Source organism: Adiantum capillus-veneris, chromosome 24, assembly GCF_014529385.1.
Source record: "Adiantum capillus-veneris isolate H3 chromosome 24, ASM1452938v2, whole genome shotgun sequence".
In the NCBI taxonomy this organism is placed as follows: Eukaryota; Viridiplantae; Streptophyta; class Polypodiopsida; order Polypodiales; family Pteridaceae; genus Adiantum; species Adiantum capillus-veneris.
This window is the reverse complement of record NC_140954.1, coordinates 66074281-66135228: the sequence shown is the minus strand read 5'-3', so window position 1 is coordinate 66135228 and position 60948 is coordinate 66074281. Positions and strand designations below refer to the sequence as shown.

The 60948-nt window shown below is 44.0% G+C and overlaps 2 protein-coding genes and 1 long non-coding RNA gene across 3 annotated transcripts in view; all 3 read right to left on the bottom strand.

Moving 5' to 3' along the window:
• Positions 1 to 6826: 6826 nt before the first annotated feature.
• LOC147426505 (Josephin family protein) lies at positions 6827 to 29608 on the bottom strand. Its single transcript, XM_086497882.1, has 2 exons — positions 29172 to 29608; positions 6827 to 7450 (listed from the first exon to the last, which is right to left on the bottom strand). Exons 1-2 carry the CDS (start codon positions 29421 to 29423, stop codon positions 6899 to 6901), a joined length of 804 nt encoding a protein of 267 aa, XP_086354008.1. The 5' UTR covers positions 29424 to 29608; the 3' UTR covers positions 6827 to 6898.
• A 9798-nt stretch (positions 29609 to 39406) lies between these two features.
• Positions 39407 to 40613, bottom strand: LOC147426504 (uncharacterized). The gene is given in 2 exon segments (XM_086498211.1): positions 39407 to 39697; positions 40023 to 40613. Coding segments are annotated over 2 exon segments (882 nt in total).
• A 19921-nt stretch (positions 40614 to 60534) lies between these two features.
• The window catches only part of LOC147426503 (uncharacterized), a 455-nt gene continuing 41 nt past the window's right edge, over positions 60535 to 60948 (bottom strand). Inside the window, exons 1-2 of the long non-coding RNA XR_015186245.1 lie at positions 60894 to 60948; positions 60535 to 60792 (exon numbers count right to left, since the gene is read on the bottom strand). The exon at positions 60894 to 60948 is cut by the window's right edge and continues 41 nt beyond it. This is a non-coding gene — a long non-coding RNA (uncharacterized LOC147426503). The remainder of the gene's footprint in view (positions 60793 to 60893) is intronic.

Genomic DNA, 60948 nt, shown 5'->3' with positions numbered 1-60948 from the left:
TCGCCTAATAGGCACTCTGTCTGTAAGTTTCTGGAAACTTGGAGAAATTGTGTGGAAACGGACTGCCCCATGTAACCTGCATGTCGGTGTCAATATAGGAAAGTCGGTGCCGATTTCCGTTGTCAAACAAAAATGTGCGAGTCGAGTAGCCGCCAAGAGAGTCGTAGCCAAAAACTATGCCGTAGAGAAAACTTGCTGCGCTCAATGCCAATGCTAAGTGTCACTCCTTTATGGTAGAGGCACCTCATCCATGTGCATCGCAAGCATAGCCGTCACAGGAAAACATCGTCTATGAAAAAATCGGCGCCGGGTTGGATGTCAAAAATCCGGTGTGTCGTGCATCGAATAATGCCAAACCGATGCGATGTCAAGGACTAGCCGAGAGCTAGTTGATCTGCTCTCACTGATGTCGATGCCGGTGCAGAGCAGTGAGTCGTCGATGCCGAGGTCGCCTCCCGCCATCGGACGGGAGTCTCCAATGCCGACGTATCGAGGTCAAAATCACAAATCCCTGCTCTCTCTCACACACACATGCTCGTTCTCTCTCTTTCAAGCTCTCTTCTCTCACTCGCTATTTCTCCACAACTTGCTCTCTTACGGTGAGAATCTCTCTCTCACAACTCTCAAGATTTCGGCGGAGAGTTGGGGCCGGATGATCAAGGGCTTGGGGTGTTGCGAGGGCTAATGGTGGGATTAGGGGCTTGCACATAATAAGGTGTGAGTCAAAAGATTAAAAAAAATCAAATTTTCTGCTCTCTGTCGAAAGCCTGCTTGCACGGTCGAATGTGTGTGTGGGAGGGGAGAGCGATGAGGTGGAAGGAGTTAATGGCTGCTGATTTTGCTTGGATCATGAGCTCACTCTCTTGCAAATGCCTTTGACTGCACGCTCTGCAGCTCGATGGTCTTGATGCAGGCCTTCACAATGCTACACTGACATAGCCGATTAGACCCCCTTCGTCTTCCTCACTCCATTCACCCACTCCTACTGCATCTCGCTATCCGGATCTCCTCTTGCTTCTATGCTCAAGATTGCAATGCTTTTTTGTTGCCGTTAAATCGATTCAAACCACATTTGCAGTGGCTCGATCGCGTCCAAAGCTTTGCCCCATTATTGTTGCTTATAGGTTTGCTTGGCTTTCCTTGCTTGAATTCTTCAAGCCTTTGTTGCTCACCTGCACCGCTCGATAGTTGCAGTCCAGAACTCCCTCCCAAATCGGATGCCAAATTCCCTGTGTAGAGCTTCCAAAGGTTCCCTTGATTCCAAGGGCCGTTGCACACGCGAGGGGGGGGGGGCGGGGGGCGTGGGGATGTCAGGCTGCCTCTTGTGCTCTAATACCACTTGTAGGAATGGCGGTGAGTGCACGAGAAGGAAGCAGAGAAGGGGGGAAGGAGCTGAAGCACAACACAGCAAGGTTTGGGTTGGTGGAGTAGGAAGTGAGAGTTGTATTACTCTCACTTTCTCTCTCTATATTTATTATGAAGAAAAGTCAAATAGGGGGGTGGTTCCCATGGTCACTTGCCTACACCCCAACATGATAGAGTGTGATTGCATTAGCAAAGAACCCCGTGTTTTGCTCCAAGTCAAAACACATAGAAGTCTGTTATTATGTGATATGGGACATATTGGCTAGCAAGCACATTGAGCTAGTCAAGATCCATACGGATGACAACCCTCCATATGCTCTCATGAAAATCCTATCCTTAGAGAGGTTTGCACATTGCATGGAGATGATGAGTATAAAGTGAAGCCACTTGCATGCTTCACAATTGTATAGGTTATACATACATAGGCCACTTGGGCCACATTGGCCTTCAAGTGGGAGATTATTAAGGTTCAGGCCAACTAGCCAAACACTTATCATACTAGCTATACTAACATTATTCTTTGGTAATATGAATATGAATTAAAATGGCACCCAAGGGCTAGTTAATTTGGAGAGCCTTGAGTGAAAAAAGGGTAATGGCGTGGAAAAAAAAACGAGCAAGAGAATGAGGACGAGCATAGGTAGAGAGAGAAAAGCTCGCTCTAGGCGCTCCAATGCCAAGACGGCGACGGGCATGAAGATGAAATTTCTCACCTTGCCTTGGCGTTCCTTTTTGGCACCACTTTTGATACAAGAGGTGAGGGGTCTATTCTCACTCTGAGCTCTATCAGCACTTCGTGTTTGCTATGTTGGTCTAGTAATTGTGTCTAACCATATTTGTTAATATATACACACCACTGGTTTTAGTGGGAGTTTTGCATGGTAAAAGGTGGCTAAAATAGGCATGCAATTCCTATATATATCGTGTTTAAGTTTTTTTGATTATCAATCAAAAGGATAACATGTTTCTCTCTCTCTCTCTCTCTCTCTCTCTCTCTCTCTCTCTCTCTCTTTTGTGGTTGATATCTGCTGCACGTCCTCCAACTTCCAAGGCTCCTCGATGGCACCCTCCATAGGTGTTGTCCCTAACAGTGGTATCAGAGTCCCAGGCAGTTGTATTGGCGGCATAACAAATCATCATTTGTTTTTGTGTGTGGCGAGCTTGATAAAGCCTAGACGGTGCACCAAGCAACCAAGAAGGCCTTAACATCTCTACAAGTAGCATCTTAGAATGCCATCACTTTTTGTCACGCTAAGCAAGATGGTGGCAGTAAGGTTAAGTACAAAAAAAGCATATTAAAACATTGTCTTCATAAGAGTGTTTTTCAAGAGCATATAAAAAAGCTACAATAGCTCAAGGCATTGGCAATTCTACTAGAAGGTGCTGTTATCTCTAGCAGCATTTTGAAACGCTCAAAATTAGCATTGGTGGTTACAGTCACGATCAAAAGTTGTAGCACTTATTTGGATGAGCTTGTTGACACTTTTGAGAGCTTCTCAAAACAATGTTGCCATTGTTCCGCACCCCTCAATCTGGAAGGAGTCAATGATGCATGAGCTTGTTGTCGTTTCCAACTTTTGGTCTAGAAGGAGTCGTGACTCTTGGGAATTACTTTGTACTCATCTTCATGGATGATGTCATCCTTGGCAAAGGTAGAAGAGATATATTCAAGGACAAGCTAGTGGATTGTGTAGAAGATTCTTATGAGATATCATGTGAATGTCTTATGGACAAGACAAATATGTTTGACATTAAGAGTAAGAAAAGTAGCATCCATGATTATTTGTGCCATGTCATGCCAATAAAGAAAATGGTTCTGGACCAAGAAGAATACCCAATCTTCTACACAAATACATATGCCATATCTATTGATTAATGATATTTCTTGACGATCGGCTAGTGATAATGTAGCTAATACAAAACTCAAAGATTTGCTTCAAGAACATTAGTATAAGACTTCAAAAGTATTTTTTCTTGTCCCATGTCATAGATAATTGTTGGGTTTCAAGCCTTGGTCTAGTCATTGTGTCTAACCTATGTGGGGAACTTACCCTATTAGTTAACAAGTGCACACCACTGGTTTTAGCGGCGGGAGTTTTGCATGGTGAAAGGGTCAAAAAAATAGGCATGCAATTTCTATTTATATATCATGTATAAGGTTTTTCAATTGTCTTAGTCGACTCCTCTCTCTCTCTCTCTCTCTCTCTCTCTCTCTCTCTCTTCATTGGTATCTACTACATGCCCTCCAACTTCCATGGCTTCATGGTGGCACTCTTCATAGGCGTCATTCCTAATATGTTATCCTTCTCTCTCGCACTTTGCATGCACCGCACACACACTCACAATGAGTCTACTCATCCATTGTATAGTTGTCTGCAACAAAGACATTGATACGAGAATGTAAAATGCATTCATAGTGGATGTTCCTATTTTAGGTATCAATTATTGAAGCCATGGGTATCATGTTATGTAATGGAAATGGCCTATGAACTTTGAGAGTAGCGGAATTAGAAAATTAGATGAAGCACTTTTGTGAGTTTGCTTTGTGAGCATAGTGGGTGAACTTAATTGATGGTAGCAACATAAACATGGTACTTAGTTAACTTGGCATGAACAATACTTTTGCAAGAGGAAGATGGAGAAGATGGCAAGCTTAAGCATTGAAGCATGGCTCTTGGTTAGATTTGTATTCCATAGCCAAGAGTGTTGGTGTAGGCTCTTACTTCTCACAATCTTGGAGAAGGAGGTGGAGTTCTTCTACTTTCACCAAGTGAGAATGATCCACAAAATGAGTGTGTGTGTGTGTGTGGTGACCTATTTGCACTTGTTGAAGAGTGCATGAAGCGTGCGGAGTGAGAGGGAGAAGAAGAGCAGAAATAGAGTGTTGGTGAAGCTCTCAGTGAGGATTCAGAATTCCTCACTACTCCTTATTGTTCTATATGAACAAAACAATATATAGGTTAGACGGTTAGTGTGATGGATGTCCAACCAATTGACCTGAACCCTAAAAATCTCCCACTAGAAGGCCAGCGTGGCCCAAGTGGCCTATGTATGCATATATGTACACCTGTGAAGAATCCAAGTGGCTTCACCCTACACCTATCATCTCTATGCAATGTGCAAACCGCTCTGAGGCTAGGCTCTTGGTGAGAGTATTTGCTGCAGAGTTATCATCCATATGAGCCTTGACTAGCTCAATGCGCTTGCTAGCCACCAATATGTCTTGTAGCACATGATAACGGACTTCTATCTATTTTGACTTGGAGTGAAACATAGGTTCTTTGCTAAAGCAATCTCACTCTGACTATGACAATGCAAAAATGGACTTTGAGTCATGTCAATATCTCCTACTAGGCGAGCTAACCATACAACTTCCTTTTAACATAAGAAACAGCCACATACTCTGTCTTTGAGGTGGAAGACGACGTACAATTTAGGAAACATAATCTCCATGACACGGCTGCTCCAACAAATTGAAAAACATAGCCAGATGTGGATCTTCAACTATCCACACAACCTACATAATCTGAAGTGTGCGAGCGAGAGAGCATGTGGATGCGTGCACGTGCATAGAAATGAAGAAGAGAGAAGAATAGAGGAAATACCTCATATAACCAAGCCGGCTATGCCACAACTCAATAGAAGGCATCTTGGCTACATAAATAGAGTTCTCTTTCATAGAGGAGACATACAAGGAATATAATGAGCCAAACTTTTGACATTTGAGCATGAGCAAGTTACCTCTTCTAATTATCCAAGAACCATTGCCAAACAATATAGTGTATCCAAGATCATCAAGCTGTCGTGCTAAAACCAAATTTTTGGTTATCTTGACACATGTCTAACACCTCGAAGCATGAACTCAGTACCATTTTGCATACACAACTTCACATCTCTAATGCCATATATCTCAAGCTGATGAAAACCACCCAGCTTAAGTGAATCATGTGTGGAAGTGTAACAAGAGAACCACTCCTTGTGAGAAGCAACATGAAAATTGGCACCTGAATCAATAATCCAATTTTGCGTTAGCACTCATCAAGAGCTAACAGAGCCTCTGCACTTAAGTTAGAAGTAAAGACTAAAACATCTAATGTCTATTTCACGTCATAAACAACTTTTATATGTAAAGACTCAACAACATTTAGCTCCTCTATCTTCACACTGCCCTTTGGAGGCACATAACTTACAACAATGGCTTTATCCTTCTCTCTTTGTAGCAAATGACAATCCTTTTGAATGTATCATTTCTTATGACAATAAAAGCATTCAATGTTCCTTGTGTCACGTCCATGACTCTTGCTACGTGTATTTTTGTGATCTTGAGAACGATCGCAACTACAACTACGACTTCTTTGCCATTGATGGTTTTTTTGGTTACTTCCACTAGCCATATATGTATCACCATGCCCACTAGTGTCAAGATATTGACGTCAAATCTCTTCTGTGAGAAAAAAACTAGTAACATCACTGAAAATAAGCTTACTATGAGGGACAGAGTTACTAATGGCAATGCTAAACGTATCCCATGATGCACGCAAAAAACATAGCAAGAAAATGGCTTTCATTTCATCATCGAAATTCAACCCTTAAAAAGTCAACTACGTGAAAACACTATTGAACTCATTCAAGAAAACTCACACTACTAACCTCTTTTATATTTAAGTGCATAAGCTTCTTCATAAAAAACAACTTTTTTGATGCACTCTTACCATCCCAAGTTGAGCATAATGACTCCCATATTTCCTTTGTAGTAGACTTGTCGATAATTGTAAAGAAAATGGACTCACCAAGGTGTAGGCGAATGGCCATAGCATGAGCATCAAGCTCCTCCCACTCATCATCAATGTAAACACCCTCTTTACGCTCTTTCAATGGCGTTACAAGGCCCTTATTGACCAAGACATCAAACATACACTACTTCCCTATCATAAAGTTTGTGCCATCAAATTTCTTGATATAATAGCCTTTTCTCAAAATTTCCAACCATGAATGACAAGAGCAAATGCAAGAGAATGAGACTAGAAATTTATGGAAAAAAAATTGCAAAAATTCTGACAATCTCCTCTTATTAGAGATCAAAATCTCAATAAAAAACTCAACAAAATCACTACAATGTCGAGCAAAAGAGTGCGGTAAGCAAACTAGAAGTCTCACTGGAAAATTCCAACAAAGCCTCCTCGGTACAAAGATTAAAATCTCAAGAGAAATTGAGCCAAAAAATGTGCATAAACTAACAAAGAGTGTTGATTTGGCGTAAACTCGCATATATTGCTCAAAGAAACTGTCAAATGACTTCCAGCTTGGTGTCGAAGCACCTATCCCCGTCTATATCATTCCCTCTCACAACATTCTACCATAGCATGCATACAGACATTTACTCAACAAGTCTTAGGAAATAACATCATTATGCTGAGGCTGGGAAAGCACAAAGAAAAAAAGCACCGCCGACAGACCGAAATAAGCTTGAATGACATATTATATTTCATGGTAAAGATACAAGATCTCAAGTCACCCAAAATGAGCACGCCTCTCATGTTCTTTTCTCATCGGCGCCAGGAACACGAATATTGGCCAAGCTGGCAGCCATTGCTGCAGCAATTGAATTAACATTTTGATTGTTGGGTACCTGGTTGTGACGTGTGGAGTCCTCTTCCAAGCTGGCCTTGATAGCAGCCAAGAGCATGGGATCTTGGTCCTCTGACATCTTCCCTGAAGCTTTTGACGACTTCGATATACGCTCCGCATCGTCTGGTGTGAGCCATTGACCATAGCCACTTCCACTATCCGAGGTGAATGCACCTTCTGCAGGGAAATTCCCTCTCACAACAAAAATGCTCCATCCTTCACTTTGAAGGGAACTAAGAAAGGCAGAGAGATAAAAATTGGACAAATGCTCTGGCGCTGGGTATAGGCTATTGAAGTTGTACCATTGGTCGCCGACCTTTCGGATAGTGAACCAGTGATCATGAAGGTGACAAATAAAGGCCACTTCCTGCTGAGGATTCGCCTTCGCAGCTTCTACCTCCCGGGCATCCAACGACGTAACCTTCAGATCCCACACCTCAAGGGCTTTTTCCAAGACCTGTTTAAAGAAGAAAACACCCGAGTGTTCAGTGAAACAGCTCAATAGGATAGAGTACCTGGCCTCAAGCCAGGAGGTTCAAGGTTCAAATCCCCTTCGGTGCCAATGAACAAAGAAACATACAGTTTTGTCAACTAATCCTACAGAACACAGTTTTTTGACTTATGAAAATTTGTAGAGCATGTGTGTGTTCTTGAGTTGCAGAGAACAATCCGAACTGAAGCCATCCTTGTACGAGCCTGCCATTATCATCACAGGAGATGAACCTCAATATTGCTCAATATTCCAAAACCATGGTCACATGCATATAACCAGCTTAGATCATACATGCTGCCTCCATGCAAGCAAAAAAATGGCTCACACCCAACCAAAAGCCACGCTTCAAATTTGAGTAGCAATTACATTTCCTCTCTAAAGAGCAGTCCATTACCAAAATTATCCATATGAATGTAATGGTACACCTATTATCTACCCAGTTCGTGTGAGTGCGCATGTGCAGAAGCGAGAGAGAGAGAGAGAGAGAGAGAGAGAGAGAGAGAGACCACAAACGCTAGATGTAGGAAGAGGGGGCGATCAGCCCCCCATGACTACCATGAGCAGAAGACCCAACAATGATCAGATGATCTTTGTGTGATGAGATCATCTGATCATTGTTGGGTCTCCTGCTCATGGTAGTCATGGGAGGCTGATCGTCCTACATCTAGCGTTTGTGGTCACCTCTCTCTCTCTCTCTCTCTCTCTCTCTCTCTCTCTCTCTCTCTCTCTTCCGCACACGCACACTCTCACATGGTATCAGTCGCCAGCGTTGAGGGCACATCATCCGCATTAGGTTTCCTCCCAAGGGATCAGCACAATCAGCGTTTTCTAAAAATCTGCCAGCGTTTTGCAAAAAGGCAGGCAAGTGACGAAATCTGGAGTTTTTCATCGCGGAGGACCCCCCTCCACCTGCGTTTTTGCAGATCAGGCCAGCGTTTCTTCTTCTGGCTACCAGCGCTACCTCTGTTGGGCACTTTCATCGCCGGAACACCCCTCCCTCTATCTGCGTTTTTGGCAATCAGCAGCGTTTTCAGCAGGGGGGGCAGCGCTCAGCTTTGCTCTATTGGATCTTGCCCTCACCCAACCGGTTCGGCATCCGGTGCCTTACTGGCGACAAATCCTCTTCATCTGCTAAGAATTTCAGCCATACATACCGCTGTTTTCTCTGTTTCTCCCTACACCCTCTGCACCGCTCTGGACCCTGCCAAGAGCGTACAAGCACGCTGAAAATCGTTGGACAGCGGCGTTTTCATCACCTCGCAGTTGCGTTTTTGGGTGGACAGCAGCCACTTGGCTTGTGTTTTTCATAGAGGATGAAGTTACCTCCTGCCAGGACACCATCTGGTCGTGGTCCATGCGGTCTCTCAGTTACTGCAATACACGATATCTTCGACATCAGCTTGATCATCTACGGGCATACGATCCTTGGGAGATCCATTCATTCCAACCATCATTCGGCGGTTGCGCACTTCAGAGGGGGTGGTGACTTGTGGTTTGCTATGGACACACCTATGCACTCATCAGAGGAGTTCACAGGAGATATGGCCATGCTCATGGCATATGGGATCACGACATTCCCAGAGAGGACACCACCATCTTGGGTGACACACTTACCACTTGACCTCCACATGTTAGATCACTTGCTTACACAGGAGCATCTACACGACGACGATGCGCTGAAAACACAGATGCTGAAATCTGCAGACAGCGGGCTGACCCTGAAACGCTGGCTGATCTGGCCGTACAGCGAATATCTGCTACGGGAAGTGAGATCTGCACGGTAGGGGTTGTACCTGCGGAGTGCTGAAATCTGGAAACGCTGATGCTAGGGACTGATTTGTCTCGCCGAGAATCTGCAAAACGCTAAGTGTCTACAAGATGCAAAAATGCTAGCCCTGATCTGTTGAAGAAACGTTGGGCTGAAAATGCTGAAAAACGCTAGGCTAGTCCTGTTGTAGAAAACACTAGGCTGATCTGCAACCAAACGCTATATGATCCTGTTGGCTAGAAAACGCTAGGTTATCTTGCTGGTCTTGTTGAGAAGGTGCACTGTAAGTTGGTGAACTCCTGCTGCCTCTACTGCCAAAAAGTGCTAGCGCTAGGTTTCTTTTAAAGAGACTAGCAAATTTGCCCTACTCACTTTCCCAACAAAGTCACTAATTAATAATAAGTGAAAAATGGCTAAAAATAGGGGAAATGGATTCTGGGCACTGTAAAATGCTCATGATGGCTATTGATGTAATGCTGATGATCATGTTGTGTGCAACCAGAGGATATGCAACTACTCTTAAGTGCCTGGACATGCACGGCCAGCGCACAGGCTCACAAAGGTGCCAAAACACTTCCGAAGTTGACATGAACCCTAGACCTGAAGTAGCTTGTCCACATGCACATAGGGTTAGATGTGCCCTCCTTTTTAAAGTGAGATACTGGTACTGAACTGTATGGCGTCGAGGGAGATCGCCAACAACGTCTGGAATCCTGGGAAGGACTCTTCGCCGGCCCACTCTGATGCGTGGGTCGTGCGATACTTGGAACTTCATAAAGGTATGCAATGCTTGCTTCTTTGGACCGCGCCGAAAGCGACACAAAGTGATCTGTGGCTGCTTCAATGCTCCTACTGCATCTATGGACGTAGGTCCATCTTCATCAAGAATCTTCAAGGAGAAAAATTTCTAAAAACCAAAAATCATGAACATACCCATTCCATGTAGAGTGACTGGAAAAATACTATGCTTCCGAAATGACTATGCATGCAATGGAGATGGACGAAGTGACAGAGTGTCAAACCGTTCATCAAACACACGCAAAAAGTGAGATCGAATCTTGACTTTTTGATCTAAACCAATCAACTGTGGCAAATCACAATGAAATGCCGATGCTTGATGGTCAATCTTTCATGTGCTCGTTCTGAGACTGTGTCATGCCAAGGAAGAGACACGGAATGTAAATTCCTTGAATTCAAACATTTCTTCTTTTCGAGAGAAATCCACATATATCCGTCTTCATTCATGAGTGAATCATATGCATCGTATAATATGGCATGCCTCTGGAAAGGGAACACATAAAGACGGTGACTAAAATACAAGAAATCGTCACGACTGAAACACTCAAACAATGCGTGCTGACTAATCATGCGAACACACAATACTTCCTAAGTGGGTTCCTTCGATCTCGACTCGAGAGCCAAGATCGGTTCTTCGTAATTGATCGTATCTGCAACGAGGTTAGCTTCACTAGAAAAAGCATCAACTAAACCATCATCCTTGTGAACAATCACATATTTATCATGCAAATCATCATCCTTGTGAATAATCACATCTATATCATGCAAAACATGTGTGTTGTGCTTGGAGAAGAAAAGACTGAGAGAGTCTCCTTCTCCCTTTTCTTTTCAAACTTCGCCTACACATTAGGAATGAGAGGTAAAGAATGAACAACTTCCTCCACACGAATGACAATGGGAGAGTCACTTTTGGCATTGAAAGTGAGAGTATTGTCCGCCCAATCAATGAGAGGGTTATGCTCACGAAACTATCGAATGCCTAGAATCATATCACATCCTAAAAGAGGAGACACTACAAATTTTCTGCGGAAGGACGCTTGTTGAACAATGAATAGAAGTAGATATCTATGATAAGCGCCTTGAACCAGAATATGCCAATCTAAATATCATCCGTATGCCTCACATATCTTCGAACATATCTCTTTTAGCCAAGTACGGTGTCATTTGCTCTCAACTATTTAGATTTTCTCGTCTTTGTTGTAACATACTTGAACACTCCAAGTCAAGAATCTACCACGACAGCACCAAATAACCACTTCAAAACAGTTCACACTTCACAATTTTATTCGACACTGGCCGGACGGAGTTCCGTGCCTAGAGATATTGGCCCCAAAGACTGGCCCCCTCTCGGTATTTCTTTTTATATTAATCTGAGTTCAAAGTACAGAGTGCGGACAGGCGCTCACACTCAGACTCTGCGTCCAGATGAGAGGCCTGCTCACATAATGTAAGTACAAGGGTTGCTAAAAGCAAAGCCCCAAAAGCTGAAATCAAAAGCTTTGAAAATAAAGCAAAAGTTCTTCCTCTCTTTTTCTTTTAATAAATAAAGCAGAGAGGCTCTCTCTCTCTCTCTCTCTCTCTCTCTCTAAAATAAAGCAAAGAGGATTCTCTCTCTCTCTCTTTCTCAACAATTTGCGTAGAAAAAGCAATGCCAAAAAGTTGCCAGCTTTCCGTAAATCACGCTGATGTCCGTACAACAAGCCACGTGTTAGCCCGCCAACTTAGCAAATCAAAGTTAGGGTTAAGGTTAGTGTTAGGGCAGAATCAGGGTTTTTGATTTTAGGGTTAAAGTTTCAACAAAATAGGGTTTTTTATTTTAGGGTTAGGGTTTCAACAGAATTAGGGTTTTTGGTTTTAGAGTTAGAATTTCAACAGAATTAGGGTTTCTGGCAACCACGTCATCACTTCGTGACATTTGTTCTAGTAAAAATCTGCTTTTGTTGTTCAATCTTGCCATCTTATTTTTTTACTAGTTGAAAAAGGATACTCATTCAAAAGAATCATGAAAAACATTCACTTATTTTTGCATCGTAGTAAGTTTATTTTTAATGTTTCTTCCTTTGGAATGTTCAAGATAATCGTAGTAAATTCAATAGAAGTGGGGACTTATTGTTTGACTTAATAACACCTTATGTTGTTGTTTTGATCTCTAGCGCTTCTAGTATCTTTACGATAGCTTGACAAATGCTAGCCTTTATCACGGCTGAGTATGCCCATCACCTCCGGATGGTGAAACTTAGCTCGTTGGTTTTGTAGAGTACGTTCAAAGCATAAATGACCTTTATACAAACCTACACCTACTCTTGGGTATGTCATAGTTGTTGTGTAAGCTATGCATGATAAAAGTGATAATCTTATTCTTCCTGTTTAGACAAGCAACGAAGTTGAGGTCACATATTGTCAAGTTTGTTTCTTGCTCTTCGTAGGTTTGTAGTAGTATTCATTTTTCGATTTCGTATTTAGCTAACCTGAGGACTTAAGAATGTGTTACTTTAGAAGTTGTTGTGTGAATTTTGATTTCTAGGATTAAGTTTTTAAGATGTCTTATCCTTTTTGCTTAAAGTTAGTACTTATTTTAAGCCAAGTAAGTTGCGTCAACTTATTTTACACATGTCTTTTCTAGAAACTTTTTTAAGTTGATAATGTTTTGTTTTATCTAGTTTTGTTTCGTAGCAAACAAAATGATTTAGTTAGTTTGTTTGTTTGTTTTTGTTTTTTCTCTTTCTTTTCTTGTGTCCCTTGCTTTTATAGTTTTATGAGTGCTTTATTCCCTCTTATAATTCGTGAGTTCAGACTATTCTTAACTTATGAAGGTATATATAATGAATAACACATCAAGGCACTCTCATGTAATGAGAGAGTCCATACCGGGAGCGAAGCCCGAACCTCGAGAGGAGATATCTTGCTAACCTCCAAGCGGGCTCTTTCAACAAGAGAGTCACCAATCACATCATGCATACTACCAGAATCAAACAAGACCACCATGTGTTGACCATTCACATGACCATAACACTTCATGAGAGATTCATCAATGAGAGGATCATGAGAAACTTGCGACACACTAGTGTGCTCATTTATGGCATTAACAGAGGATGTGGGTTATGTGGGTTCGTTAGATTCGTTAGATTCAATCTTAGGACATGTTTTCTTTATATGACCCTTGACGTGACAATGATAACATCGACCTTCCTTAGAATAAATGACTTATTCTTCTGCCCTGATGTATCCTCCTAAAATTCCTTGTGCGGCTCTTTCATGTGGGGTTAGCTTAGGTTTAGCAAGTGTCTTAGCTTTACCCTTAGATTCATTTTGAGTGTTCTTTTCTGAAAGACTAAGAGGAAGATTGGCTAGAAGAGTCACCATTCTTACCGTTCTGTGGGTTCTGTGGAGTTTGAGAGGTACTCTGAGACGACTTGTTCTCATAAGGCTTTCCCTTATTATGCTTCATCTCTTGTGCAAGAGCAATCGCTGTCACCAGCGTGTGACTACTATCTATCCTTTTTGTTGATTTCTTTCTTATTATTTATTTACTTTCACTTTTTGGAAACACCCCTCGGGAAATCTAACTGCCCTGCATTGCATAGCTAGTGTGGAACTGTCCAGAGGGAGTCCAGGCCTGAGGGCAAGAGAGCACTAAGGTTGGACAAAGACTATGGTTAGCCAAAGTGGGGTCATTGACTAGCCAAAGTGGAATCCTTTGCTACAGAGGCTACATTTCAGTTTTGGGTGTGGCTGCAGTGTACAAAGGGGGTCTTATGACCTAGAAAGATACAATGGCAGCATCTCCTAAAATTTAGGGAACTGCTATTTTGGGACCTGAAAATGTGTTTGCGTCATTACCTCCGGAATGACAAGGGGAACATTTTCTTACTCTGCCGTGAAGTCAACTGGGCAACCGGTTGGGAGATTTTTAGGCGGAAACCCTAAAACGGGAAATGCTTGTAAATGTGCCAAGTGGCACCTTCTGGTGCACTTTCCTCATGCATGGAGAAGTGGCACTGAATTTGAAGGAGGAAAGGCCTCATTTGCAGATTTTGTCACAGGTTAAGAGATATGGAGTGCTTCCTTTCCCTCCTATGTATAGTGCGGTGCCAGGAGTGATGCCCTGCACGCTACGCATTGCACTCTCTCTCCCCCATGGCAGTATGTTATGCCCTTCTAGTGGGCTTTTCAATTGACCAATGTACAGTTGTGTGGGTTCATGCGCGATTGCCGAGGCAAGAGCCTCTTGCACATGTACTGGATTAGCTAGCAGCTAATCCCCCGAAGGTACAGGTGAATTCGGAGAGGTTTCACGCCAGAAATCTCGTCCGATTCAAAGGGCAAGTAGCCCTACAGGTGCAGGAGCTCGAGGACTTGCTAAGGATGCGACCGGCACGCGAAACGGAGCCCGAAACAGTAAATTACAGCCTGCTGTGTATTTTTGCAGGTTTAGGGTTTTGGCCCTAAACGGTCCCTAATACCCCCAGGAGGTTCGGGGACGCGAGGGGACCGCTTTACAGGTGATCTGGCGCATTTTCGGGGCTGAAAACAGAGAATTCAACGTGCTGCAGATTCTCGCCAGATTTTGCAAAGTGCCCGTATGCGTCGGGAAAGTCGTTCAATGCGTGGGAATACTGACTGTGAAGGGTCCTAGTACAGTTATGCTGCCGAAATCGGGCCGGAACAGTTGAAATTCAGCCAAGCTTGTGCGGGGCAGCTTATAGGGAACCACAGCGTTTATTCCCTCTTTTAAGCAATAAAGAAATACCAAAAGGGTCGCCTAAGTTAGGGGCCAATCTGGTGTCGGTCTTCTCATACAGGTGCAATCTAGCAGCCTGCATCCCTTTCCCCTTTGTTGTGTCTTAAAAGTACAGGTAGAATAGACGACTAATAATGGGTGAAAGCTAAATCAAGGTTTGAAGTAAAGTCTACCGCCCTTTTTGAAGTTAACAGGCCGGTTTCAATCACTACCGCCTTGTTGAGATCGATTGGATCGAGTACCTCGACATCATACTTGATGTACTCGTCCAATCCATAAAGGAATGCCTTCTTGTGCTCATCATCCGATTAGCGAGGGTGCCGAGCTGCAAAACACAATAGAGAAAAACCTAACTGGCATACCATTTTGCTTGAGACTGCGCCAATCGTCCTTCAACCGTGCTAGGTACTGGGGTGGCATAAACCGCGCCTTGAGCTTGTCTTGGAAGTCGGCCCAATTGAAGGAAAGGGGCGCGCCTTCTTCGGCTTCCTCTAGGTGTGCGGTCAACTATGCCTCTTGCCATGCGTGGTACCAATTAATGGCATCACCGGCAAGGTACATGGCTGCCGTCAAAACCTTGCTATTTCTTGTCTTCTTAGTTGTCGCAAAATAAGCACTAAATTGATGCAACCAAGAATGAATAACACTAGCATCCATCTTACCATCATACTTACTGAACGACAAGTTCTTCGTGACTGGATTGTTGGAGTCCGAATCTCTACTTGTGCTAACCGATGATTCTTTCAGTGGCTCAGACTTCGAGGTGAGTACCTGTAGGACCAACTCTTGCATGCGTTGGTCTCTCTGCGTCTCACGCTCTAACTCCAAGGCCGCTCGTCTGTCTTCGGCCGCTATGTGTTGGGCTTCGCGTTCTTGCTCAGGCTCAAGCTCAATAGCAGCCTTTCTTTCTTTGGTTGCCAAGCGCGCTTGCTCAAGCTCACGCTCCAAGGCTACCCTTCTTTCTTCGACCGCTACGCGCGCTTCTCACGCTCACGCTCTAAGACTGCCGTTCTTTCTTCACGGTCGCGATCCAAGGGGGCGCGTTGCGCCTCTTGTCATCATGTCCATCATCGACTTGACCAAAGCCTCCATAGGATTTGGTGCAAACCGTGGCGTGAATGGGGAAGAGGGAGGGTCGGAAAAACCTCCTGGTGGGGAAAATTCTTCGCTGCCACCTCCATGCTCATCACCTTCACGCAAAGTATCCATTCCGCTTCGGGTGATGAACCATACACTGAGATCTTGGGTACTTAAGTCCACGAGAAACTTGGGCTCTTGTGGTTCTTGGTTCTTGAGTCCTTTAGGTTCTTGAGTTCTTGAGGTTCTTCTTTAGCTTGCAGTCTGTGTTAGAGAAGGATCTTCTCTTACCCTAGCTCTACTCTTTTTTGCGGGCGCCCCCTTGGCGGCCTTGCGCTCACACCAAGGTTGCTTTTTCCCACCTCACGTCGATTGGCTGGCTGCTAAGTGCACGGTCCGCTCTCAATGAGTGAAAAGAGGAACCACGAAAGGCCGGACAAGCCATAGTTACCAGGAACGGGAAACCGGAACGGGAACGCGGAACGGGAATGCCGAACAAAATGCCATTCCCTGTTACGAGTACTCACGTTTGAAACATGGAACAGGGATTCGGAACGGGACCTTGGAAAGGGAACGGGAAACGGAGACCTGAAAACGGCCATTCCTTGTTACTATGGGACAAGCCCTTCTTTCTTAGGTTACCTGTCACTCTTCAAAAACACGATTAGGAATCGACACGCCCAAGTGGACTTGGGTAACGTGCGACCGCGACGAGCAAAAGAAAAATTATGTGGTTCTTTCCTAGAACACTGTCAAAGCTCTAATAACAATGTGTGTCAAAGCTCTAATAACAATGTAAGGTCCAGCGGAAGTGAATGTTGAACTTTGCTCAAGATGAGTCCTCCCAACTGTGCTCAAGGGTTCCTTTTACTTACGGAAGGGAGAGCCTTCCGTTCCTTTAGTGAGAGAGTGCAAATGATCACAAACAAAGTGAATGACACTGTGAATGAAGGTACTGAGACTGAGAGATAGAGAGAGAAGAATACGACACCAGAATGTTGTCAAACCCTCCTCCAAGCTCCCCACTCTCTATGGCGAGAGAGGTCTATGCTATTGATTGCACAAATCTGGTACAATGGTCTAGATGCAATGGACTTGCCGACGATGTTGACGACAATGATGACAACGACGAGACGGGCTGAAATCTGAAAACGCTAGGGGCTGAAATTTGCAAATCTGCTAACTGCTGAATTCAGACACTGTGTCGGCCAGGACAGCGATGGCGACGACGTGACGATGATGCGCTGAAAACACAAATGCTGAAATCTGCGGACAGCGGGCTGAAACTGAAAACGCTGGCTGATCTGGCCGTACGGCAAGCTCTGCTGCGGGAAGGTGAGATCTACAAGGTAGGGGTTATACCTACGGAGTTTAAGTGCTGAAATCTGGAAACGCTGATGCTGGGGACTGATCTGTCACCGAAATCTGCAAAACGCTAGGTGTCTGCAAGATGCAAAAACGCTAGCCCTGATCTGCTGAAGAAACGTTGGGCTGAAACTGCTGAAAAACGCTAGGCTGATCTGCAACCAAACACTATCTGATCCTGTTGGCTGGAAAACGCTAGGTTATCCTGCCGGTCTTGTTGAGAAGGTGCACTGTAAGTTGGTGAACTCATGCTACCTCTTCTGCTAGAAAGTGCTAGCGCTAGGTTTCTTTTAAAGAGACTAGCAAATTTGCCCTACTCACTTTCCCAACAAAGTCACTTATTAATAATAAGTGAAAAATGGCTAAAAATAGAGGAAATGGATTCTGTGCATTGTAAAATGCTCATGATGGCTATTGATTGTAATGCTGATGATCATGCTATGTGCAACCAAAGGATATGCAACTACTCTTAAGTGCATGGACATGCACGGCCTGCGCACAAGCTCACAAAGGTGCCAAAACACTTCCGAAGTTGACCTGAACCCTAGACCTGAAGTAGCTTGTCCACATGCCCATAGGGTTAGATGTGCACGTGACATCCTCTCTCTCTCTATCCCAGCTAGCTGCTTAGTTCACACCTAGCAGTTTAGGATTCCATAGTATTTTATTTTGTCATCTTGTTACTTTGACTTTGTATTAGATCCACCACATTGTAACTTTCTGGTCTCATAGGTCACTTTGGCCTTTTGAAGACGTTAATATAACATTTCATTTCATTTCTCTCACACACACATTTTGGGGTGGTATTCCGCCACTCTGTGTCACGTGTGCTCTCTCTCTCTCTCTCTTTTTCAATTCAGTTGTTAATGAAGAGTTAAAAGTCTGTTGTTTTCTATTTGCATGTGGTGCCTATTTTGTGACAACGTACTCAAGGTCATAAGAGAGGTGCGGTAGACTAGAGAAAGAAGAGAGGTACTCTGAGTGAAGGTTCTTTGCGTGAGAGAGAGAGAGAGAGAGAGAGAGAGAGAGAGAGAGAGAGAGAGAGAAGACTAAGTTCTAACACCACATGGGGTCCTAGACCCCCCTCCAAGGGCCACCCTCTCTATTGGTAGAGAGGTATTTGCTTTAGATTGCACAAATGCTGATACAATAGATTTAGATGTTGGGATGATGATGGGATCTTGCAATAGATGCTTGGGGTTGCGAGGCTAAGGGCTGAAAATGCAAAACGTTAGGGATGCTGATGGGAATCTGCAAACTCGACCAGGCTATGGGCTGATTTGGTATGGCCGATGTCGAGGATGGGCTGAGAACTGAAATCGATGGCTGATCTCATGGCTAAATCTGAAAACATTGGTACTATGACCGGAGAGGTAGCGCTGGGGCTGATCTACTAAACAAAGGTGTATCTGCTCCCAAAACGCTGATGGCAGAATGTGAGGATGCAAAAACGTTATGGTTGTATGGGTGTTGAAGAAACACCAAGCATGCTGAGGTATGCCAAAACGCTAAGGTGCTGGTCCTGAGGGTACTTGATATTGAACTTATATCCTATGGAGTGACCCTTGGGGTTGCTTATAAGCTAGCTGCAAGTGAAGTTGAGCAGTGCACAAACGGCCCCCACGACTTATATATGCAGATCTCGTTTATAAATAATGTCCGCATTACTTAACTAAGAGATGGTTCACATGCAGATTACTTCCTAGGCCAAATACTCAGAGTTACCCGGAACGGGAACGGCGACGGGGACCCTCGCGGAACGGGGGAACGGCGCGGAACGGGAGGCATAAAAAACACCCAAATAATGCTTGAGAAGGGAATGGGTGTGAGGGGGTGCATTTTAATTTTTGAGTCCTTGCACACTAAAAAAACACCTAATGTTCATTGCAAATTTGCAAAAAACTGCCTATTTCTTCCCATTTTTGAGAGTTGGCCATTCCGGGCCGTTCCGAGGCCGTTCCGGACCGTTCCCGGCCGTTCCGGTATCAGGTGGTCACCCGGAACGGCAAAACGTTCCGGGGCGTTCCAGCTTGGCAGAGGGGGAGGGAACGGCGTTCCGGCCTTCTAGGGCCTGTGGAACACGTTCCCCGGTAACTATGCAAATACTACTAGTTGAGAATGGGAACACTCCCTAGTGCCTACACCTAGCAGACATTGGCTATGCTCATGTGCAATCAAAGAATATGCAGCTACTCTAAAGTGTTTGGACATGCACGTCCTATGTGTAGGCTCACAAGGATGCCAAAACACTTCCTAGGCTATCCTGAACTCTAAAAGTAGGAGTTACAACTTGTCCACGGCACATACGGTTAGATATGCATGTGACATGTCCTCTCTATCGAATTCACTGTTGGAACCCATGTGTGTTGCAAAAAAACGAACCAGATCCTTTGTAGAAGAAGAATCGTTTGAGCTCTAATACACTATAGCAGGCTTGGACACCCAAGCGAGAAATCAATAGCAACACGAACAAAAACTACAACAATTGAACCGAAATAGAGATAAACAAAGAGAGAGAGAGACACAGAGAGAGAGAGAGAGACGTGAGACAGTAGACTTCCGCGTCGAGATGCACTAGCCCCAAAGACGGGTGCCCCTTTCGACTCTTCTTTCTTTATTGATGATTCACAAAGTACAAAGGCCAAGAGGGTGTTCTCTGCATCGGTTTCCAAGCAGATCTGCCCGAGTCACACCCTCCAAGCAACCTTTTAAAAGGTTACGAGGGCCCCAAAATCTACTTTTCAGATGCCAAGCATCCCCATGCGAAAAGCTCTGCCAAATTTGTCGTACACGATCCCTACGAACTGCCACATGGCAACCCGTAAATCACAACACATTTTGCGCTACCTGCGTCAACTCTTTCTGCATGAGAGTTTAATGCTCCTCGTGTCACAAGACGCAGACCACGTGCCAATAGAAAAGAACAGGCTAAACAAACTTTTAGCACTTCGTTAACAAACAGAAGTGAGAGAGAGAGAGAGACAACACGCGACACGGAGTGGCGGAATTCCACCCCAGAGAGTATTGGCCCCAAACCTTGGCGCCCCTTTCAGTATTTCTTTATATTGCATCAACAAAGTACAAGCCGGTACTCCAGACTCTGCACCTTCGCAAGCAAGCATGCCAGAGAATGAGCCCTAACCTCATATTTGAAGGCCCTTGGCCTAAAAAGCAATTACAGTGAAAAGCCTTCAAACTCAAAAGCATCTGGTTCAAAAGAAAAGCCAAAAAGCCGCCAACGTAAATCATGGAAATCCGTACAGCAGTCAACGCAAAACACGGAAATCCGTACAACCTGCCACATCATCATGTCAGCGCAATTTTCGGAAATTTGCCACGTCATCAGTTTGTGTGTGTGTGTGCAGGTCCTGCTTTATTTTAATCCTTTATGTCACTAGGGGCCCCATCGGACAGGTCCCCATAAGTTGGTAGGACTTCTTCTTCTGTTACTTGTTCTTCTTATGGTTAATGCCCCTCAAGCACCATATACAAGTTGGCTCCATTCTTTAGGGCTTTGACACGTCAGCAGTTTGTTACATCTCCCCTTCTTGAAAGAGAGTAATCGTCCGCGATTATAGCATATCTGCAAAACAACTCAAGTTAGCTCAAAAAAAATTCCGAGGGACAATCAGTTTGTTCTTTTTGTTAAGGAGTTAGCTTCTCCTTTCGGCTGTCTTGATCAAGGAATTAGCTTCTCCTTTCGGCTCTTTTGATCAAGGAGCTAGCTTCTCCTCTCGTCCAGATCGGAACTTTTGATATTCCGACGTAGTAAAATTAGCCATCACACCCAGACCGTACTAATCTTCCACGGGTGTCTTGATGCACTAAAATTACATACCCAGGCCATCTCATCCAATCAGGAATATTCAATAGTTAGCATATCACAATGCAACACAAATGCTCACATATGCATGTTACAGGTCAAAGAAACATAAAGTCGCCGATGAACACTCCTCTCGCATAACCTAACAAGGTCCGGGCCGGGAGATTTTCAACGACTCCCTCATCACTCCTCCCGCATAACCTAGAAAGGTCCGGGTCGAGAGATATAGAGGCCTTTTACAACCAAACGCCCCCTAGACCGCAGCCTGCGTCGTTTGGAGGTACTGACAGTAACGACTACTCAAACTTCTTAATACTCCTCCCGCATAACCATCCAGGTCCGGGCCGAGAGTCACAACAACAATTATTTTACAAGCATACAACCAAACGTTCCCCAAGCATCGGCCTACGTCGCTCGAAGGTTTTCTAGCATACAACGAAACGCTCCCCAGGCATCGGCCTGCGTTGTTCCGAGGTTCAAACAATACCAAATCAGTATTTCTCACTTCTCCACCAGGGAGTAAAACCATCAATCAATGAAACCAATATTAAAACCAGAGTCAAACATTTCAAATCGGCACCAAGACAGGTTCAAAACAGATACCATCCATTTCAAACCAATTCCGAACAGGATATACCTTCATAAGTTCAGAATAGTCTGAACTCACGAATTATAAGAGGGAATAAAGCACTCATAAAACTATAAAAGCAAGGGACACACGAAAAGAAAAGAAAAACAAAAACAAACAAACTAACTAACTAAATCACTTTGTTTGCTACGAAACAAAACTAGATAAAACAAAACATTATTAACTTAAAAATGTTTTTAGAAAAGGCATGTGTAAAAATAAGTTGACGCAACTTACTTGGCTTAAAACAAGTACTCAACTTTAAGCAAAAATAGGATAAGACACCTTAAAAACTTAATCCTAGAAATCAAACTTCACACAACTTATAACGGAACCCATTCTTAAGTCCTCAGGTAAGCTAAATATGAAATCGAAAAATGAATACTACTACATACCTACGAAGAGCAAAGAACCAAACTTGACAATATGTGATCTCAACTTCACTGCTTGTCCAAACAGGAAGAATAAGATTATCACCTTAATCATGCATAGCTTGGACAACAACTATGACATCCCTACTCACGTCGTCAGTGCCCAAGAGTAGGTGCAGGTTTATATAGAGGCCATTCATGCTTTGAACGTACTCTACAAAACCAACGAGCTGAGTTTCTATCACCCTCCGGAGGTGATAAAATTCCGAACAGGATCACCAAACAAGTTCTCAAACAAATTCTCAGACAAAATTCAAAACTTAAAAAGCAATCTCGACATTAGCCGATCTCGAAAAAGTCGACTGACTTTCCATCCTGAAACCTGCACTAAAAATTAGGGTTAGGTTCCTTCCATGAGGTCGTAGCCGAGCACAACATGGTCCATCAACTCTTGGACAGACGGTGTTTCTTTGGTGGCGATGGTAGTCCCAAGAGATAGCAATCACACCGAACCTCCAAGGTCATCTGCTCGTGAAGAGACATCTACGGAGAGATGTCGAGAAATCTCAAGTTATAATCTACTAGGCTTTCCATGGCAAGCATTTCAAGATACCCCACTCTGCCAGAAGTTGTACTCCGAAGGAAGATATTAAAAACCATATAACTTCGGGCATGAATTTTCTTGAAAGCTTGCCAAGTACTTGGAGTATGTTGCTTGGTAGCTATAACATCTGCATGGTACTGTCTCTGAGAAAAACAGTAGCTCAAAACAAATCTTGGATCCTTCTCTTGCAAGTGATCTTAATGGCTTATGCCCTCTAAGACATGAGCGGTGAAGATAGGAGCGGGCCCGATGCGCGATGGAAGTAAGGGTGGAAGTGGCTAATAAGTCCGAGATGGAGGGCGAAGATCCCTCGAATAAAATTCCAATAGCTCTGTCTGCTCTTTTGTAGGACCGGTATGCTTTCAGAAAAGCACACGCCTAATGCTTTGATACCACTGTCACAAGACGAGCACCACGTGCCAATAGAAAGGAACAGACTAAACAGACTTTTAGCACTTCATTAACAACTGAACTCAGAGAGAGACAGAGAGACAACACGCGACACGGAGTGGCGGAATTCCACCCCAGAGAGTATTGGCCCCAAACCTTGGCGCCCCTTTCGGTATTTCTTTATATTGCATCAACACAGTACAAGCCGGTACTCCAGACTCTGCACCTTCGCCAGGAAGCATGCCAGAGAATGAGCCCTAACCTCATATTTATAGGCCCTTGGCCTAAAAAGCAATTACAGTGAAAAGCCTTCAAACTCAAAAGCATCTGGTCCAAAAGCAAAGGCAAAAAGCTGTCAGCGTAAATCACAGAAATCCGTACAACAATCAACGTAAAACGCGAAAATCCGTACAACCTGCCACGTCATCATGTCGGTGCAAATTTCGGAAATTTGCCACGTCATCAGTTTGTGTGTGTGTGCGGGTCCTGATTTAATCCTTTATGTCACTTAGGGCCCCATCGGACGAGGTCCCCATAAGTTGGTAGGACTTCTTCTTCTGTTACTTGTTCTTCTTAGGGTTTAGGCCCCTCGGCCAACATCTGCAAGTTGGTTCCATTCTTTAGGGCTTTGACACGTAAGCAGTTTGTTACACCTCGCCGTTTGAATTTGGTGACTGGTCCGGCCTCTTTAGGTCCACTTTGTCCACTTGGGCCATACCACGTCATCACACTTGTGACACGTGTTTTGGGCATCTCCCAAGCTCGCTATTGCTACATACTCGACGCTTGAGCTATGTCCAGCTAAGGGTGAATATGGACCTATGGTTAGGGCAATTAAGGAATCCTATGAATAGGACCCTCGGCTCATTTGTGAGCCATCTTGAGTGATCACCACACTTGGGACTCTAGGCCCTTGGCAGCTCTACCCGCACACCCGTATCAATGTGAACTTGGTACGCGAAACCAGTCCTTGTGGTAGAGGCTAGCCCAATGGCTGCACGCTCCCAAGCTTGAGGGTGAGCCCATATTGGCACTATGGCTGGGAGGTGCGCCTGATGTCCGCTCTGTACGCTCATTTTGCGTGAGTATAGCTTGTGTCATGTCATGTGTGCAAGATGGATCATGCAAGGGACTGACATTGGTATCAAAGCTTCTTCCTACTCGTTTCTACGACATGGCAACGTGCAAAATTCCATTACAGCTCATGAGGCCGTGATGGCCTAGCATAACACGCTCTCTACCCTCTTGCATAGGGTGATATGGGAAGTAACAATGAGGCGGTAGCAATTATATTAGAAGGCAGATCAATGGCTCATGTATACAATGACGGGTCTATGGAGCTTATTCGAAACGTCAGAGGGGGAATGTACATCTCATGTTTTATATGTGCCTCATTTTGGGTACCACATGTTGTCAGAGTATGAGCATTGAAAACTTAGGATGGTGGTCATATTTTACGCACAAGGGTGTCGTTTCGAGATAAAGTATAGGGCTTGGAAGTCAGAAGGGGTGTAAAGTGGTGAGTAGATTGTATTGACTTGAGCTTTGCAAACTTGGCATGATGGTCATATTTAATGAGTATAGGGTGTCAATTCGAGATAAAAATTCTCCGGCCTAGTAGTCAAAGGGGTAAAGTGGTGAGTGGATTGTACCAACGTAATCCACTTCATGAGATTTGGACTTACCCCTGCAAAAGATTACTCATACAAGGTGCTTTGGACTACATATTACTTGGTGTGCCTTATGTAAGTGGTTATATTCACGGGGAGCCAAGGTGGAAAGGTACGTAGTGTACGGCATGTTTTAGGTACGTACAGAACATACTACCATACTGAACCACCTTTCAGGTACGTACCATTTGTAAAAAAACCCATATTTTATTGAAAAACCCATAGACTCATAAACAAATTTACATTACAATGCTGAAAATGAACACATTGGACATAAAACACAATTGACTCATGCCTCAATGATAATCAAAAAACCAAGTGCGTGCACCAGAAAAATACTCCTCAATGAGCTGCTCCCTCAAAGGCTTTGGTATTTTTTCACATGCACTAATCTGATCAGTGCACCCTAATGCCGGTCAAGTGCCTCTCAACTTGCTCTCTAGAAATCATAAGGTGAAGTAACCCTTGGCACACACTTCAATTTTCTCTCAGATCACACAAAAGACCCAAAGGGCTTGCGTTATTTGTCCACCATGACGCACGCTGAATTCGCCCAAATTTATCCCCTGCCACCGTACAAAACCGTACGGTATTGTACCGCACGGCTGTACCATACGAAAAGGTATCGCACGTACGTACAAATGCAACCTTGCGGGGAGCAATTCCTTCTAGTTGATTCAACGCAGGTAGTGGAGATACCCCTATGGTTAAAGCAATTTGACGTGGCATTTTTTGGAGGCAACTTTACAAAAGCTTCCAAGGTTTAGAAAGTTACCTCATTCTTGAAGAAGAATGTTAACACTATTTTTGCATGGTAGGCAACCCATACTTACGTGGGGTTCAAGAGGATGTTTGCCTCTTTACGGTTGACACCAAAGTTTGAAGCAAAGATTTTGACAACTTGGAACCACTTGAGAATGACAAAGAATAACACGCTTATAACCTACAACTAGAAATTTTGGGATACATTTTATTCGGTGGCTTCTTTCAGATTGTCCCAGTAGGAGAGCAGGTGGAGTGCTAGTATTGTGGATTGTCTAACAGGTGAAGCACAAATCTTCAGGAGTTATGGAATGCTCTATTCATTACTCACCAAATGTTTGACCTTTCAGACATATCAGTTGAGGGATAAGACAATCGAGATTCCCGCCAAGTGTCCAAAGAAGGAGGAAGCTTAAGAAGAAAAGCCCGAGATTTCAAAGGCGGCTAAAGAGCAGCAGGCCAAGAAGCAAAGACAAAATATACCTTCATAAGTTCAGAATAGTCTGAACTCACGAATTATAAGAGGGAATAAAGCACTCATAAAACTATAAATGCAAGGGACACAAGAAAAGAAAAGAAAAACAAAAACAAACAAACAAACCAAATCACTTTGTTTGCTACGAAACAAAACTAAATAAAACAAAACATTATTAACTTAAAAATGTTTTTAGAAAAGGCATGTGTAAAATAAGTTGACGCAACTTACTTGGCTTAAAACAAGTACTCAACTTTAAGCAAAAAAAGGATAAGACATCTTAAAAACTTAATCCTAGAAATCAAACTTCACACAACAACTTCAAGCAGGCCAAGAAGCAAAGACAAAAGCACGACTTGTAACAGGAGATGCCCAAGAATCAAGAAGACGAGAGTACCGACCTCTGCAAAGTGTGGGGGAGAGTACGAGATCGAGAGGCTTTTATTTTCTTCAACAATAGAGCCAAAGCCAACTTTCTTTCACCAAAGATGACGGCTCAACTAGAAGTGAAGCCTGAGGAGACACGGCCACAAATGAATAGTTCTAGTAGCACCAAGGCATGAGGTTGCAACGACGTCTATGATAAGCAAGCATGGCTCCCACTATCAACATTTTATTGGACACGACTTCAATATCATGCCACTTGAGGGGTGTGATGTTCTCTTGGGGATCCTGTGGCACCACAACGACGGTGCGCTGGAGAACTCTTGGACCAAGAGACTACAGACGTGACTCATTTTCTATAATTGTATAGGCTATCTAAAACCATGAACTTGCTAACTTCAGAAGAATAGCAAGGGCAAGGATCTACTTAGATGTGAAACTTCAATCCCTATTGTATCGGCTTCAACCGTTTCCTAATTAATAAAATCAAGCATTTTTGCTTACTCAATCTTTGTCGAACCTATGAGTGAATTTCATGACTCAAATTTGTCAGAGCGTCTTGACTTTCATCAGTCTCATGGGGATTGTTTCTCAAAGGGTTCACTTGGCGTGTTACATCTACAACTACCAGAGAATCACACCATTGATTTGATACTAGAGCCTACTCCTCCAAACTGACCGCCATAGAGAGTGAGTAGAATGTGTGTGTGTGTGTGTGTGTGTGTGAGAGTGAGTAGAATGTGTGTGTGTGTGTGTGTGTGTGAGAGAGAGAGAGAGAGAGAGAGAGAGGGGACTACAAGCACAACCGAGGCTAGGATAACAAAGGCAAGTAAAACTGCATATAAGCCACAAGGATGCATTGGACACTCCTGAGACGTACATGAAGTGGCCACGTGGACAGTTTCCAATACTTCAACTTAGAATGTAGACGTTGAAGCACCCGATCCAGTTTCTGCATAGCCGATACATTCCAACCCAACGGATAACCCAAATGGCGAACCAAAACATGTGAAGGAACAATCTCTCCAGGCCACAATATCTTATGCCAGTCACACTCCTTCAGAGGCAGTGTATATGCCATCCTTCAGCCTGATATATGGATTGTGCATCATGGTAATCAGCTGTGGTTGCTCTCCGAGTCATCCTTGTGGTGGCAACACACAATGTCTCGTATTTGGCAAAGTCATCTCCCTTGAAGAAACGTGTTTTCTTGTGGCGCTGCTTGGTGGGAGCTCTACCTGTCGGCAGTGTGTTACATGCTCGGCATATTGCACCTTCCCATTGCCCCATATGCCTTGAAGCTAAGGAGACCGTGCCACACTTACTATGGCATTGTCGCCACTCCAAAGCCTTCATTCGGCAAGTATCAATTGCTCTTTGGCTGCGTTTTCCTTCCGGCTCTTTTCACAAGCACTTTTGGCTCTTGGGGTGCTTCAGTCACCGCATTCCAAGTTTGCGGTGTTCTTCACCTGGGTCAGATTTTGGACTCTGTGGGCCATCTGGTACCACAGGAACTCCTTAATGTTCCAAGGCACTTATGTTGACCCCTTCCCCTATTTCAAATCATCTCTTGGTCAAGCACTACATTTTCTGCTTATGGCGCTGGAGACATCACTCTTGATGCCTATAGGATTTACTTTGATTGTTTCTAGCTCTCGGAGCCTTACAGTATTCGCTCTTTGTATCCCTTTCTTTGCGTGGGTTTTCCTCGCTTTGAGGTTTCCCCCTTGTAAAGTAACCAAAGCACAAAAAAAAAAGTGTGTGTGTGTGTGTGTGTGAGAGAGAGAGAGAGAGAGAGAGAGAGAGAGAGAGAGAGAGAGCCAAGTAAACATGTTAATGGAAAAGAGCTTGATCCAACCAAGTTCTTCCCCTTTTTGTTCACCAGTGCTACTTGTGCAGAAGAAAGACGGATCTTGGAGAATGTGCATTGATCACAGGGCTCTTAATAGAATCCCCATCAAGTCAAGTCAACAAGTTAATGAAAAAGGGCTTGATCCAGCCATTTATTTTTCACCACTCCTACATGTGCAAAAGAAACAGGTCTGAAGTGCATCGACTGCAGGGTGCTTAATAGAATCGCCATCACGGACAGGTTTTTAATACCCCAAAATCGATGATATAACAACTACATATGCAAGTGCCCAAGGGTTGTTCGGCATAGAGTGACATGCTCTTGATGGGAAGACCCCTAGCACCGAAAACCACCACTGCCATATGCTCCTGCCATGGAGAGCTCTGGTTCAGCCTCAACATGGGTAACACCCCTAGCCTGCTCTGATAGCAAACCTCTGGTGCATCTCATCCTCACAAGAAAACGGATCTTGGGGGAGAGAGACATGGCTCAAGGCTGCCAGAGTGTGGCTGCCCTCTAGATAGTGGGTGCTCATAAAGTCTCTCTTGGTGGGGCCCGTCTTGCTGTACTTGCTAATGCGAGCGGCTTGTCCTACTCTTCTGAACATTTCTATGCACACCTCTCAGCAGCCGATGTAGATGGTGGAGATCAGTCATCTGCTAGAGTTGGCCTTTAAATTGTTTCTCCCTTTGTGTGTCAATCTACACGGGTTTCTACTCACGTTATATTTTAGAAGATTTTTCAGTGCGAGTCATAGTTAGTGCCTATGGGCTTTTGTAATGCCTTCGGGTTTGATGTAATTCTTGTGTAATATGAAGGGCATAAGCCCCACTTCCATTTGTGTGTGTGTGTGTGTGTGTGTGTGTGTGAGAGAGAGAGAGAGAGAGAGAGAGAGAGAGAGAGAGAGAGAATCAACATTCTGGATTAACAGAAACTTAACAAAAGTCTTTTTCTCCATAATGCTTGGATTGAATTACCTGGATGCCAAAGTTCCCGTCAAGAGAGACATTGCAGGAGTCCTCACCCATGAGGCGAGCATAGTCTGAGGAGGCCGCATTACTGTTGCTACCCATGACCATTTGCATCTCCTTCTTGTCGAGCTCGGCAGCCATGGCGGCAAGATCCAACTCAGAAAAGAACGGGCCCTGCAGGACCGTATTGACACAGTGAACCCCACACAGCTTGGATTCTTGAACCTCATGATACAAGATTATCCCAGCACCCGCCATTGGCACAGCTCCTGTACACAGAGATTGCGAAGAGAAGGTTGCCAGTATGAAAGAAAACCCTAGCACAAAGTGCTAATCAAACATTCTCTGCTGCATCGTCAAGATGTAATTAGTGCAGGCATCCTCCTTTACGTTGTTCTCCACGTGGAAGGCGCCAGAGATCCAAATTAAGCTTTGTGCACCCACCGTGACACCGTCCCACCGTCTAAGGTGCGCTAATATATAGCCTATGTGCTACGAATTTTGAAAAAGGAAAACGAGACCGAATCTGGGCAGATGCGGAAGTAGGAAGGAGGTGCAGGTGGTGACCAACCAGGAAGGGGGAAAGCTGCCAAAGGCCAGCGAGCGCGGGGAAGGGGAAGGCGAGGGCCGCGAGAGAGGGGGAAATTGGCCAAAGGCCAGAGAGCACAGGTTGAAGACAGGGAATGGTTTCCCTTGATTAAACGATGGCGATGGCGATGGCGTTGGCATACAGCCATCATGCTTACCCCCATGCACGCACACATCCGCGCATGCACTTCACAAGTGGTATCAAAGCTTTGGTCTCCCGAACCACTCCCAACACACGTGCACAAGCTTTGAGACAGAGTACGGCTTGGAGTCTAGCAGAGAGAAGGGTTTTTCACTAAGTTACTTCAAATGGTTTTAAAGTAAGCTAGAGAAAGAAAAAATTAACGCAAAGCAATCAAAATCCCAACGCTAGTGACTTTGAAAAGCAGCACAAGATGGAGGAAGTAGCAAATGCTGGTGAGTTGAAACTACTGTGTAGCACAATATTAGAAGAATGAGAGAGAGAGAGAGAGAGAGAGTAAGCGAAGGTGTTTCGTCTTTGACATCAAAGAGAATAAAAGATTTGGCAAGGGTGTGTGTGCATGCATACACACACACACACACACGGCAACGATTCCCTTGCTTCTGGGCATCGGCTCTTGGCTCCATTCGCAGCATCAGCGAGTTCTACCCTCAGCATCAAATATACACACACTTCTCTTGGCTTCCTCAGCATCTTTGAGTATTGATGAGGCACTTCCATTCAATAGTAGAATTCGACATACACCCAATGTTTTTTCGGCATCGACACATTTGACACACATTGGAGTGCATTGGTGTGTGCTTACAACAGGATTTGGAGTAGGAAATTTGCAACCACATATAGGATTGTGGAGCTGAGATATTCAAGTTGTGTTTAGCTCATTTAGGAGTTGATTTTGTTGAGATTTGGGACCGTTTTGTTGTGGTTATTCAACCCACAGTGTGGCAATTTTTGTCATAGGTGCTTTTTTTGGCCCGAAAATCGCATTTTTGGTTGTACATACAGACTTAGATCTACGCAATCTAGGAGTTGTTTTGAGGGTTTCGGCACATTTTGGATGCAATGGTGGTGTCCATTTGACTTAATTCTAATCACATTTTTTACAACAATGTGCATAATAGCAGTATTCTCACTCACACACACACACACACACACACACACCGATTTTTTTGGCTTTGGCGACTCCAGCATCTTTGAGCAGTAGAGAGAGCACATCAGATTTCTTGACACTCGGCACTTGCAAGGTGTTTCATCCGGTGGTAGAAATTAGCATCGACATCCATTGGTTTTTCTCAGCATTAACTTCTTTAGCATCAACATTGGCACTAGATTCGACACCGACTCCTTAATGCCCTGCTTTGCACAGTTTTTGTGATGTATACCTATTGCAGTTAGGTTATGTGATGCTTAGCCATTAACATCTCACATGTTACCAATTTTTTATCAGCTTGCGAGACTCACAGTTCTACACAGCTACATGCTTACATGTTTTCTGGGCAAGCTTCTCACTACGAGTTTGTGGAGCCAACTTTGACTTGTTTTGGTAGTCCTAACCATTATTTAGATGGTTCGGAAGAGCCTTTGTGAGACTGTTGCTAGCCATGTCTGCATAACAGTGTGATGTGGATTAGGTTGTTAGAGATCCCCATTTGTGGCCTCGCTATAGGACATCTATAGACGGTTATAGGTGCTTTGATGCCAAGTTGGCATTCTTTCAACAATTTCTTTGAGCAGTATATGCGAATTTATGCCAGAGAGTACTCTTGATATTTTTTGCGTTGATTTTCTCTTGAGTTTTGCTTGAGATTTTCATCTCTGTATAGAAGAGATCTGCCGGATTTCCCCCCTGTGAGTCCTCTAGTTTGCTTACAACAACCTTTTGCATTGACGTTGCAGTGGTTTTAATTGAGTTTCTAGTTGAGATTTTGATCTCTGAGTAGAGGAGACTTTGCTGAAATTTTCATAGAAATTTTGCCATAAGTTCTTACTCTTGTCAGTATGGCTAGATCTTTTGAGATAGAAGATTACTACATTGAGAAGTTTGATCTCAAAAATTTCACTATATGGAAGCAGAGAATGCTTGATGTGCTAATCAATAAAGGACTTGTAGTGCCATAGAAAGAGCATTGAGAGGGTTTGTACATTGATGGTCAATGGGAGGATCTTGATGCTCATGCCATGGAAATTATCAGGTTGCATCTTAGTGAGTCTATATTCTTCACAATTATGGATAAGACCAATGCTAAAGAACTGTGGGAGTCTTTATGCTCATCATGGGATGGTAAGAGTGCATCAAACAAAGTGTTTGCATTCAAGAAACTTATGTGTCTTAACATGAAAGAAGGTAGCAGTGTCAATTGACACATGAATGAGTTTAACAATGTGTTTACTCAATGACATCAAAGGGGATTAATTTTGATGATCAAATGAAAGCCATTTTCTTGCTATGTTCTTTGTCTGCATCATGGGATACATTTAGCACTACCATTAGTAACTTTGTCCCTAAAGGCAAGCTTGTTTTCAGTGATGTTATTAGTGCTTTGCTCATGAAAGAGATTTGACTTCAGTCTCTTGACACCAGTGTTAGGTAAAGGCGTTGTGCCTCACTGTGATTTACACGTGTCCGTCGGTTAGTGTCCGACTGCCCACATTTATCTCCTTATTCTTTATACATACAAAGAATAAGGAGCTCTCACTCATTCTCACATTGTGCTCATACAATGAGATTTGGGAGCTCCACCCCACATCCCTGTTTTGTGCTCTCTCTCTCTCTCTCTCTCTCTCTCTCTCTCTCTCTCTCTCTCTCTCTCTCTCCATCTGCGCTGCACACATGCACGCCTACGATCCATTCCTTCACAATTGGTATCAGAGCTTGGTCGGAGAGGCGACGCGGGCGCGGATCCGCACCGTTGTGGTCGTAGTAGCTGTTGGAGAGCTTGAACATGTGAGAAATCATACAGAGAGCTTAAAGAAACTTTCTAGTGCTTACAAATCAACCCACACTGCAGTAGGTTTGCAAAAATTGATTTGCACATGAGCATTTTTTGGACTCAAAAATCACGTTTTTGGTCATAATTTGCTCATATGGACTTAGATATGCGCAATCAATGACTCTACTCTAAGGTTTTGGCATGTTTCAGACGCAATGGTGGTGTCTGTTTGACCTAATTCTGATCACAATTTTTTTTTGCAGCAACCTATGTATTTCATTTTTCATCGATTTTCGACCAATTTTTCCTCTTCTTGTGTATGTATCTCGGACTTCAGTGCAGCCCTTTGAGGTTGAGATTGCGGATTTGTGCTAGCAGGCACACACACAAGTAGCAAGAGCTTGCAGGGACATGTTGTCTTTGTAGGAGGGAGATCTTCTTTGTTGGATACAGGTATTCGAGTGCATGTACATATACAGGTTTCGGTTGACCATTACGTACTTGCAGACGGATGTATGCCTTATGTAGTTTGATGCTCAGGGAGACTCATGTGCTTGCAATTTCAGCTCAGCAATGTATGTCTCGAGCATGTTTTTTGGTAGTCATAGGTAGAGCAAGTATTTGTGTACTAGATTTGTAGGTGTTTGCAATTATGTATGCAGAGTGTGGAGATTGGTGCATGCATTTGGAGTGCGGTTTGATGCGCTTTGGTTGCTCATGGTTTTAAGCGTGTAGTCACTTTGGTTACTGGTTTTGTAGCCATTTTGCTTATGAAATTTGGCGACATTTTCCCAACAGTTTTATGGGCATCGTTTTTGCAATTGCTTGTAGCACTCATGATTTGCGTTTTCCCTTTTGGGTGGTGCATCGCGGGCGTGTTTTGCTCTACATTTTTTGTCTTGAGCTGTGAGTGCTCGGCCATTTGGAGCTTCCAGTTTTGACTCCCAGTTACAGGTTGAGTGTAGTACTCCCACAGGTGTTGCCATTTGCAGTTGAGGATATCTTTTGCAGTGTTTTGGCTTGCATACCGGTTTCGACACAGCAGGTGTCTTGAGCTTTTGCTTTGTGTATGCTTTTGTGGGATAGTGGCTAGAGTTTACTCGCCATAGTTTGTGATCGAGCCTAGCTCTCACATTGACAGGATTATAGGCAGGTTTGAGGGTCATTTGTGAGCTGAACTTTTCAGCCATCGTTCCCTCTTTGCAGGTGCCTATGTATGGCTCAATTGTAAGCTAATTTGCGGCACAATTGTGACCTGTTTCTTCAACTGTTTGAGAGTTGAATTTGGGGCTGATTTGCAGCCATATTTTCCAGTCATACAGGAGCTTGTGCTACTCTACAAGTACAATTATTGTTACTCTTGATAGTGATTGAGTTTTGACTCCCACTTTTACACGGGTTGTGTATGCTACGGTTTTCTGGCGCATTGTTCATTCATTGACACATTTTGGCAGCAGTTTTTCACTCACATATTTATGTCATTTGTGGCGCCATTGAGTGATACTCCGGCTAGAGCAGTTTGGCTTTGTGTGAGGTGATTCCGGATGAGTACATTCTCGGATTGTCCATTTGGGTATTTGTTGTTGTCTCCATTGCGATTTACTGTTGAGTTTTTTGCTCCAGTTACAGAGGAGACTCTGCCAATTTTTTTTCCAGATATGTATGCCTATTGTAGAGGCTAGTGAGCTTGACCGTTTGCTCACCTTCTTTGCTTGAGATAGTGGTTTTCTCTCGGGTGGGAGAGACTTGTGATCTCGAGCATTGTTTGCCATAGTTTTGGCATGGATATGGAGACGCTTCAAGTTAGAGACAGTTCTCGTTCACGATCGCGACTGACATGTTGGCACTGCGGCCACGATGGACATAATAGGCACCGTTGCTTCAGGCATATGAAGCAGCAAAAGACGTAGATGCATGGTGCTACTATGAGGATATATGCTAGAGAGTATGCATTTGTCGGGCATGTCAAGCTTGCCTTCAAACTACTTTGTGTCTTGGGATAGCACATTGTCTACACGTTTTCTACTAGATGAGCATGTAGTTTTTCACCTGACGCCACATTGTGATTTGTTTTGCTCTTTCTCTAGTGGGAGACTTGGTTGTGTGCAGTTTGTTGATGGTTCATCATATGACATAGAGGGTGTTGGAGATGTATGCATGCCTTTACCTAGCGGTGTGTTGCTTACGCTACGAGATATACGTTATGTACCAGGACTCAACCAGAGTCTCATTTTAGTGCGTCAATTGTAGAGTAGTGGACATTGTGTACTGCTTGGAGAGCGGTCGTTCCAGATGCATTGGGGATCACTGGTGAAAGCGAGAGGTGTTGGGGTGGCCTGGTATACCCTTTGCATATTTCTGACACACGAGACGATGTAGTCTATGTATTTGCAGCCATGTTTAGAGCGAGAGATTAGATGTGTCTCTTTTGCGGATGTGCTGTATGGAGAGCAAGTTGTGCATTTGTTTTGTGTTGAAGTTCACGCAGATAGTGGTATCTATGGGGATCCACAACTTTGTCAATTATCAGTTTAGGTGACATCAATCGAGCCAGAGATAGATGCATTGTTCTATGATGTGTCTGATATGTTTGAGGACGACAGTGTCCTTCAAACAACTGTGTGTGATTGCAGTGGTACCGATTTTTTTAATTTGTAATCATTCTTAGCAGGTATGCCTTTGCCAGATGTGCGTTGACATGGTGATCCATAGTCAGGTGGTTCCTGATGAGGATGCATATGGCACTGAGGTTGCTGACATGGATAGGTTGGCACGCATAGTGCATGTTTTGTTGGATTTTGGGTCTCTCATGTCTGACCTTTTGGTCTCGAGACTTGATCTTGCTTATGAGGTCGGTGCATCTGCAGTGGGAGTTGTCAGTTGTGTGATGACTGACATTGGCATTGTGCATTGTGGAGCCATGCAGGTCGTCACTTGATACCTACATCATGAGTGTCATTGTGGCTCTAGCCCTAGTGGAATGCATGTTGCATTTACACTAGAGCGGTTACAGATGCACTCACGTGTTTGGAGTGAGCCAGTGGGCATAGGTTGAGAGCTGTCTTCTCAGACCTCTTGTATATACTAGTTGAAGGCTAGTCTTCTTGCCACTTATCGGCACACAGCCTGTAGTGGGAGAATGTTAGGTAAAGGCGGTGTGCCTTATCGTGCTTTGCCTATGTCCGTCGGCCAGTGTCCAACCGCCCACATTTATCTCCTTATTCTTTATACATACAAAGAATAAGGAGCTCTCACTCATTCTCACATTGTGCTCATACAATGAGATTTGGGAGCTCCACCCCACATCTATGTGTCATGCTCTCTCTCTCTCTCTCTCTCTCTCTCTCTCTCTCTCTCTCTCTCTCTCTCTATGTTGCACACACACACACCTACGATCCATTCTTTCATAACTAGTGGGCATGTTGATGCCTATATGGCAAGTGGCAATAACCAGAGGTACAATCAAAGGCGAAGATGTTGTAGTCACAGTTGCCATCATTCTCAGGATCATAAGAATGCACATAGCAAAAGTTGTGGACATGACACGTGGAACATTGAATGCTACCATTGTCACAGGAAAAGGACCCATGAAAAATGATTGCCGTTTTTGCAAGTAGAGAAGGATAAAGCCATTATCATAAGTTTTGCACCTTCTAAGAGCGGTGTGAAGATCGAGGAGCTCAATATCATTGAGTCTCCACATGTTGATGTTGTTTTTGACATGTTGTAGCCATCAAATATACCATTCCACTTCTAATTGGAGTCCAAAGGCATTGTTAGCTCTTGATAAATAATATGTGCAAAATTAGATTATTGACTCCGATGCTAGTAAGTTCATGTTACTTCTCACTAGGAATGGTTCTCCAATTATGCTTCTACACACAGTTCATTTAAGCTAGGTGATTCTCATTAGCTTGAGATGTGTGGCATTGGAGATGTGAAGTTATATATGCGCAACTATATCGAGTCCGTGATGCGAGGTGTTAGACATGCGCCAAAGCTAACTAAGAGCTTAGTTTCAGCAAGCTAGCTTGATGATCTTGGATACACTACCGTGTTTGGCAATGTTTCTTTTTTTATCAAAAAGTCTGGCTCATTATATTCCTTATATGTCTCTTCTATAAAAGAGAATTCTATCTATGTGGTTGGCGAGCTGCCTTCTACTGAGTTGTGGCATAGCCGGCTTGGTCATATGAGTCAAAAGGGAATGAAGTAGTACAATGTTTTGGCTATATCCCCGTGTTACAAAAATCTGATTTTAGTTTGTGTGAGCATTGCATATATGGAAAATAGACTACGCTTACCTCATTGCCATTGGATAGGAAGGTAGGAAATCCTCTAGATTTGGTTCATTGCGATCTATGCAGGCCTTTGATGCATAAGTCTCTAGGGGGGGCATTATATTTCTTGACTCTCATACATGACTCTACTTAAAGGTGTGGGTCTACCTCTTGAAGAGAAAAGACAAAGTCTTTAGTGTCTTCCAAAAGCTTCTAGCTATGGTCGAGAACCAGTTGGGAAAGAAGTTTAAGGCTTTGCACACTGACAATGGGGGAGAGTATTTCTCCACCGAGTTTACGGACTTTTGTAGCAAACAAGGGATTAGGAGGCATCTTACTATGTTGTACACACCTGGTCTGAATGGAGTTGTTGACTCGTTGAGCTGTTGAGTGCATGAATAGGACTATTCAAGAGAGGGTCACTTCCATGCTACCTATGGAAAGTCTACCTCAAGAATTTTGGGGAGAGGCTATTATGATAGCGGTGCATATAATCAATAGGTTGCCAAGTATACCATTGAACTACAAGATTCTGCGGGAGATATGACATGCTCATGTGTCTAAAGAGCTTAGAAAGACCAAGGCATATAATTGTATCTTCATTGGATATGGTACAGATGGAGAGATGATTATCATCTCTAGCACTCAAAATCTTGGAGAGTTATTGGATTCACATACAGCCCATGAAAGAGTTTGAATATCGCAAAGTAATATTCAAGGACGTAGCCTCAAGTCCAATTACACAAACAAATCAGTCTACTAGCAATGTACCTATCGCTAGTAATGCTCCAAAGAGAGCCAGTGACGCTCTTGAGAGAGCAGAGTCCACCAATAGTCAGGCAGTGAGGAGATCTACACATGTATCTCATGCCCTTGAGCGATTTCAACCAAGGATTAGACTATCTATAGGCCACTGAATGTGGAGATCCTACAAGATAACATGATGTGGGAGTGGGCAATGCAATCTGAGTATAATTTGATTGTAGCTAATGAAACTTGGGAATTGACAAATTTTCAAGACGCCAAACAATCCTTGTCTTGCAAATATGTGTACAAGAAAAATTACATGACAAAGGATCCCGAGCCTAAGTACAAGGCTAGATTGGTTGCTAAGGGTTTCAAGCAAAAGAAAGACATGGATCTTGATGAGATTTTTTCTCTGGTGGTCAAGATGACTATGTTGCATCTTGTGCTTGAATTAGTGGCCACTGAGGACATGGAACTTATCCAGATGGACGTGAAGACGACTTTCCTTCATAGGGATCTAGAAGAAGATGTCTACATGAAATAGCTAGAGGGTTTTGAAGTCAAACATGAGGAGCCTACGAGGGAAAAATTGGCGTGTAGATTGTGTAAGGCATTGTATGGCCTAAAACAAGGCTCAAGGTAGTGGTACATGAAGTTCAACAAGTACATGTAGTCCCAAGGATATAAAAGGAGCCAAGGAGATCACTAATTGTATACTCAAAAGGTGAGCGATAGTTCACTTATCATCTTGATACTTTGTGTCGATGATATGCTCATTGCCAAGAAGTCCAAAGACGAGATTTACATCTTGAAAAAGTCACTTGGCGTGCAATTTGCTACGAAGGATTTGGCATATGTAAGTCACTTTTGTGGTATGCATGTCAAGAGGATTTTGGACATGCAAGCCAGTTTCTTGGTATGCATATCAAGAGGGAATAATGGAGTTGTCTTAGGAAACATATATCCTCAAGGTCTTGCAACATTTTAATATGCAAGGGGGAAGGCTACATTGAGTACCCCAATACAGACAGATGTGAAGGTGCGTGTGCATGGATGTGCGCGTGTGCGGTGCATGTCGGGAAGGGGAGAAGCACGAGAGTATGGGTGGAGCAACCTCAAGAAGTAACAGTGAGGAGCTCCTTATTCTTCATATAGAAAGAATAAGAGTATGTACACACGATGGGCGACGGGCGGGCGGACATCGGACGTCCGGCCTCGGGCAAAGATGCGGCGCCTTTACCCTAACAAACTCCCACTTAAAGGAGATGAATCAATAAGTGAGACCTACTATCTAAACCACTAGTATGTACAAGAAACTAGGTGAGAGACTCTCTCAACCTATGCCCACTGGCTCACTTTGTCGATCTACACTCAGTCGTATGGGCTCTGGTGGTAGGCGAGCGTGCGTATTGACGCTAGAGCCTGCATGTAAATCCCACAGACAACTCTGTATGGTGCGGGCGGACATCGGACATCCGGCCCCGGGCAAAGACGCAGCGCCTTTACCCTAACAAACTCCCACCTAAAGGAGATGAATCAATAAGTGAGACCTACTATCTAAACCACTAGTATGTACAAGAAACTAGGTGAGAGACTCTCTCAACCTATGCCCACTGGCTCACTTTGTCGATCTACACTCAGTTGTATGGGCTTTGGTGGTAGGCGAGCGTGCGTATCGACGCTAGAGCCTGCATGTAAATCCCACAGACAACTCTATATGGTCTGCAAAACTCCATGAAGCACCATGCTAGTGTCAGTCATTGTACGAATGACAATCCCTGCTGCAAATGCTCCCACTGCAGCTGTTAGATCGGGCCTTGACATTAATAAGTCGAACATGAGACGCCCAAACACTAATGAAATCTGCACAAACCTGGCTGTACTCACCTCCCTTGTGCTATCTGCAATCACTGCATCATTAGGACTACCCATTGCATATGGAGATGTGTCAACACCCACACTGGGATAACTACATCCCGATCGCCCATAGGCAAAATTGTGCATCTTGGCACCAACTCATCAGCCTCTAACATGAGCATATCAAAGGACTCCATGTCTGTATCTCTGTGTGTGTCTCTAGGGAGCAGATATGCTCTACCTCTACATGCACAAACTCTGACAACACCTGTTGTGTCTCACTAGAGCACTGCCGCTCTACCACTGTCTCTACAGAGTCTACTGGCACGTCCTGCACAGCTAAATGCTTTGTCTCATGAGCATGGTGGAGCTCACCCACCAAAGAGACACGTCTTGTCTCTCCCTCAAAGCATGCCAACAACAAAACCGAGACTATGCCGTCTTGAACCTCAGACACATGCATAGAATATACCAGGCCGCTGCGGGCTCCTTTGGAAATCACTAATGAACCGCAATGCATCTGAAAAGACTCCTCTCTAAGAATTGTCTGACAACCAAAATCTGCTAACTGCCTCATTGTGATCAAGCTCTATCTCTGCTAAGGAACGTAGCGCACATGTTGTAGTGTGTATGATGCACCACTCGGCAACGACAAACAACCGTCTCCTGCATCCTCTATGTCAAATGCCGAACCATCGGCCAAGTGCACATAGTTAAAACTCCCACTAGAAAATGTGATGAACCACTCATGATATGGTGTGACATGGAAAACAACATCACTATCTAGTAACCATTGTGGAGAAAGTGTGCTATATATAAACAAATCTACAAGAGGTACACTCGAGGCAAGCATGGCATCACCGTCATTGGCATAGACTGCCACTGGAACTGCCTCTCTAACATGTGTCAAAGCCGTATCTGCATCTCGCATACATCTTTGTTGTTGTTTCATACGTCTAAAACAACGTTGCCCAATGTGACCTGTATGACCACAATGCCAACAACGCAAATATCGGCAAGAATGAGACTGCCGTCTCTCACTCTCACACATGTCTACTGCCATAAGTGAACGCCAAAATGGCAACAAAGTGGGAGATCACTCAACCACTACACAATCGTGAAAACCATGACCAATCACATTAAAATAAATGCTCACATATGCAAAAAACAACTCCACAATTTGCTATCAACAAGCATAAACTGGGACAAACTGCTCAATCAAGCGTAAAGCACGTAACCATATACACAACAAATAGAGAGCAAACTAGCTCAAAACACATCCCGCAAGAGAAATTGCCTGCAAAAAACCTGTGAAACGTGTGATTGTTTATCTGTATCCACACAAGCATACGCTATCCTCACTCTTGCGAGAGCGGGTACAAGAACACCAAATTGTGTCCAAGGTGACAAAAAAGTGAGAATAAACACTCGATCATTGTCAAAGTGGGAATATATCGACCACTATACAAGATGGCGTAACACTGCAGACTTTTATGGCAAGAATATGGGGAAAAACGAACAGAGTTTCCTTTGCAATTGGTCCAAAACTCAACGCAAACCGCAAGCCAAAAAATTGCAAATAATTGCCAGAGTAAACTCCGAATACGCATAAACCATGGTGAAAATCTACGAAAAATCCAACAGATTTTTCCCTAAAAACTGAGTAAAGACTAAAAAATCTCACCAACTACGCATGAAAATAGATAGTGTCTCAGCAGCGAAATCCACAAATGGCATACATAGCACTGCCAAAAAACCCTGGCAAAATAGCTCACTTCTGATTGAGTGGCTCTATGGATGTATACCTATCCAAAAACACCTATAAACCTGCGAACCTGCTACCTGCGAGCTATGGCTAGCTCAAACTATATCCGCATAATGCATACATAGCATGAAACTTCACAAGACCATGCAAAAAAGCTCTCTGAAATGCTCCACAAAGCCATACATGAGCACTACATGTGCTGCATAATCTATATTGCAAAGATTGTGCAACCTGGGAGAAAAACTGTTGGGAAACTGGCACACACTACCTCATTGGTCAATAAACAAGTCGATCGGAAACACCGTCCAAGAGCTAAGCGCACTCGAGGGAAAATCACACTCAGGAATGGGCCATCGGAGCCGAATGTGTTGGTATGTGCCGTCGAAGCCGAAATTGGTGAAACTGTCGAAGCCAAAACGCCGTGGAGACTATGTTGGAGCCGGGCCGCTCCAGATGGGGGCTAGAGGAGAGCCAATGTTGCTCTTTCTCTATGGTCTCCTGCTGTGTCAAGGTAGGGAAACTGTCATTGATGTCATCTTCCGTTGTCGGGCGGAAGTACACTAGCCGAATAGCCACATGATCGGTGTCAAAATCGATGTGCCGAGCTGTCAATGCTCAAAGCCAGTGCCAAGCCATCGATGTTGAGTCGTAGAGAAAAATTCTTGAGAGTCGATGTCATAAAGTGTGTTGCCAAAGCCGAGCCGCCAAATCAACTAACTCCTAATATCAAACAGTAACAATTTATCACACAATTCCTTCACTACTCTACAAAAACATATGCTTGTTTCTTGTGATGCAATCGTGTTTCTTGGATGGTTTAAGAGAATTTTAGGATTTACCAGGTCAGCATGTATAACAATAGAGAATTATAAATTTTGCTTACCAGATTAGCGACATGTTCGACTACCTCCCGCGTTGGAGGTTGGGCAGCTTCAACTTCTTCCGCAGCTGATACCTCTACTTGAGCTACGATTGGATTAGGTCTCCCCAATCTCGGAAAAATGAAAAGCCTTTCAAAACGTCTTAAGTGCATAAGTGAAGGCTGAGTTTAGGAAATGAAAAGACCCATGAAAATGAAAAGTCAAGGACTTTTTGTGTCCATATAAAGAGATGGTTGAGTGCACATTGATACATACGTGTTTTTCTTTTGGTTATTTTTTCTTTAGCATTTTCTTCTCTTTAAAGTATTTTCTTGCACTATATAGATAGTGAATATATATTTTTTGAAGCCATTAGGAATTAGGTATCCCCAATTTTGGAGTAGCTGATATCTTTCTTTGTACCTTCCTTGGAGGTGGAATGGCAGGAGAGTCCTTGGAGCTTCGTGTCACTCGCTTTGGAGCCATCGTATTGAGATAGAGAAGAGGGATAGCTTCAACATGACAGACATAGTTGTTGTCTCCTTGTTTGGAGAGAGAGAGAGAGAGAGAGAGAGAGAGAGGGGGGGGGGGGGGGGGGGGTGTCTACAATCGAAGGAACGACACAACGACGGTAGAGATGGAGTTAGAGTTAATGATGGAGATGGAGATGGGTTAAGGTTGAGAGGTTGAGAGAGAGAAGAACCTCCAACATCAAGGCAAGAGAGCTTCCGTTTCTGAGAGCTTGTGTGTGTGTGTGTGTGTTGAAACTGAGAGAAGAGGAGCCTTTATATTGGCTCTCAAAGGCAAAAGAAAGTGCAAAAAATAGTGAAAAGCATGAAGATAAGTTCGTGCACTTTCGCAACTTTTTTTACGTATGGCGATTCCCAATGCGTGATTTAGAAGACTCTAATTTTAGGAGAAACTTGTCTATTTTGAAGGAGAAGAAGAAAAAGAAACTCTAATCTTGACTTATCTCTTTTGCTTCTCCAAAAATACTCTTCCTTTTCTAAAAATACACTTTCTTTTTTAACTCTTCCTTTCTTAGAGATACCCTTCCTTTTCTAAAAATACTACTCCTTTCTCAAACTTTAGTCAAAAGTTTGTCTTTCTTTCTTATGGGTCAACTCTTATCTTCAATCATAGTATTAAGGCATTAAATTACTCCTAACATTAGCAATGTATTCTTTCCAAGTGAGTAAGGGCCATAATTAAAAGTCTTGGAGTTCGATTTCTGATCCGATTGTTCCGCTAAAACTCTCTATAACTTGACGAGAATGTGGACCTCAAATACTATTGCACAGTAATTGAAATAGTTTTTATTGATAAATCTTGGGTATGTTATAACATCCTACAATGTGGAAATGTTGGTTAAAAGAAAAGAGCAACTAGAGCAAGAGGCCATCTACAAGTTAATCACAAAGGAAAATGCAACCTTCCACACTCTTCAAAATCAAATGGTTACCAAACAAGGGAACCATTCAATAAAGTTGTGGGCCTTCAACTCTATTTGTTGAGAAGCCACTTGTTGCAGTTCAAAGATCTGCATTGAAGAAGACATCTAATAAGAGAAAAGGAAAACGCAAAAGATGAAGCCCTTAAATATGAAATTTTGATATCTCAAAACTCTAGAAAGGGGAGGAGGATGTGGTTGCTGAGAATAGTCCCTTATTTCAAGAGATGCTTCACACACGTCCTCTGTGGAGATTCGAGCTTGAGGATTTTCAAAGTTACCACAAGTGGTAGATGCCACGTGGAGGCATAGAAGAGGAATTCTATATTGTAGAACTATACATTGCAGTCATTAGAACCCAGTGTCAACACCTATAAATAGGAACTGTTAATCTCATTTTAGTCTTTGCTTCATTTCATTCAAATCGTTCATCTGAAGTATGAGTCTACTATCATCTGGTCATCTGAAGTGTGTTTGTCATCTAGTCATCTAAATTCATCTAAAGTCTGAGTCTCTGATCTGGCATCTGTACCTATTCAGTTACTCTTAGCCTAACTCTAGAATATCTATCAAGCATCCATCTCATTTCAAGCATATGCTAACAAATGACCATAATTGAAAAGAGGCAAGAGGATCATCATGGTGATCGTTGTACGCGCGATGCATTATGGGAGTGGTCAACTACCAAGATCAAACTGCTCAAGCTCTACAAAGGGGAGATGGCAATGAGCCTGATTGAGTTGCATACCTTGATTATTACAATCATTAGCTTGTGCTTGACAATGCCGCTTGGGTCAATATGTATGCCAAGCTCTACAAAGGGGAGATGGAAATGAACCTGAATGAGTTGCAGACCTTGATTATCACAATCATTAGCTTATGCTTGACAGTGCCGCTTGGGTCAATATGTTTGCCAATTGTGGTGTCCTTATTAAAACATATAAAGTTTTTCACAAGATTTCTACCCAAAATGTAGTCTTTTGGAACGCATTGATCATGCTTGGAAATGCTTTGTTGTATACTAACCTTACTGCCCTTAAAATGCACATAAAGTTCTTGACGAGATTTTTATTTGAAATGTGCTTTCTCGAAACATGTTGATTGCAAGATATGCACAACATGGATGTGACAAGGAACTGAATACAAAATTATAAGAGAGAAATTCATGTGGCCATGGCAAAGAATTGAATACCAAATTATCATCTAGAGAAATTCACGTTCATTGTCTTGTTCTTGATTACCATGACTATGTAGTAGGAAATGGACTACACGGCAGGGTAAACTTCCATTTCTTATAAAGTTTGGAGAGACATTGTGTTGCCTCTCCACCATACTATCGTATGTCACTCACTTAGACAATGCGCTATCTTTTTTTTCATATTTCTTTGGGGGGCCCGGGGGGGGGGGGGGGGGGGGGGGGGGGTTGCCACACTAGTAGCATTGCACATACATATATGACCAAAACAAATAATATAGATATCAATCCATAGTAAGAGACCCAAGAACTAGTAATGCCAAGTCCTCTTTTCTCCATAGTATGAGTGGTACGATTTTTCTCAGGGCTTTTTGAGAGGAATCAAGAGAGATGCCCCTTTGTGATGAAAGGTGGAAGACAAGAGGGCACGAAGCTAGCATGCAGAATGAGAGATGACAAAAAACTGTTGTTGTTTTTTTAACGGCATGGCATTGCAGGAGGGATGTGCAAAGCCTCAGGCTTGGCTGGTTAGACCCGAATGCCTTGTCCGAACGTTGAGGTCGCAAGCTCAATACCTTTGCACGATCTCTGAGCTTTGAGGTGGATGATTAAAGTGAACATGGAACTTATGGAGATTCCACATAATGGGAGAGGAGTAGAGCAAATATACCATGTAAGAAATGACACATGCTTCAATCCTAGTCTGTGCAAGGTGATGTTACACCAAGGTCATGCTTAGAGGCATTTTCATCTAGCAAAACATGGTAGTGTGCTTGCTCATATTGGTATACTAGTATACTTTTGCTAAAATCCAATACTCCCTAGATTCCCTTTCTATCGTAGATTCCCCACCCCTCTTCAATGGCCTTCTCTCCAAACCCCCCCCCCCCCCGAAATTCTATAATGCTCTTAGACATATTTGTGGCCTTACAAGAACTCGTCAAGGTCCAGGGTCGCGGAGTAGCAAATCTACACCCTTCATTTAGTCACCATTCCTTGTTGGAATCCTACCATGCAACCGCTAGATGTTGGCCAACTCAGCCCTAGTAATATACTGAGTGCACAACCAAGTGCTTCTCTCTAGATCAACATTGGGAATGTGTTTTGCAGCGTTCATTTAGTAGCCATTATTTCACATAATGTACTGCTTCAACCATTGGATCTTTGACAAGTCAGCTTATGTAATAAAATAATGTCGCAAGTGTATGCTCAACCAATGAACGACTTAGCACCGTGTCATACAGGTGGATAGCTTTTGTGGGCTGCTACAATTTCTGTTGACTATACGTGCATTGTCGACTATATGTACAGTGCTAAACAGTTTTTGCTGCTACTTCAGGAGGAACTTCATGCTTAGAGCCCACCACAATCCAAGCTGTAAAGTGCCACTAAGGTAGCGGAAAATCCTCTTGACAGCCTGCCAATGCTTAGACTTGGGCTATGCATAAATCTGCTGACCTGTGAGACTGCAAACTGAATATCTAGCCTCGTGTTGCATACATAAATGAGGCAGCCAACAACAGTTTGGTAAAGAGTGACATCAGCAGGATCGCCAGCATCATGTAGACTCAACTTCAAACCTGTTTCCGTGGGAGTGGCAATAGTTTTGCAATCCTCAAGTCCAAACTTACATAGCAATGTCTCGATGTAACTTTTCTCACACAAGGAAAGACCACCATCACACTGCTGTATACCCAAGTAATGATGCAACATCCCCAAATCTTTCATCTTGAAAGTAGCATTCAAATCAGCCTTAAATTCAACAATATGTCTCTCATTTGGTCCAGTGATGATAAACAAATCATCCACATAAAGAACCACAATGAGAAGTACATCACCCTCACGCTTTACATACAATGTGCTTTCTGTTGGACTGTTACGAAAGCCTCGTTTAACCAAATGAGTGTCAGCTTTCTCATACCAAGCACGCGGAGATTGCTTCAACCCATACAAAGCCTTATGACATCTGCACACTTTGTCCTCTTGTCCTTTTATGACAAAACCGCGAGGCTACGTTACATAAACTTCCTCAAATATGTCATCATACAAGAAAGCAGTAACAATGTCTGATTGATGTACATCCCAACCAAAATGAGCTGCCACTGCACATAGAAAAGCACAGTAGTCATACGACAAGTGGGAGGAAAAGTCTCTTCATAATCTATGCCTTTTTGCTGTGCATTTTGGCCCCCTCCCCTCAACGCTTGATGGTCGAGAAAGGACCTCCATTGTCCTTTCCCCCGTAATTAGTGCTCCCACCATGGCTCTCGGCCTCCGCCGGTCGCCATGTGGTGGCATTAATTGTACAGAGGAGGTCCTTTCCCTACACCGTCAAGGTCAGGAGTCGGGGGGCTCTCGGCTCCGCCGGTCGCCATATGGTCTCACTAATCGTACAATGGAGGTCCTTTCCCTACACCGTCAAGGTCAGGAGTCGGGGGGCTGTTAATCTCGGCCCTCCATTCAAAGAGCTTTCCTCAGCGGAATTGACGTTGCAGCTAATGGATCAATGCCAAGTCAGCAGGTGTAAAACATTGGCCACTAGTAGTCTTCCATGCAAACGTGAGTCCACCATCCGCCAACCATAGCGTGACGTATCAGCACAGGGACTAGCATGAACATGTGAAACATCAGCAATTAAAATATGTGGAAGTGACAGTTATAGGCATGTCCATAGGACACATCAGCAAGCGGAATGGTTGAGCACAGCTCTCTTGCTAACAAGCCAGCTCTCAAAGCAGGTGACAACAATGTTTCAATAAGCAAATGGGCTCCATGTCAGCGCTGGCAATGTTGATGGCGATGGCGGCAGCCTCCAATGCCCTCCACGTAGCATCATCGGTGATCCCAATGGAGTCAGGTCTAACTAGTCAAGACCCGGCCTTTGCGCGCCCTTGGCACTAAGTGACACCCATCTTTAATGCGAGGGGTGTAATGGGATCGACGGTCCGGGTTGGGGGACGCGATCTCGAGACGCACTAAACACGGTCGCGTAAAAAAAAAGGCGTAGTAAACCTAGCCAATGGGAAAAACGAGGCGCAGCGCTAGGATTTGAACTGATAACCATGCAGTCCAGGTTGAGTGTCACATAGGCTAACCACCTCACCCCACGGGCGCATCATCTGTGAACAATCGTGTGAGGTGACATGATTCCCCAAGTTGCCCAGGTTTAGCCCGTGTCCAAGTTTACTTTTTGATTTGATGCTTGCGGCTGCGATCTCCCCAATTTTCGTGCTTGAACTTCCTTGCCCTTGATCCCATTAGCAAACCCCCCCCTCCCCCCCCCCGCCCCTCCTGCAACGCCATGTCGTTAAAAAAACAACAGTTTTTACTTGGTGAGCCTAAGGTGCTTTTCCTGCAGGAAGCCAAGCCGTTAAACCACTTGGCTCAATCTCAACCTTTGATTGGGGCTAACGTTTTTGATCACCGATGTTAAAAAGCAGCAGCGCGTCGTCTATGAAAAGCAGCCCAGAACTCCTAGACAACGGTCTGTGTGTGTTTTTGGAAGATGAAGAAAAATCAACGAAAGGTCTGGCTTTGGTTCCTCCATCTATGCCGTACGAGGAGACCAGAGCAGGAAATTTCGGTATGATCCTTCTGTCGTACTCAGATCAGGAGGCGAGGGGGCTCATCATGATGAGCAGCTGGCGATGGACGAGCGGGTGTACTGTTGCCGTAGTTATCTCTCTCTCTCTCTCTCTCCAGCTCGTAAGCTGCAGGAGCCCGCCACCTCACTACAATTGGTGGATGACAAGTCAGTTGCTTTGCCAGCAGGATGGCTCTGCTCTCGGGGCCTGCGATTGAAAGGAAGGACACAGGGTGTACAGAGCCGAGCCAAGGGCTGGCCATGTGCAGAGCAAGAGGGAAAGAGAATGCTAAGGTTCGATGGAGTTACTGCATACGAAAAAGGTGAGCACTGCAAGGGAGTCCAGGTCTAGCGACCGGTTGGTTCCGAGAGCAATGAAGGGAGAGAGATGGCGCAAAAAAGGGCTGCAGAAGAACATTATTGCCGGGATCTACAGGTTGCAAGGGAAGAAGGGGTGACCATCAGCATCTGGCCGACTGCACCATGGACTGTCGGCTGCAGGAGCTGATTGGAGCTTGCAAAATGAGCAAGGTAGGAGTGCTCTGCAAGAAGCTATTTGTGCACAGGAGGTTGCACATGCCTGGCATAGGGAATGATGATGAGATGATGTTTAGGTGGGCAGCCTAGAGTTGCCAGACATGTCGAAGTTGGAGATCAAAGGGCTGACAGATTCAGAGGAAACAATGGGAGTTTCCACCAATATTCAGGTTTTTGATGTGCATGTTCAGCCCGCCGCCCAGGAATGGACAAAAGAAAGTGACTAGTTTGGTGAATAAGGAGGAAGCTCCAATGCAATCTACTGAACATGCCATTCGCATGGTGGATATTATAAATAATGATATCCCATTTGCAACACATGACATGGAAAGTTGGAAAGAAGATCCGGAAGTTTCTATCAACAACCTGGTGGGCGATAGTGTGGAACCAATACAAAAGATGAATAGTTTGGAGATTGGCTCCTTGGAAGAGAGTCTTGTTGTAGAGGAACCTGCAATGCAAGCCAGTGGGGATGATGATACCATCTATGAGATTATTAAATACGACATCCAGAATGCAAGGCATGACAGAGCTGGCTTGGGAAGGGCTGATGAAACAAATTTGGAAAGAATGGAGGGCCTCCACTTTAAGCTGGTTGGTAGGGCCCAGGTGTCAAATATTGGAGGTTCTCGGGAGAATAGCAAAAGGAGAGGGGATGTCTGGCCGCAGAAGCCACCACGTGGCAAGGGTTCAAATTAAAAATAGCAAATCAGGTCGTTATTTTTCATATCTGCGCCTCATCTCTTCGCTTCAACAAGCCAAGCTGACTGGGTTTCTGAGCGAGCGGACGTCAAATTCAGCCGGTCATAGACGTCCAGGACAAGTGCATGTCTGCGAAGCTCATACCAGACTCGGTTGAGCGCCTCTCTCCCTCTCTCTCTCTCTACTGCCTGCGTCACACGACCGTTCGTCAACAAAGCTGACAGCTTTTGAATATTGTTTTGTCGTCTTCCGCCAGCGTCCAGCGCAGGCAGATTTTGACTTTTTCCCACTGGCAGTTTTCCACGCTAGCAAAAGCTCAAAACCCCCGCTAATAATGACTGATTAAAATAAAAACGCCGCCGTGAAAGTACAGCAGTTCGCAGCCAGAGCTCAAAAGCACTTCGAAATTCTCCACACTGGCAGTTCGCAGGTTCCCCAAAAGCAGCAAGTTTGCGAGAGATATGCAGCACATCCCGATGCTTAATTCTCAAGATTCACATCAATTCTTTTCTGCGCAGTTTGCCTGTGCAGTAAGCTAGATAGAACCGGAAAGGAGTACCAGAGACCGGTTATATTTCGTAGATCATCAAGCTGGAGTGATGAGCATTCTCAAAGATCAGATATTTCATGTGATCAACCAATGGGAGAGGTCTGTTCTAGTGCTACTAAAATAGAAGATAATCAGTTGGCCTAATATGGAGTTGAACCACCAAAACTCATTGCCTTCGCAGGCCCGTTCAGGGTGTTGGCGATGCAGACGGAAGTGGCAGAAGAAATGGAAAGAATAAACATCGAACTGGACATGAGGGCAGAAAAGCTAAGCAGGATCGATCATAACGAAGCTTATGATGGTCATCCTTAAGTAATTAAGCCAGCAGCCTCAGTGCTAGCTGCTTGCGCTTGTAGCAAAGAGTGCCGCTTTTAGTAGAGAGTGTGAGGGGATTAGTGGTTGGCAGCTCAATGTCGATGGAAAGGCATTGGGGAATATTTTCACTAGTGCAAATCATGGTCTGCAGAGCTGTTGACTTCAGTCGCAATTCTCTTCCAACTCTATTGATAGCCTATCTGAAAATTTGATGAGGCAAGCAATTTAGAACGATCTGCAAACAAACAGAAACATCTCTAATGACCAATTCAACGCAGAATATGCTGTCCCTAGGAGTTGGTTAATGTGTAGCTCCAAGGAGATGCAACAGCATTGCAGCGGAAGTCAAGTAGTCAATCATGTAGGTGCCTACGCTGCCGGCCAAGATCAAAAGAATAGTCAAAGAGCAAAAGCGGAAGCTAATTCTTTTCTCCATACAAAGAGCTTTGATGCTACAGAAGCCGGAGAACAAGGACTGCGGAGCAATAGCATTTCTGGAGACAGGCATACCAATATGTCAGCACCTATTAGCCTCCAACAGTGTACTGCTCCTCCAACTGTGAACTACTGTTGGCCATTCAATGGGATAGCAGAAAAATTTAATAGACAATATGGCCAATATTGTGTCCTGTAAAGCTATTCACTACAAGAGGTTGTGTGCTCTTGTGACGCTGTTAGCGACGGAAATACACTGGGTTTTTATAACCCCCGGCGTCGCTAAAACCGTCGCTAATAGCGTCGCTACGAGAGCGTCGCTATTTGCGTCGCTATATAGAGACGCTCATAGCGACGGTCATAGCGACGTTTACATAGAAGTCTATAGCGACGATACAGAGCCATAAATAGCGACGGTTATAGCGACGCCCGAGAGAAATTTTTTTTGGTGACAGGGCATTGAATGCCCTGCCACCCATCAACCATATTGTACTTGATTCACTTTTTAAAAAAAGTGCAAGGGTAGATAATAGACCCAAAATAGTCACCCACAAGACGCATTGTTTGCAAAATTGACAAGCGTAAAATTGACAATTGTACACATCATAGGCAAAATGAATTGATTGGCAAATGTAATAATGACAATTGTACAACATCATAGGCATAAAGAATTGATTGGCAAAATGAACTGCAGTGACAAATGTAATAATATACATGGTTCAAAAAGACGTATAAAATCCGTCTCATGATACATAAGCTATGAGAAACCCTAAACTAATGCTATCTAGCTACGGCTAAACTGACGTCGTCTAGTCAGACTGTGCGCTCCTTGCCGCACTGTCGAAGCAAGGGACTTGCCAATACACCGTATGCGAGCCACAAACGGCTCCAAGCACACAACAAGCCTAAACTAGCAAGCTCAAGAAAACAAAGGGTGTGTCACTCACCGCTCTACGCTCGCCTTCGTGGTGGATTCCTCGCCGCGATGAAGAAGAAGCTACAGTCGTGCCGTGCTCAACCGCTTCGCCGCCGTCGTGCCTTCGTAATGCTCGATCGCGCACACACTCTCCCTCTCTCTCTCTCTCACACACACACACACAAGGAGGTGAAGAAGAAGAAGAAGATGGAGATGGAGCAAGAGCACTCTTCAATTGCACAAATGAGAGAATGAGTAAAAATTAGGTTTAGTTGGCTTTTATAGGAGCTCACCCCATTCACACTTGGGCGCCCATGCTTAACCAACTAATCCCTTGAATGTCCAAGTTAAAGTGCGCCTCTCATCGGCGATCACTCTACCTTTCCCTATTGGTCCGACAAGCCCGGTACCTGACTCTACCAAATACATAATACGCGTCCATCGTAGGTGATGGGTGTCCGTGTGCCGTGAGGGTTAACATGCCCCCCTTCCTGATGTAGATTCCGTCCTCGGAAGCTATTGAGTTGAAGCTAGTTCGTCGAGGTGGAAGAGCATTTGAGATGAATGTCCTTAGCCTTCTTCAATCACTGCAAAATCAAACAACATTGCCACAGTAATTGCATTCTCTTAAAAAGCATATGCAGTTTTAGGTAGAAAAATTGATTGGTAAAAGAATTTCAAACAATTTGTTAGCAATGAACATTAAATTGCAATGTAATCAAATGCATAAACAGATGTAAAGGTAGAAAATTAAACAAGTCTGGGGTTGCTAATTTGACGGTCGAAAAGCACTAGAGATCGAATATTAATACCATGGGTAAGCTTCTTAACTTTCTGTGGTCAATTAAGTTGTTTAATCGCGAGAGCCAAGTATTCATGTTCAAGGGCTGACTAGAGGCTATATCTAGAAAACCTTGTAGTTAAGCTACCATAAAAGGAATTTCTCATGAAATCATCGCCTGACTGATTACTTTTTCTTTGACCCCCCAAGGTCTTTTCACAGTGATTCAATTATGATGTGTGTGCTTATTTTGTATGCCTTGGGTTTTTTGCTTCTCAAGGAAAAGCGCCCACACTGGGAACCTCTAGGGCTCTAGTACCATAGGCGATACATGTGAGTGAAGTACCAAATCAAGCTGAGATTTCGCTTCCAGCTTAAAATTTTACATTGTGGCACTTTGATTTTTTGTTTGTTCATTTTCATCATTTTAATTTTGTAACTTTGGGAGGTCATATAACATTGTTACATTCCCCAGGCTCATCACATTAGTAAACTCCCTTTATAATACTTAAGCTAAAGGTCGATAGGGTTAAGCCCACTAGAAAGCCCTAGTACATTTCATACAATGCTGCCTAAATCGGATTAAGAACCTAAGTAACCATTGCTTATTAGGAAGGCATTCCCCATGGTATTAAGAGAAGATCTCTAACACCTAACTTGGTCAAACTAGCTTAGTCGGACTGCTTGATTTTTACACCTAAACAAGTGATTATGACAAAACATTACATTGAATTAAATGTTGGATACTAAGCCAATGCGCTGAATATTATGCTACCAATCCCAATCAAAGCAGACAAACATGGATGCAAAAAAGATAAGGGCAATGCTAATGGATAAGAAACACCTGTTTGTGTTGATGGTCACGCTTGATTTGAAGGTTCCATGAAGGTCCAAATCCTATCAATAGCAACACGCTCCTGTACACACTATGAAACACAAACAATACCTCTAGGAGGAACATCAGTGGGAAAAGAGAACTTTGCTAATCTCTCAACTCTAAAACAGAAACATTCCTATCGTACTAATCTTACCTACCCTCCATCACTCAAGTGATGAGGATCAAAGGTGTTTTATGGCATAGGTTTCTGTTTCACTGTGCCAAATGTGACATGTGTAGGTCTGAGTCAATGTTTTGATTTTAATGTGCATACTCGTTTGCTAATTGCTCTTGCTCTTTTTTTTTTTGTTTGTTTTTTTTTTGTGAGTATAAAGCTTTATATGTACATTCCCTAAGATTGGAATTGAGAGGTCAGGGAAAAAGGTTGAGAGGGAAACAAATGAATGATGACTGTCAGCAAACACTCCCCCCTTCCTTGGGTAGATCATACCGTTTGAAATGAGCTTGTCACCCTTTGAAACCAATTGTTCCAGTTGGTAATAGGTGAGGATTTTTGCCAGTAGTTTTCTATTACCCTAGGTGCCTCGTCAAGTTGCAAGGGTGGTAAGGTACTCTCCCAGGATCGAACTTGAAGTGGTTCATTAGGTGATTCTTGAACACTGGGAGGTGTGGATTCTTTTGTAGCTTCATGGAGGTCCACTACTATAGATGGAGGCTGTGTAGAAGCTTTTACCTCTATGGATGTATTACATGATGAGCTAGAATCTTCATGGGATTCCCCCCTTCCTGAGCTAGGTGGAACAAATCGTTCTTTCTTTGGTACCCAAACTAGCTCGGGACTAGGTGTGTAGCATTCTGTGATTTTTTTCTTTCCACGATTTTCATTTGTTTTGGAGCTACAGGATTGGGTTTACTTGGGTCAGGTGATAGGTAAGAGCACAATCTACGTTTTGGCACCCAGATTTGATCATTTCCTTGATAGTAGCCTTGGGCTTCCAATAGTCGTTTAGGGATCCATCGCAACATTTTCTTACTTTTCTTGGAGCGAGTGGTACGTTTCTTACAAGGCTTCTGTTTTTTAGCACTAGCTATGGTCACTAAAGAAGCTTTAGGGACCCACTTGTATGTTTTCTTCGTTACATTAGGATGAGTCTTGTCGGAAGCGATATGCATTGCTTGTAGCATATTTAAGGGTATAGGCATTTCATCCCCCTCAGGTGTTACCCAGGTCGTCCCCCTATTTCCCCAAGTGTCTATGGTTGATGCTAGGTGGACCCAATCCACATTGTCTGATTCCGTCATACCCGGTAACACATCCATGTAAGGAGAATCTTGGCCAATGTCTGTATCCTTCTTACAAGTGTAACAATATTGTAGTGGGGCCGAGTGAACTGTGGTGTCAGAGCGATGATCAATAATGGTTTTACTCCCTAAGGGGTGTACCTTACCAGTCACCAAATCCACTCTAAGGACAGAGTCTTGGAATTGCAAATAGACATGATTTTTAGACCAATCGTGAACCATTTGTGCTTCCCTCATGAATGGTCGTCCTAAAATCATTTCATATGACATAAGGTGTTTAGAGAAATCCATTACAATGAACGTATGTCGTACCTTGTGTCCTAGAACTTTGATCTTAAGATCCTTGAGCATCCCCATAGGTTTGGCTATGGTACCATTTGCCATCTTTACCACAATGTTAGTAACACTGAGGCGGGGTTTTCCCATGGATTCCCAACAATCTTTTGTAACGATGCTAACTCCCGCACCACCATCAAGAATTCCCTTTATAGTTAATCCCTTGGTAGTGATGGGTAGGGTCGCATTAGACTCGTCGCCTTCAAAATACTGCCCTAATTCGTTAATGGGTACCTCGATCACAGACTCGTGTCCATCTAAGTCAAGTGATTGCACATGATTTTCCTCATCAATCATAATCGAGTCAGGCCTATTTGGTTGCGCAAACTGCGGTAATCCCGTTTCGTAGCTCTCCGTTAAGGAATGCTCGAAGTGCAAGGAATAACTCAGGATCTCCATACAGCTTTGCTATGATCGTGGTTCGGACCTCAGAAGACATGAAGTCCACTAGTTTGGCAACATTCATTGGCGTTTTGCAGGGTGTAGGTCCTTGACTAGGAACTGGTGAGGATGGAATCTCATATTCCTCAATGGGATCAGGTATTCCTTCGTTAAACATCCTTTCCAACAAGAAGGGTGTATGCTCACTTTCTGATGTCCTGTCCTCACTCCCTTCTTGGATGATACTAGATATGGCTAACGGTCTATGGTTCATGTGGGGTGGATGAACTTGCGTGGGAAACACTGTGTCATGAATTTTGACATGCATGGGTTCTGGTTCTAGTTTCCTTTGAGTCTCCTCCACTAAACCTCTTAGATGTTTCACCTGCTCAATCTCGTCTACTGGGTTTGGGTACGTCCCAATCTTCTTTTTACGATTCTTCCCTTTTTGCCCCTGCGGTTTATCTTGGGGGTCTTGGATTGGATTTGGAAACACTTGTGGTGTTTTCAGAGGCTCTTTATGGTTTTCTCTCATTCGGTTTTCATTTGGTTCCATGTTACGGTTTTCTTTGTCGGTCTTTCCCTTTGTGGTATTGGTTCTAGTCTCCATTGTCTCGACTGAATCTGAATCATCCTCGAGGTCATTCATATACACGGGGTCATCTCCTGTTCCTATGTTTGTTTTGGAACTTGGCTTTGAATTTTCCGTATTCTGCGACTTCTTCCTTCGTGTCTTCTTTTTCTTTGCTTGGATAATTGACGCGGTATCTCTCTCTTCGAGGATATGTCCTGGCCCTTGAAGCATGGACCGTGTAATCGCATAAGCGGGTGCGACGGGTGGTATTGGTGATGTCACACTAGCAATTTCGACCAAATTCAGGGGTGTGATTTTAGGCGCATTTGGGTTATAGGGGCATTGGGCAATCAAGTGATCTATGCCACAACGATTACATGTGAGTATTGGCATTGCAGACGTGCTCCCTTGATTCACTTGCATCTGTGCAGCATTCTTTTGCAGCCTAATAGGGCACTCCGCTACTCGATGTGGTCCACCACACTCGTAGCATTGAAGAGGTGGCCTCCTAGCCTGGGTGTTGATATTTTGACCTCTGGATGCGAGAGCAGCAGCTTGATAAACCGGCTTGACTTGTCCCCAACAATCTTCCATGTAGTATATAGGACATTCTTCCAATGTATCAAGTCCGTAGGCAATACTAGTGTCTATTTCCTCCTCACAGCCATCTGCATAAGCATTTGATGGCTCGCAACCTACTTGGTTCATAGGGGCGACTCTTGGATGCGGGGGCTGCGGTCCTAGCACAGGAGGTGGTAGCGGTGTAGCTTGTACAACATTTTGAGATCTAGGGACCATGTGTTGCGGTAGTTGCTCAACAGGTGGAGTAGGCATCAATACAGGACCTCGAGGTGCATCCGTCCAGGCTACAGGTGGTCTATTTGCCATCATACGTTTGATCATTAAACAATCCTTAGCTTGGTGACCATACCTACCACATGCGTTGCAAGTTCCATTAAATTTTACTCTAAACGTAGGGCACTCACTAGTGCTATGTGGACCTAAGCAAATGGAACACCATTGTTGCTCTCTTCTTGGATACATGTGACTATTTTGAGGGGGTCGATTATCCTTAAGAGACTCTTGGATTGCCTTGGTGAGGTCTGTCAAGAATGTCTCAAATACCTTTGGCTCATTGGCAATGGGCTTTGCAGTCATGGGTTCATACTCAATGGCTTGTGAGCTAGTGGATCTCGTGTCAGTAGACACCCTCATGCCTGCTATCATCAAGTTGTCCTCTAATTGGATTGCATTGGCAGTGACATCTTCCCAGGTTGTGATACCTCTAATCACTAGTCCATTATAGATTCCTTCATTCCTCAACCCTCGAATGAATCGATCAAGCAGTTGGTTATTGTTGAAGCGCTCATTTACAGGGCAGCGAGAGTTTAAGTGCTTTAGACGACTAATGAAGTCCCTTACTGACTCTCCTTCCTTACGTTCGGCCTTCTGTAGCTGAGATGCTACACCCCAAAGCACACCTTCTCGTATGTACTCCTTTAGAAACAACCTTCGAAGGGTAGGGTAGATTGTTTTCTCGTCCACCCTTAGGGTCCTATACCAATCTCCAGCCTTCCCACTTAATGTCAAGCTTAAGGCATTGCACTTATGTAGTTCGTTGCGTTCCCCTAAGGAATCACATACTTGTTCAAACACTTCAATGTGTTTTCTAGCATCTTCGTCCCCATTGAATTTTTGCGTGAGTTTGGCAATTTGTACTGCCTTACTTCTAGGCTCTCTATCAGATGCATGAAGCATATTTTCCGCGATAGATCGACCTATGGTTTGAGCAAACGCTGCCAAGTCACCTATGTGAGGAGGCAGGGCCGGTGGAGGTACTCTTGGAATCATATGTGGGAGAGGGACGGGTACCGGTCTTGGCATATGTGTGGATGATGCAGGATATGGAACATAACCGGGCATAGGTCCACTCGGATAAGAGCTAGGGAGCGGCACTCGAGGAGCATAAGCAAGTGGTACAATTGGAGTTGTGGGGGCCATGTGTGCATAAGGGGCTAGAGGCACATATGGTCGAGGCCCCATATTAGGTACTACGACACTAGGTAGTGGCACTGCGCTAACCGTAGATGTCATCGGTACATTCTCTGTCAGGCTTATCCCTGGAGTGAGCACTGTGTTTTCCTTGATAGAGGGTTGAGCCAAGTTAGGGAAGCTAAAGTTTTCGCTCGGAGGCTCAGATTGCATAGAGACCCCGGGTGAAATGACGTAAGATGGGTCCATGGGGCTCATTAGAGGAGTCTCCATTTGTGATAGAGTAGGCTGTTGAGCCTTGCTCGTATCCAGAAATCTCATGGGGCCAGTTGAGAGTATATTTACCCCTCGGTTTTGCCTTTCTGATTGAATAATGCCATGGATAACATTACAGATCATTTTCTGTTGATCTTCGATGCTGGTGGCACTAGAGGTGGATTGTACAATCTCTATCCATCCTACATGGTAGGCGTGGCCAGAGTGTAGATCCGTCAACACCTCAGTGTGGAGGTCGTATGTCCAATGATCATTAATGGACAATCCTTCTAGAGTCGACGTGTTAACGGTTTCTTGTGAGGTAGAAGCAATGTTGCTCCCCGTGGTTTTACTTGTCACCAACGGTACTCTAGAGGGAACTTCTGAAGGAGGCAGCTCAACAGGGCCTTCTTGGTAAGAAGTTGGTAGGATATCCACATGGACACTCTTTGGGGGTGTGGGGTCCACGTGCGATGTGAAAGGAGAGTCCACTTCCCCACCCCCTTCGTGTGCTTCATTTGCATCAGGTTCCGAGCGAGTAGCTCTACCTAACGTTTCCATGAAACGGCTAAACATACTAGTACTAGGCTGTGGAGCTTCGGGAGGTGCATGGCCTTCTCTCTCAGTGTTTTGGGTAGGGTATGCTTCCATGATTTCTGAGTCGGAGGAGGAATCACTAGCGGCTATTTTAGGGTCTTGGGTGGTGCTACCTTGTGTCCCCGCTGAGGGTCTAGAGCTTATCGTGGATGGGTAATGGGTGTCCGTATGAACAGAGGCACCCTCAATATGCTTGTGTTCTAGCACCCGCCCAGAGCGTAAGTGCATGTGCTTTTGATACCCTAAGGTGTCAAAAAGCTGCTCTAGGAGGCCTTGTGACTAGTTTTTAGCGTGTTTTTTGTTTGTTTTTTTGCTAGATTTTTTAGAGCGTGTCGTGGAATGGGCCGTGTGATAGCTCAAAACGAGCGTATCGGTCAGAGGGTCGTGCCGTGCTTTACAGCTCTCCGTTTGGTCACTCTATGCCCTCGGAATCCCTAAAACTGTCAATTTCCAGTAGGGAACTAGGCCCAAACTAGAAAGTCTAAGGGTGCAAGTGGGAAGAGAAAGGAGGAGAGTGGAGGACTTGTCCCACATGCTCTCATTCTCTCTTGAGGGAGTAGGGTATATATATAAGAGTGAGTCTAGTATATATCATAAGACTGAGGCCTGAGGCCTGGGCTTGGGCTTGGGCTTGGGCTTGGGCTTGGGCTTGGGCTTGGGAAAATGATCCCGATCCGATCTATCTTTTATACAAACCAACCCGTCCGTTTTAAGAGTCACGTTTTTTATTTTCGAAAAATTTCGCCACCCACTCGCTCGCGTTTTTAATTTTCGAACTTTTTTTCCTTTTAAATTTTTTTTTTTTTTCTCAATTATTTTTTTTTTCTCAAAAAACTTTTTTTTCCAGAAAAAAAAATTTTTTTTAAATTTTTTTTTTTTCTGATGCAGAAAAAACGCAGAAATTGAAAAAAACGCAGAAGTTGCAGAAATTGCCAGAAAATGCAGAAAAAACGCAGAGATTGCAGAAATTGACAGAAATGCAGAAAACTGCAGAAATTGACAGAAAATGCAAAAAAAACGCAGAAATTGCAGAAAATTGCAGAAATTGAAAACGCCGAACTTGAAAATGCAGAAATTGCAGAAATTGAAAAAACACAGACAATAGCAGAAATTGAAACTTGACAGCAATTGCAGAAAACACAAAAAAAAGAAATCTCCACACACTCCTTCCCTGCCTTTCCTATGATAGAAATTGCACCACAAGGAAGCGTAAAGTGCTAACCGAGCTTAGTGTAGGGCATATCCCCGGCAGCGGCGCCAAAAATGTGCGCTCCTTGCCGCACTGTCGAAGCAAGGGACTTGCCAATACACCGTATGCGAGCCACAAACGGCTCCAAGCACACAACAAGCCTAAACTAGCAAGCTCAAGAAAACAAAGGGTGTGTCACTCACCGCTCTACGCTCGCCTTCGTGGTGGATTCCTCGCCGCGATGAAGAAGAAGCTGCAGTCGTGCCGCGCTCAACCGCTTCGCCGCCGTCGTGCCTTCGTAATGCTCGATCGCACACACACTCTCCCTCTCTCTCTCTCTCTCACACACACACACAAGGAGGTGAAGAAGAAGAAGATGGAGATGGAGCAAGAGCACTCTTCAATTGCACAAATGAGAGAATGAGTAAAAATTAGGTTTAGTTGGCTTTTATAGGAGCTCACCCCATTCACACTTGGGCGCCCATGCTTAACCAACTAATCCCTTGAATGTCCAAGTTAAAGTGCGCCTCTCATCGGCGATCACTCTACCTTTCCCTATGGGTCCGACAAGCCCGGTACCTGACTCTACCAAATACATAATACGCGTCCATCGTAGGTGATGGGTGTCCGTGTGCCGTGAGGGTTAACACAGACGTCTCATCGCGTCCAAGCGGCGTATCTGTCGGATTCTGCAAAAAAAGACAATAAGACAGCTTTCAGTAAGTATAAACATATAACGACATTTATAAAACAATACAAAAAATAGAAAAGAGTAAACCCTAATACTAACCATGCCGCCGTGAGAACTGAGAATGTCTATCAGGGCGTTTAAGCCCTTCCTGCCT

Excerpts from the sequence above, each read along its gene's own strand:
- LOC147426505 (XM_086497882.1), bottom strand. The coding sequence starts at position 29,423 with ATGGCGGGTGCTGGGATAATCTTGTATCATGAGGTTCAAGAATCCAAG. Across the intron at positions 7,451-29,171 it reads ACGGGAACTTTGGCATCCAG|GTCTTGGAAAAAGCCCTTGA; the intron begins GTAATTCAATCC and ends TTCTTTAAACAG.